The 72,089-nt window shown below is 36.4% G+C and overlaps 2 long non-coding RNA genes across 2 annotated transcripts; one reads left to right on the top strand and one right to left on the bottom strand.

Annotated features, from left to right (window-relative positions):
* Positions 1-2,425: 2,425 nt before the first annotated feature.
* LOC144367753 (uncharacterized) lies at positions 2,426-5,654 on the top strand. The gene is made up of 3 exons (XR_013427268.1): positions 2,426-2,553; positions 2,849-2,966; positions 4,442-5,654. It is a non-coding gene; the product is annotated as an uncharacterized LOC144367753 (long non-coding RNA).
* Positions 5,655-21,978: 16,324 nt separating this feature from the next.
* Positions 21,979-52,073, bottom strand: LOC144367752 (uncharacterized). Its single transcript, XR_013427267.1, has 4 exons — positions 51,864-52,073; positions 51,435-51,541; positions 28,306-28,402; positions 21,979-22,411 (listed from the first exon to the last, which is right to left on the bottom strand). It is a non-coding gene; the product is annotated as an uncharacterized LOC144367752 (long non-coding RNA).
* Between the last annotated feature and the right edge of the window lie 20,016 nt (positions 52,074-72,089).

The raw sequence follows: 72,089 nt of genomic DNA, 5'->3' as shown, positions 1-72,089 counted from the left end.
CACTGGTGAGAACTGAGGATATTATCATGAGTAACAGCAGATCTTTATTATTGTGGTTTTCTTTTTCAGAGCTGGATTCAAATGATCCTTCAGGAATGAAGAACTCTATGAAGCTAGAGGGTGATTCTATGGATGGCTCTTTCGCCAACAACCATGGCTGCCACATCATATAGGCCACATCGATGACTATACTGCTCTCAGAGAGCAGATTGCAGAGGGGAAACAGCTGGTTGAAAAGATACAGTCTCTCCTGAGACCCACATGCAACTTCCTGGGCCTTGAAGCTCAGAGCTTAGAGGTAGTCACACCTACAGCTCCTGCGTTCACCCTTTCTTTGTGCCCTTTTTCCTTAATTCTAGTTTCTTCTCCTCTATTTACTTTTGTGGCCTGCATCTCCCAATGACAGAGAAAGCATCTTCCAATTATTCTAGCCAAGCCCTTGCTTCCTTATCTCCTGATTCATTCTATGTTCTACTCTGTGGTACAGGAAGCAAACTAGATATTCTCCCTCAGAGCCACAGAGATGTCTGTGCAGTGTTGCCACCATCCTCAGTAAAGTATTTGTTAAGAGTTGATGCCCATATGATGTTGAAATCAGCACTGTCTCATGGTTCATTATCTGTTACATCATGCTTGCCCATGTGGATTAAAATAAGTCAGATGGACAGGTAGTGAGGGATTTGCATCCTTGTATGTGGAAAGAGTAAGAACCTGGCAATGGGAGGGAGGCAATTTTCAAATGCTTCTCAGAGTACATCTCTTTTCAGAGACAACAAGGGTCAATGGCTGTGCTGTCTGAGCCACCAGAGACCCATGGATGTATAGACAGAGCCTTGCATCCAGGTAACCCCCACTTCAGGGAAAGACACAGACCCCTATTTATAAACCAACTAATGGGCCACAGGCCCAATGTGAGAAGTCACCTCTTGTGCCTCAAGTTCACTGGTGGAGAGGGGTCTTCTATTGCATACAAGGAAGGTAAAAGGTCTGTAGAGAACATGACATGGGAATGAGCTTTGACAGCCTTATATAGGGTGTCCAGGTGAGGAGTCATTCCAGGTGAAAGGAGCCACACTTCAGTCCTGGGACCTCAAAGGGATGAGCTAGGGTTTTCCAGGTTCAAGCAGCCCATGCTTTGTGCCTCATCAACAAAGAAAGTTTGAGTCTTGTGCAGGGCTGCAATGTCATGAGCCCTGAGATGTATCAACTTCAGTGATGTCCATGGCTCCCTCCCACCTTTCCACAGGCACCAGGCAGCAAATGTTTCCATGAGCTAAGAAGCAGTGCTCATGCCCTGCAGCACACCCTAGATGAGTCAGCCTCGCTCCTGACCATGTTCTAGAGAGCAGCTTTACCAAGCTTCCACGGCCCTGGGCTGCCTGGCAAAGTGGTAAGAGGCCAGTGTTGTCTTCTGGTATAAGCCCTGCTCTTCTGCCCCATGAGATTCTATAGTCTCAGTTCCAGGGCTTTCTGAGGGTCACAAGCTACATAGGTTGTTAGAATGTGCTGGATCTTAATGTAGCATCCTGGAGGGAGATCCCTGGTGGATGTTTTCATTGAAACTCTGATTACCTTATTTTGTCCTCTCACCCCAAACCCCAAGATAATAATTCAAAGAAAAGAAAAGGAAATGGAGAAGCACAGACGTAGATGCCCTGGTAATTTGTAAATATCTGCTTCCAATAAATCTGAAGTTTGAGCTAAAATTCAGGGGTTTTGAAGATTCTCTATTCCTCAGAGCTTCTTAGTCAAAAGATCAAAGGAAGTCACTGTGATCCTGCAGCTTCTTTCAGTCATGCTCCTAGAATCCCAACACACCTTTTATCTCTGTTCTAGTCTGAGGAAAAGGTAGAGCCCCTAAAGAATTTTCCTGCTTTGGGTGGGCTAGTCTCTGGATCCCCTCACTAGTTTTTATTTCCATATTAATGTAACTGGTATGTTTGGGGGAAAAACTATGCTAATTACAAGGAAGCACTTTACCATCTTCAGGTTCATACAGACATTTTGAAATGTGAGCACTGTCATCAGGTAGCCCTGTGTCCCAGACATAGTATCTCTGAAATTCCAAGTCCTGCATGGATGGGAGAAGGGTGAGACAAAACTTCTGCAAGGACTGATTTGGAGGTCTTGTTCACAGTTGGGAGTTACTGTGGTTCTGGATTCAGGGTCTCCTTGATCATAGGACTGTAGGCCTGTGCTGGTCTGATTGGGGGCTTTCAGGTTCTCAACATTCCTACCTGTTGTCTCTCTCTCAACTGTTCTGAACTGAGGGATTGAGAAGTTGTAATGGAGAGAACTCAATCTGGAAGTGCCAAGAAGATTATAGAGTTCTACTTCTGATTGGCAGGAACCACAAAGAACTGGATATGTTTGGTCTCCAAACTGTTGTCTGAGAGCTTGTCCTTCTTCCCCAGGATGAGTCAATGGAGAGGGTGCTCCTGGATCTGCGAGCCCAAGTATCCAAACAGGAGAAGCTCCTTGAGAGCACAGCTGAGCATCTGAAGACTGCCCACCAACAGAAGGAGAACATGGAGCAGTTCATTGTCAGCCAGTGTAGGTGCCCCTGAGCTGTGGAGCAGCAGAGGAAAGGGGTGGTCTTGCAGATGCCCCACTTGTGCTGCAGATAAACAGTGACCACAGAGGCACTGGAATGTTGGAGGGGAGAGTCTGATGCACTGGGCCCAACCCTCCTGTGACATGAGCAATTGTGATTTCAGAGGGAGGGCACAATGGGGTCAGCAATAGGCCATGATTGAGGGGTGAGAAGAAAATGCTCTAGAAATGCATGCCCAGCAAGTAGGGCCCAGCTAGAAATTTCTTCTTTGTGGGTTTCTTTTTCTTCTTTCAGTGACCAGGACACATGATGTTTTGAGGAAGGCAAGGACTAACTTGGAGCTAAGGAACCTGTTGCACCTTACACGGTCACAGAGCCTGCTTCAAATACATTACCATCTGACATCAGATCAGTAAGTGACCCTGACCTCCTTTGACCTTCCAGGAGATATATGGTCCACTACACAGGTCTTGGCTCCTGGATAGCCTCCTCCTAAGATTTTATCCCTTCACCTTCCTGCCCCCTCAGCTCCCTTCTCTGCCCTTGCTGTCTTCCCTCTCATCATTATCTCTCCTCTTTAGCCCAATTTTCTCTCCTTGATGTCATTTAAGCAAGGAACCAGAGAAATGCAGTTCAGTTGGTCCTTGAGGAAAGAACTTTCAAAGTCTGTCTGTGAATTAGTTGTCTACCAAGAGATCTTGAGGCCATATGTGCCTTCTAGACTTTCCTGAACTACTTTATGAAAAGTCAAATAAGGCATAACCTTATAAATTGACTTTAGTGCACAAAATTAGGTTAAGAACAGCAATTTTATTTTAACACCTCATTTTCTTTAAAAAAACATGAAGGAAGATCCACTTGGTCTCCTTGATATAAAAGAAAAAACTTATAATGAAAAAAAGACAACTTTAAGGGAAAAGTTTTAAAATATATATATATATGGCAGATATTCTCTACGTTTACTTAAATGCTGTGCTAATAATTCCCTAGAAATCATATGAAGAGAAACTTGATGTGTAACTGATTGTTTTAAATATGAGAAATTAATCCTTTAAACTTAGAGGGTAAATATAAGAGCAGTTGAGCCTTCTAGGAATGTTCCTATATTGTACCCTGAGATCCTTGACACCCATAGTGTGATCAAGGATTGGCCATGTTTTAATTACCTCTTGTTTTTTAATTCTCTTTGGTTCTTCTGTGAGGATTGCTTTCTTTCCTGAGCCTCTTATCACAACACTTAGAGGATTACCTCTGTACAGCCTCCTCCTATCCCTGCCAAGGTAACCCACAGCCTCCATTTTCTGCTGGCTCCCTCCAGTGTGCAGCCCACCCTCTCTTGTTCCTGATTTCTGGTCTCTAACTCCAGGCTGAATCTTAACTGGTTGTATGCCTTTGGCTGGTCCCTTTGTCTCTGTGAGCTACTGCCCCTCATCTGTTAAAGGTGGACCTAGACTTCAATGATCTCTGAGGTTCCTATCAATTTGACTTCTTCTTAAAAAAACTGAGACAAACACTTAACAGGGTAACTTGCCCCAATATGTCCTCTTCAGTACAGGCTGTTTCTACATGTGCATATTTCATGCTCCATCCTTTTTCCCTGGAAGATCACAAAGGCCTTTATTTTCCTTCAAACCACATAACTTGTAGCATGAACTGAGTAGTAAGAGGACAGTAGTAGGGCTGTGGCTGGGGCATCAGGGATTTGGGTGCACAGGGAAGCTTATCCTCTAAGCTGGAACCTGGAATCTCCTCCAGACCCAGTGCATCCCCTTGACTCATTCTTTTTACCACCTCCCACCTGCATGCTTTGCCCTAATTTCAGTGTCTGGGCATCATAAGTGGGGTCTAATAGTTCCATCTGAACAGGATTCTTCTGTTTCCTTGCAGGTGAAATCCTTAAGGGTCCTGCTGTGTGCTCCAGCATTGAGACCCTCGCCTTCCAGGAGCCACAAAAGAAGCAAAGCCACCACAGGTCCCTTACACATGAGGAAGCCTAGGCCTAACCCCCTCACCACATCTGAACAAATACCTATCTGCTAAGGAGCACCTGGGCCCTATTCCTTCAAAGCTGGTGCAGGACATTTCTGATCACCTTCTGAAGAGGTGATCAGAAATGTCTCCTACTAGGGTAGGCAGAAAGGCAGAATGACTTTCTGGCAGTGATGGAATACCAGTAGTAAAATACTACCAGGCCTCTCACTAGACAAATTGCACCTAAGAGTGCATGCTAAACCTCGAGACACTGCTTATGAACAGCCTCAGTGACACAGCACCTGTCACAACACAGTTCTCACCTCAGCAGCTCTCCTCAGAAAATCAACTCTGGGGAAATTGTTGCCTCCTACACAAGGGTCATGTGATTTCAATGTAGAGCTCCTTGGCAGTTCTAGAAGCACCCTAATGAGCAGCAGGGCCCTGCTGGACAGTGTCAGTGAGACTCAGCTAGCACCTTTCACAGATCCACACCTGACCAGGTAGCTCCTCTAGGCCAAGCCACGTTGGACTTTGCACTGCACCTTCAGGTCTGACCTCTTTGAGTCTATGTGAGGAAGGAAATTGATGACTTGCTAAGAGGCCCTCTTATTTGTAGCCTAGCACAATCTGCTTCCTTTATTTACTCATTCTCCAAATTTTACTGCCCCCTCCTTTCCATTAAGTATGCTGCCTCATTTTGCTAACCTAACATCCCTCAGGGGAATATGAGACTGATGTCCACACCAAGCCTATGCAAAGTCTTGCATATGGCAGCCTCTACTTGTTTCTTAGTGGTGTGGGCCAGGCCCCAATTGTACTGAAGCTTCCTTTGTGTCTTCAGAGTGCTCCTAGGACCTGAGTAGGTATGCGTAAATGTAAGATAAAGGTTTATTTATGTTGCTGTAGCCATATGTTGAAGACCAACCTCACTCATGGCAGGCAGGGTGAAACTGTAATAATCTTTTGGTGGCTCTTTTTTTTTTCTTTTAAAGCAAAGTTTGTATAAATAGTTTCTTTCTTTTTTTGTCTTTGTTTCCCATTTCTATACCAGTCCCTAGAATAAGTGTTAAGAATAGAAAATAAAATAAACCAAACCCAAAAAACCAAAGACTGAATGTTTTTGCTAATAAGCAGATGCTGATCTATAAAGTGGGGTGGGGGGAATGAAGGAACTTCGGATTGGACAGAGGGAAGGGAGGTAAAGGGAAGGGTGTGGAGGTGTGAAGGATGGTGGAATGAGAGGGACTTTAATACCCTATATACATTTGTAACTACACTACTGGTGTTGCCTGTGCACCACGTTCAGCCAGAGGAAGTGCTCCATTTGTGTACAATATTGTCATGTATAATTAATTAGAATAAATTTAAAAATTAAAATTAAAAAATGATAAAAATTTTTAAAAGAATAGAAAATAAAACTGTCATGAAGAAATTTATTGGCTAATTCTGAGGTCTAAGTTTTAAAAAGTGACAATTTTTCCTCTTTGCCAGTTTTCAAGAATTTCTAAGATAAACAAGTGATTCTTAAACCTTATGTGCCTTTACAATTTCACAGAAAAGGACATATTTTGCTGTTTGTTCTGCAGCATTAAAACTCAGGAGTCAGGATGGCAGTGGAGAATTGGTTTCTTTCCATCCTGGGTTTGAGCAAGATAGAGAAGAACATTTTCTTTGACAAGTCTTCATCTTTGGTGACTGTGAGGCATGGAAAGCTTTCATAAAAACAGAACACAGTGTGGGCGAAAGGCAGGAAATACCCAATTGTGTATTTAGCTAGACTGTGTTAATCAGGAACCTGTCTTAAAGTGTGTTTTCCCTTTTGCAGTGCCCAAGAGGGCCAGGCAGTCCATCAACCTCCATCGTCAGTTTGAAGATCAAAATTTAAAAAGAATTTGAAGATTTTCATTTCAAAGGGGGTCTGTTTCACAGTTGGCTATGGGGATTGTGGTAGAGACTCCTTGGGCTGCAATATAAAGCACTTCAGTGGTTGTGGGACTCTAATGGAGGATCTGCCTCTTTATGTCAGTATCCCAGGTGATAGTGATGCAGACACAGTTTAACAAACTGATGATTCTGGTACAGGTGGGCCACAAATGACAGTTTAACACACATTATTTATGGCATTGAGTCACAATAAATTTATTTAAGAACCTTAATTCATAACAAAAGTTTTGGAATAAATTTTTTTTAAATAATCCTTCAGAAAATTTTGTGTTCTTTCTTCTTGCAGAATTAAAATAAAGCTATTAGTCTACAGTTATTTCCTAGAAATAGTTAAAAAGGAACACAGTGACAGAACAAAAACTGTAATCATTATCACAAAACCACCACCATTACTCAGCAGCAACAACAAAAAACCTTCAATAGACCTCCCTGTGTAGAGACATGCCCACTCCATTGGAAAGATATGAAGTCAACCTGTGCTTTACACTTGAGTGTTTTAAGTATTTGCATGAATGATTTTGGCTTTGAAATACAGAGGAATTTGCTGGCAGATTTAGCTGAATGGTTGGAAACTCCTTAGACCCATTACTGAATCTAAAAATAATGCAGCCAGTGGTAAGGATATGCCTGTACAATTTCACAGGAAGGACCTATTTTGCTGGTTAAAAGATACTATTATGTATTTTAAGTGCTACAACAGGTAGCACTTTTCTAGCCGTGAGTTTATTGTAGCAAGCTTGCAAATTTCCTTCTTTTACTTCTGATCTTCAAGGGCTGGTAGCCTTGATAAAATAATCAATGATCACAGGACAATTCAATTATTTCTACTTAGTAAGTCAGCTTACTAGGAAGCAATGTGACAATGACAACAGCAACATATTACCTCTTGTAAGTCTGAGACTGGTGGATACAGTCCCCAGCTACTTTTGTAGAAACTTTTGAAAGTTATTGTATTTCCCCATTTATGATTATAGAAATAATTCAAAATAGCTGTTTGAATTAATAATTTTTTAAAAGGCAACAGTATAAGCTGGAGTTGTAGCTCAGTGGTAGAGCATTTGCCTTGCAAGTAAGAGACAACTGGGTTTGATCCTAGCACCACACAAAAACAAAGACATTGAGTCCATATACAACTGAAATAAATAAAAGGTGACAACAAAATATCCTTGAGGCAAATTCTACAGTATATAATTTTTTATAAGTATATTTTTTCCGTGTGTGTGGCAGAAACACAGCTCATTCTTTAAGAAATAAAAGGGGGGGGCTGGTGCAGTTCATATAGTTCAGTTCATAGAGTGCTTACATTGCAAGCACAAGGCCCTGGGTTCAATCCCCAGCACCAGGAAATTAAAAGAGAAAAAGAAAAGGGGAAAACCTCAGTCACATATGACTACCACTGTCTTCCAATTTTTTCTAATTCAAATAAAATCTATGGAGAATCCTGTGAGGAAAATGGAGTGAAATTCTTCTTTCATGAAGCCAGCTACGTGACCAGTGCTGGCTTCATGAAAGAAGGTTTGATTCATGAGCAAATGCTAGGGAGTTTTAAATTAAAGAGACAAGACTCCTATAACCTTTAATACCAGCTCCAGGATGGCTTCTCCTAGCTCCCGCCTCCCGCCATCTAATGCAGTAGTGAGGTTTACTGAAGAGGTGAGAGAAAGAGAGAGAGAGAGAAGAGAACACACCAGGGAGTGGACTTTTATTGGAGAACAAAAAATTCCAGGGAAAATCCCATCCAATGAAGGCTAAGGGGCACAGCATCCCAAGGTCAGGGGCGGAGATTGGTTCTTGAGGCAATGGCCAGACACCTCTGCACGGACAATGTGTGTCTAGGCACCTCTCACCCAGCCAGGGAGGTAACTCAAATCACGTGTGAGGATGGCCTCCCACAGTCCATAAAAGGAGACAAAAGAAAAGAGGACAGGTACCTATTGTAGCATTTAATATACATAGTACTATCTCTTGACCTGCTGACCTAAGACGATCAGAATTTACAGAGAATTCATCATAGGGTTAGGGTTATGAAATAATACTCCATTTTTAATGATGAAGTAGAAAAACCTGGAGAAGAATGAGGAGGAGGAGGAAGAGGAGGAGGAGGAGAAGAAGGAGGAAGAGGAGGAGGAGGAGGAGGAGAGGAAAGAAAAGGGAAGAGAAAGAGCAGGAGAGAAAAAGATAAAAAATGAAGAAAGGAAGGTGTGCTGTACCCTTGGAAATCTACCAGGGACTCCATCACCTTCCAAATGCCTCCATGATTCTAGTAGATATAGTCATCTCCACCCTCATGGGTTGGTTGGACTTAGCCCTTCCAGAACTAAGTCCAACCAACCCATGAAATTACAATTTTCTGCCCTGAAATTACAATTCTGCATTTTTCTCCATTGCTGGCTCCTTCACCAACAAGTCTTCTCATCTAGTTCTGAAATTCAGGAAAAAGGAAAAAAAAAACTCATGCTTCAAACTGTTTTAGAAAATTAATTTGGAGTTTACTAGACTGAGACACCTCCAGTACTGTGGTTTCCTATTGAAGTAAAACAAACCACAACTCAATGAAAACAGAAAAAGGAAACTCAACATTAATTACTAGACACCAACAATTAACTTACAAATAAGAGCTTTGTAGTTGAAACAAATATTTTGTCTTTTTTCTTTAGCATCTTAAAATTTATTTCCCTTCCACCCATTGACAGGAGCCCTGATCTCCTGCCAACTGAGCTATTATGTTAATAATTTCATAGAATGCTTAGCACAAGGCCCTGGATTCAATCCCCAGCTCAAACAACTATTTAAAATTTTAATGTGACTAACTCTTTCTTTGATTCAAACAGCAAAAATCTCATCTTTCTATTCCTTATGTTAGCCACCATTTTTTTCCTGAATTTTCATTTCTTATAATCTGTGCTGTGAGTAAAAGAAACAAATGAAATACTACCAGGATAGACAAAGAAGGATATGCCCAGAAAACCCACCATCTTGTGCTTTGAGAAATTGCCCTGAATCTGCATATGCACATGCACATTTTGTTCATGGAATATGGTACAACTGTCCTGCACTGTTCTATACTATAGCCTTTGTCTTGCAAGTTTCACATTGTTATAACACTTGAACCTAGATTTCCTCCCCTTGGTGTATAATCAGGGAGAAAGGTTAAGAATCCAACCAAACAAGCAGGGAAGATTCACCAACTTTGCATTTTTAAGTCAATAGAACTATTTTATGGTTATTCATGGGGCACAAAATGATAATTTAGTACATTTATACAATGTGTTATGACCAAAATCAGGGCTATTACCATTTCTATTCCTTAATAAACTCAACATATTTTTAAAATACTAATTATGTTTACTGAACACAAAATTATGTTATAATTAATAATAGGTATCTATGAAATTCCCATATATTAGAAAGAAAATAATTATCCTCTTAAATAATACAAATGAAAGGGAAAAAAAATCACAAAAGTAAGTGGAAATTCTTCAAACTTAATGTTAACGAAAGGAATATATTCTAAAATTTGCAACAAAAGTGGTACTGACAGGAAAATATATAACTTCATGTCAATATAAGAGAAGACAGTTTAAAACCAATGATCTTAATTTCTATCTTAAGAATCTAGAGAAAGACAAGCAAATAAAATCCAAAGTAAATAGGACAAAGAAATCATAAAGAGCAGAAATCAATCCAATAGAAAACAGATAAACTACAGAAAAAAAATCAAGTTTTGGAAATGATTGATAAAACTGAGTAGAGCAAGAGTAATTGAGAAAAATGACAGGAAATACAAATTATTTTTAGGTGGTATCCATAGATTCTACAAACATTAAATGTAAGATAATCATGGACTATAATGAATAACATTATATTCAGAAATACAATAACTTAGGTGAAGTGGACAAATCTCTTGAAAAAGATTTCTCAAGATAGCAAGATTATCCTTCTATGAAAAAAAAATTCATTTATAATTTGAAAAAAATTCAATATTTTTTTTTAGTTGTAGTTGGACACAATAGCTTTATTTTATTTATTTATTTTTATGTGGTGCTGAGGATTGACCTCAGCACCTTGAACATGCTAGGCCAGCACTCTAATGCTGAGCCACAACACCATCCCATAATTTGAAAATTTGACACAAATAAAACTCTAACTCTCAGAGATTTCACTGATTGAATTCTTTCAATTATTTAAAGAAAAAGTGATACAAATATTCACAAGTTAAGGGTTGGGGTTATGGCTCAGCGGCAGAGTGCTTGCTTAGCATGTGTGAGGCTCTGTGTTGGATCCTCAGCACTACATAAAAACAAATAAACAAAATTAAGGTATTGTGTACAACTAGAAAACAAATATATTTTTTTAAATTCACAAGTTAGAAAATAAAAGGAGAAAAAAATCTCTCACCTCATTTCTTAGGTAGACATAACCCTGATACCAAAACCAAATGGAACATATCTGATACCAAAAGATCTGATAACAACAACAAAAAATATGCACAACCATTTCTCATAAACATATGTGCAATAAAAGTCCTCTACAAAAGCAAACCAGATATATGTAACAGGAATAATACATCCCAAACAAGTTTAGTTTGGGAATGTAAAATTTTCTCACTATTTGAAAATTAATTAATGTAATTTACTTCATTAACAGAACAAGGAGAATATATAATAATTAAAAAAATTTTAAGAGTATTTGACAAAATTGAAACTCATTCTTTTTTTTTTTTTTTTTTGCAAACTAGGAATAGGAGGAAATTTTTCTCACCTGACACAATGTGTCTATGAAGAACAACAACTGATACATTTAGTAGTGAAATGCTGAATGTTTCCTACCTAACTTCAGGAACAAGGTGAGGATATCTTACCATGTTCACTTACTCTAATGCTGAACATCTTAGTCCACAAAATAAGGAAAAATAAGGACAAGCTGAGAGGAATAAGTGTGGAAATGAAAATGTGAAACTACTTTCATTTGAAAAAAATTCTAAAAAATCTTCTTCAAATTGTTTTTATTATTTTGTGATATGGACAGGGTCATAGAATTAAAATTTAATGAACAAACAGCCAAACGTGGTAACAAAGGAAGAGACCCTGCACAGAGAGGAATTGGAAGACTTTAATGTTACCAAATAAGTTATTCTTCTCTTTACATCTGCTAAGTTTCCAGTGTTAATTGAAAAATTTCTCCCCAAGGCCAATGTTATACAAATGATTTTTAAAATTATCTTGAAATTAGTGTTTAACTTTTTTTTTTTTACAATTTGGGCTTACATTCATTTATATATATATATATATATATATATATATATATATATATATATTGTCTTATGTGTCAGTGCTCCAGCATTATTTCCTTACAGAAGAGATTATTTTTTAAGTTATCAATTCCTCCAATTATTTGATATATCATTAGCTTATTTGTTTATATGCCAATATAATCATATTTTTCAAGTTCAAGGAATAGAATTGTTTTAGTCAGCTTTATGTCACTGTGACCAAAATACCTAGCAAGAACACCTTAGAGGAAAGAAAGTGCCTGTGCAGCCAAATATAAATGGAATAGTTTGTCACACATTCTTTGCTATCTGACTCCTTTTGCTCAACATAATACTTCTGAGATTGTTTCATGCTATTACTCGTATCCATAGTTTATGTTTTTATTGCTGAGTACTATTCCATTTCAAGGATTATGATAACTTGTTTTATCCAGGCACTTGTTCATGGACATTTTGATTGCTTCCATTTGGGCACTACTCTGAGCATAGCAGCTAGGAAAAAAAATGGAGCTAGGATAAAGGTCCAAACACAGCACAGAAGTATTTCAGTGGACACTACTCCCCAACTTGTGCCACTTAACACTTTGCTGCCAGGAACTCAACTCCAGAGCTTGATCAGGACACTCAGTGTCTTCACAAGAATACAAATTCCCTACATGCCACTCCTACCCCGAATCGTCCATATGCACATGTAGGTTTGTCTCACAAGAATTCATCTCATTGAAGAATAAATGCCAATTGGAACCCTTACTCCAGATGAGACTGGGAAACTGCACTTATATATTATCAGTCTATGCCATTGTAGAAGGCATGATAAATGGAGAAAAAGACATCTGCCATAGTAGGCATTAAACTCATTATATACTCTTAAAACAAATTTATATATTGTTCAGTCCCACACGAGGACCTTGCATCCCTTTCTGGCAGGCAACCTTGGTTTTAGGGGTTAGGTGAGTGGCTCTGAGTGCTGAGGGAGGTAATGCTGGGTCTGTGCAGGTCCCGCAGACTGCTGGAGGCCAAATGCACACCAGGGAGAGAGGGAAGCTGAAGACAAATTGTGAGGTAAGGGTGGGAGTGGGCTTGCAGTACCCCTAAGGGGCCTGAAGAGCTGGCGGGCCTGGAGGGGCAGGATGCCGCCAACACCTGGGACAGCTGCTTCATGCAGCTCAAGGCCTTCGCCAGCTCAGCTGCTCCTTCTTCATCTGCTAGGCCACGCAGATGGTAGCAGAGCACAAGATGCCCTCCTAGCAGTGCACCATCCTTGGACCCGGGCAGTCCTTCACCGCACAGTCCTACTCCATGGCTTCCATGAGCCAGGAGCCTATGTTGGACTTGTGGTTGTCTTCCACCAGATGCGTTTGTACTGGTCGCGTCCTTCCATGTGGTTTGGGCACTGGGAGGAGACATTCAACAGTGCCCCCTAGGGTGTGCAGTATGTCTCTCCAGGCAGTATGGTAGGCACAGTGGAAGTAGGGAACCAAAGAATCTCCAAGGGACCTGCCACCTGGATGCGCAGAGTGGTTCCACTGGAGCTGCAGCCCAGGTGAAAGGACTCTGTGGCACTGGGGGGATGTCTGCAGGTGCATTGGTTTTGGAATAGAATTCTGGGTAAGCAGAGGAAACCATCTCACAGCCACATTGGAGCAAGCAGATGTCTGCTCACTGGGCTTAGGATGGAGTGCCTGCACTACTGGAGTCAAAGTGCAGTCCTCCCTGAGCCCTTGGCATGGGAGCTCCGATCAAAGTAGAGGATGACAGCCAAGTAGAGGCTAGAGCACAAGAGAGCACACTTGCTCTTGGACATGCAGGATGGACTCCAGGCTCCTGGAGCCCTTGGCCCACCTATTGTCCTGGGTGTTGTATCTAAGGAGGTGGACCGACCTCGGATAGGAATGGTGTGCAAAAAGTAGAGCAGCAAGCGCTTGCTGGCACTCACTAGCCTCCGGATTCGGGGACTTCGGTTGTTGTCAGCCCCGCTGCCACCACGCACCTCACCTTCCAACCTGCCCCGCAGCCCAGGCAACCACCTCCTCTCAACCTCATCCCTGCTGCCGCCACAGCTACAGCCTCTGCCTTGGCGATTCTTGCCCATCTTCATCAGCCTTTTGAGCACAGTTCAGTCCATCCCTCCCAGTTAATCAATCATCACCATGGAGTGTAGGAACTGGCGTGATAGATTAAGAGAGGGAGCCTTCAGAAGTGACCGCCAACTTAGTCCCCAGAGGCTTGGGTGGCCAGACCCCTATTGGATCCCCTTCCTCCTTCAGCCTTCAGGTTACATAACAGCCCTAGAAGCCTCAGGTGCCTCGCACAGCATGCACTCACTAGGGGGTGGCAGCAGAAGTGTGTGTGTTAAAGGCAGAGTAGCACTGGCCCCCTCCTGTTGTTGCCTCAAACACATTTTGCTGCTCCTGCCCCTTGGTCTGCAGCTTTGTCATTGCTGCTCTTCCCCCAGTACCACCAGAGCTCCGCACCCTGCCTCCACTTTTTCTTGGAGGAAATTTGATAATTGGTTTGGCAAGATGCTTGTCATCTATGTTGTCACTGAGATAATTGTTTTTCATATCTTACATCATTACAAGCGTATACACAGTGCTGAGTTATTGTGACATCCTAGAATCCATTCAGATAACTTTTTGATTTGGTATTGCCCATTGTGCTTTTCTATCTCACTTGGTCTTGTCCTCATCAAGTTTGGCAAACTTTTTGAGAAATCCTTTTCTGTTTTCTTGTTTTTCTTTATGGTGTCATCATTTTCTCCTGTCTTTATTTTACCTTCTAACTTTATTATCTCCTTTCCTCCACTTTGTCTTAATTCCTTCCTTCTTGTTTTTTTTTTTTTTTTTTTGCAGCTACTCAAGGTGGATTTTCAGAGTTAACAGTGATTTTATCCATCCATGTGTCTTTATCTAATGTAAAAATGTGGAAGTAGAAGCAGTAATTTAAGAACTTCTTAAGATGCATCCTGTTGCTGTTGATTGGTTGAAGGTCAGTTATCATCTGCTAAAAATTATTTCAAAATTCCCTTGTAATTTTTATCTTTATCCCATATGTATATTTTACTAAAATGCTTTGCTTTTTTTGAAATTTTTTTTGTGATTTTTCACATGGTTTACTTTGTTGACTCATCATCTAGTTCTGTTGTCAAATCATCTACTCTGAACCAGTCCTTAAGAAAATTTTGAGACTTCCTTTTTGCCTGTATTAGGTCACTTGCCAACACAGTGACAAAATACCTGAGATAAACAATTGAAAAAAAAGGAAAGATGCATTTAAGATTTCCAGGAATCAAGGAAAAAGTGGGAATGTCCAAGAGTGCTGTCTGTACATGGGTCCACTGCCCAGAAACCCCAGCCCCTTTATGCTTTTCTTTCAACCCACTGTTCAGCCATGCAGCTCCCAGGGAAGCAGGGCACCCATGCAATGGCACCACTGGCTTTTCTGAAAACAGTAAGCCTCACCCAATCATGGGGCTTTGAAACAGGCAGACAGGACAAACCATGCTAACACAGGTTAACGGTTCATGGAAGCACATGTAGTGAACCTGGGCCTGTTATTCTGGGTGAGAAAGAGCATTCTGACCTGATGGTGACATTGAGGCTTGAAGTCATTCATGGGAGAACAGATGTGTTTGTTGCACGTAGCCTCTCCAAGGGCTTTAAAAATGCCCTCCTTTCTATCCAAGTTTGCAAGGACCTCTAATCCAGCACTCGATGACAACACTGGTCAACAAAACTGCAAATGAGGTAACTTTTTCCTTTCCTGCTCCCCCAGCCCTTCCCAAAGAAGTATATCTTTCTTTCTCCAAAACCATTGCTCCTTCTGGAATGGCTCCTTAAAATGCCATTAGTCCATGTCAGGCTTCAACATGGCTCCCAGATGCTCTTCACAGGAGCTGGCCCCAGAAAAGGACTCTGTCCCACCTCCACCTCTCTTGCACTTCTAGAATTCAAGGAGACCTGAACAGTGGAGTCCCCATTTCAATCAAAAGAGGGCCTTTGAAAAGAGTCTCCTCACAGGAGTTTAATTATGCAAGACTATATTAGTATACCTCCAGTAATCTGCCTAAAATTAAGAACTACAATATATGCAAAAGAGAGAAGATGGTGCTTCAAAGTACAAAAGATTCATTTTGGGTCTATGCCTAAGTAATTGCTTTCCCCCATGATCTTGCCAGATAATTCACTGAAGAAAAATCTGAATTGTACCAGAGTTTCCAGGAGCACCATATGTAATGTGGCCTCTGTCACAGACAGTAGGCCTAGAAGAAAAATGCTCCAAAGACCAAACCACACATCAGAGAGAGAGAGAGAGAGAAAATAAACAACAACAACAAAAAAAAGGTTCTATGGTTGTGGTCAATGTGCCCAGGATCCAGAAGCATGAATAACTAAGAAATAGTCCTTTCCCTTCCTTTGTCTTCCCACCCCAACCTGCCTCTCAGTGACAACAAAGTCAAGATCTTCAGCTGACATGCACACATCTTCAAGGCACCATTCAGCTCCTGGCCACTTGCACATCTGCCTGCTAAGGTGCTGCACAATTTGTGATCCCACATTGGTATATGCTACATCCACTGGCCCTGGACTCCATGTACATATCTACTCTAAGCAAATTCTTAATAATTATTATAAATAAATTATTATTAGTGCTTCTCAAGTTGCATGATCAGAGTCAACACTGATTTTATTCCTGTGTCTTTTTCTAATATAAGCAGATGGAATTAGAAGCACTTCTTTATAAATTGCTTCATCCGCCTCTTATTGCTTTTGATTTGTTGAATCTTTGTTATCTGTCAGCTCAAAAGTATTTCTAATTTTCCTTGTAATGTTTTTCTTTACCCCATATATATTTTTTTTATAAAAGTCTTTGCTTTATTTAAAACTTCTGATGATCTTTGACTTATTTTTTATTGTTGACTCATAATTTAATTCTATGTTCAAATCATCTATTCTCAATAAATCCTTGAGGAAATTTTGTGTCTTGCTTTATGATTGCATTTGTTATCTTGCTTTCACTGTTTCAAAATACCTGAGATAATTTTTTTTTATACTTTTCCTGTTAATGATAGTATTTCCAACTGTATATGTGGCAGTTGATTTTCTGTAGTTATTGTCAACTTTTCTGCATACAATGTTTTTTTACTAGGTCCCTGTTCATTTTTTATATATGTTTTATACATATTTTTACATGCATATTATTTGAATATTCATGTTATATATATATATATATATATATATATTCATACTCTAACACTTACACTACACAATATTTAATAATAACCCTAAATTTACCCCATTTCTAAACCTACATTAATACAAAAGCATATCTAGTAATATGAATATTTTTGCGTAGACTTATTCAAGTATGCAATTAATAATCCTATACCTATGTGTTTATATATGTTCACGTGTAATTTATCTGTGCATTTGGAAATTAATGAATATGTATTTATACCTCTCATACCTTTATCTATTTCAAAACACATATTTCTGTGTATTTTAATGCAAATTTTTACAGGTATAATCTTATGATTATTTATATTTTTCAATATAACTTATTCATTTTCTAATGTTTATGTGTATTTTGACTTGCATTCAATTATCAATGGTATATTTAATATATATTTTATATATATATTTTCTTTCACAAATTAAAAATATGTCTTCCTACATCTCACATTAAAACCTTCCCAATTTCAAAATATCAAAATTGCACATGTACATTATTAAAATATTCAGATAAAAGCATATATACTTATATGAATACTCATAGGTATTTATATTTACATACACATTTATCAATGTTATATTTGCAGAACTGTTATTATATATTCTTATATAAAATTTGTTTTTGCATTTGCATATTAAAATTTGTATTTATGTCTCATATTAACATTTCCCTGTTTCCAAACATATATTTATGATAATTTTTATGCAAATATTACCATGTACATTCTTAGGTTTATTCATGTTTTCAACAAATATATTTATTCTCTAAAGCTAAACCTAAATGTACACAAAAATTTGAAGTTAATACTAACCCTATATTTCCTTGTATACCTAAATCTACCTTAAAATAAATGCATATATAATAATTTTAATATTCATTTCTAAATAGTTATGTATACAATTATCAATGTTGGCATATTTGAATATGTATAAGTATATATTCATGTATATAATCTATGCAGCTCTATTTTTAAAAATCTATATTCATATGTGTCACATCAATACCTTTGTTAGTTCAGAGCTGGGGCTGGGAGTCAGTAGTAGTGCACTTTACTGGCATGTGTGAGGCACTGGGTTCAATTCTCAGCACTGCATATAAATAAATAAAATAAAGGTGCATCAACAACTAAAATTTTTTAAATAAATAAAAACCAAAAACCTTCCTGAGTTCAAAAAATATATGTTTATTTATATTTTCATACATGTATTCATGAGTAATTCTAATGTGTATTCTTGGTTTTCCATATGCATTTTCCATATGCATAAGCCTAGCCCTTACCCTACACAAAATTTAACACTAAACCTAAATATAACCTTATACCTGAATCTACATTAATATAGAAGCATACATAAAATTGTGAATATACATGTGTAATGAGACATATATTCAATTATAAAAAGTATATTTGCATATATATTATATATGCATATTTATTTGTGCATTCACAAATTTTAAAATGGGTATGTGTATATCTCACATTAAACTCTTTCCTATTTCAAAAAATATATTTATATACATATATTTTCACAAGTACATTCTTAGAAATATTCATGTTTTTTGATATACATATTCATTCCCTAGCCATAATGCTAACCCTTGCTATAATTTAATACTAATCCTATGCATACCCCTTATAATTAAACCTAATTTTACATAAAAGCTTATGTATTTACATGAATATTTGTGTGTATTTTGACATATATATTCAATTATTAATGGCATATGTGCATGTTTTTTGTATTAATATATATTATATACCTCTGCATTTGCAAAATAAAAAATGTATATTCATACAACTCACATTAAATCCTTCACTATTTCAAAGCATATGTGTATATATATATTTTCATAGATATTTTCACAAGTGTATGTTCATGAATATTCATGTTTCTGATAAACTTATTCATTCCCAAACATCAACAGTAACCCAAGCCATAATTTAATACTAACTCTCACAACACCATTATACCTAAACCTATTTTTTAAATAAACTTATGTGCAGTAATATGAATGTGTACATGTATTTCAACTTAGATATTTGAATATCAATGGTATGTTTACATATATATTATCGTATATGCATATATACAATTTATCTGTACAATTGCAATTTTAAAATGTATATTTATAAGTCTCACTTCCCTATTTCTAAACATATACCAGGGGCATAGTGACACAAACCTGTAATCCCAGTGGCTCTTGAGTCTCAGGATGATCTGGAGTTCAAAACCAGCCTCAGCAAAGCAAGGCAATAAGCAACTCAGTAAGACTCTCTAAGTAAAATGTGAGATGGAGTTAGGGATGTGGCTCAGTGATCAGGGATGCCCCTGAGCTCAAGCCCTGGTAACAGACAAGCTAAAATGTAAAGAATACTCTGGCAGACACCCACAGAATTGCTTCTGATGATTCCTTGTATCTTTGCGGAGGTGAGGAGAAATGCAGTATGGTGAGCATGGACAGCACCCTGAAGGACATCCTGGAGGAGGGCACCTCTTTGCACACTGGCTGTGCCAGGGATGTGGGACTCCCGCAGGCGGTGGTGCAGTGGGGTCCACGGAATGAGGAGATGCAGGGGACCAACTGCACTGCTTGAAGGGCCTTTTTGTTGTCTGCTTTGTGGACACTGTGGTGGCCTTAGCAGAGTTCCCTAATGAGAACATGGCGCTAATCACAGTTGTGCCTGCAGGACACCCCACCATCACCAACTACCTGTTGAAGTATTTCTCTGTTCTTGATCTTGAAAAAAGGAACATGTTCAGCTTCACTGCCATGATGAAAGTCACCATGCAGGGTAAATGGAGTGTGTCAGAGTCCTGATGCAGGGGCAGATGTACATGGAAGGAACACCCATTGCGGGATGCCCCTCCCCAGAAGTAGGCCGCTTACATAGGCTGTGTGTAGGCTTCGCGCAACTCTCCCATGAACAGTTTGGGGAAAAGTACAGGCTAGAGCTGCTGCTGCCCTTTGAGGCAGTTCTGAAGCCTGTAACCTCCAAAAAAGTGTTTGCAGAGACTCATTGAGTTTGTGTGGTCCATGCTGACCTCGTGCTCCAGCTGGGGCCTGGAGGATGGGAGCATCCTAGACCATATGATCAGAATGAGCATAAGCTTTTACAGTCCAATTGTGGCCATCATCTGCCAAACTGTGTGCCCTGAGGACCTTTCCTGTGGGCGAAAAAGGCAGCAGGCAGTAAGGAAATGCTATCAGCTAAGGGAGAACCAGGACACCCTTGCCCAAGACAGGGATGAGGAAGAAGGCGCTGAACAACAATATCAGTCTTCTGAGGCTATGAGAGCCTCCAGAGAGGAGGTTCCAAGAGTTGGTCCCCTGTCTCCCTTTCTACCAGGGGCCCAGGGGTCAGCCTCTGCCTGGTAAAAGGCCAGCTTTCTGCCCCTGAAGCTCTTGCATCAGAGAAGTGAGTAGCCAGGTGTGTGTTCCTCAGCATCCACATCAGCAAGGTGCAGGCACCCATCTTTCAGAGGACTGGATAGCCCTCAAGGGAAGCACCAAGATGGCACCCACCTGCAGATTCCCAAGCAGCAGTAGAAGGAGGCCAAGGAAGAAAAGGGGAAGGCAGAAGGGGCAGAGAGGAAGCACCTGGCAGAAGCACATAAGGAAAGGCAGGCGCCATGCAGGAGGAAAATAACATGAGGGGGTATGTTGAGCAGAGGGCCTGTGTCAGGCTAGCAGCTGTGGACTTGGTGCAGAGCCCCAGCTAGGAGATGCACAATGGAGGAGAGAAGCACAGGGCAGGGAGTCCCAGGATGGGTGCACAGAAGAATGCACAGGGCTTCTGCAGTGCGCTGAGCCAGTCCTGCACAGCCTTTCCTGACAGACTTCTTCCCAGAACCTAGGAGGTGACTAAGCTGTTCCTAACTGGGAATGACACAAACTGATTTGTCTAACACCCATTCTCCAAGTAATCAATACACCTACAGGCTAATTTACCTAAATGACACCATTTAGAGAACCACAATTAAGAAATTTTTAAAAGGGCAATTTATTTAAAAACAATTTATAAAAGGGCAGGTTCTTTGCATTATTTTGTATGTTTAATCATTATTCACCAATCTGCAGCATTTTACAGGTGATGAGTCTCTTTGTATTTAAAGAAGATTAAATACATGTTCCCAAAGACCCTTGGATTAAAATATTTGTGGTAGCTGTATGAATAAACAGAGAACTCATGGGATTCTCTTTTAGACATTGGTTTTGGCTTTTACCTTCTCCATCTCATGTGGGTGCACATTTGCACTATATTTTCCTAATAATTTGATTAATAGGAAATTTATACCCTGCTGTTCCATTTTCATGTTTTTCTGCATATATGATAAACTCAGTCAAAGGGTAATATTTTTGAAGCCATTTTACAATGCCAATCAAACCTGGCATTTTTATATTAATGATATGCAGGTCAGTTAAGGGGATACCACTATAAGCTGAATTCACATGCGCAGAAGCTGGGATATTTGTTTTATTTGATGGAAGCTTTGACTTTTACAGCAAAAAGATCAAGTGAAACAGTTCAGAGTTCAGTGTATCTTATTTTAAATCTTTTTTGGCCATACAGTAATAATAAAAATGTTTGTCAAATTATTATGAAATAATGCATAAATAAACATGCATTTCTTGCTTGGTTCATTTTAAACGGAGGCTTTGGAAAACCACATAGGAAATCTTTAACTAGTTATAAGAAAAAATCGTGTTTTAATAAGAGGGTTAAGTTTAAAAAGTGATTAGTAGAAATACAAAATTTATCCATATTGCCTTAGTTAAGTCATATCTGTATATACTTAAAATGTAAAAAGTATGCAGAAAGGATGAGAAAACCAGAGAGATGAAGTTGCTGAAGTGGGCAGGAAGGTGATTTTTAGAAACAGGTGGTTAGAGTTGAGTATTAAGTAAGCTGCTTTAGGCAAATTTCTAAAGAGAATTCAACACTTTCAGGGCAGCCCTCTCTTCCAGGCTGAAGTGGATTTTAATATTATTTTTTGTTTGATGATTTTCCCTGATGTTCAGTTCATCCTCATGCCAGATTTATAAAATTTCCAGGGTGTGAGGTCTTTGGCAGGACACAGGTGTGATTTACCTGAGCCCTGAGCTCTCAGCAGATTTTTTTTCTATGTGTTTATCTCCAAAGCACTGAGAAATTCTTAGTGGATTTTAAAGTATCTATCACATATCCACTTTATTTAAATGTTAATTTAAATGCTGGTGACCATGGATTTAAACTATTGTGCACTGTTTGGAAGTTCTTTACAATAACCCTTGATTCATGCTGACATGTACCTGTTTCATGATGCAGGCAGGGGCTGGTACTCGGTTCTCCTTGCTGCTTCCTATTGGCACTTCTGGATGTTGAGCTTATCAAAGATTTCAGACTATCCCTTCCCCACTTAACAGATCATAAGGCTGCACCCAGGCTGATGGAGAGTCTGGTGAGATAAAAATACCATGTTGCAAAATCATATTTTAGTACATTTCTCCTAAATCCCAGAAAGGCACCAGGATGAATGCCTCAGAATCCTGGACCCACCTTTAGAACTACTGATGTTTGTTGGTTGTGGAACACCCCTATGACTTAGAAGTTGAGATGGGCCACATCTTCTCAGAGAACAGAGCTGCAAATGACCTCTGTTATCTTTAGAAATGTTCTGTGATCCTGGCATTGTGGCATCTTCATACCATGTCTATGGAATCCATAGCTTCACCAGTCTTCCCACAAGCCCCTCCCTCATCAGCTGAGAGCCCAGGCAGGCAGTGCTAAATGGCCTCTAATTTGTAATTTTCAATACTGGATGTCCTGGGCATATCCTGTGCATCTGGGTAAGACTAGACAAGACATGGCTCTGTGCTGGCAGCTTGTCAACATTTCCCACTCTTACCCTAATGCAGAGACTGATACTGTGTTTGTCTGGGGGAGCTGAACATCAGTGTTTGAGTTCCCAGGAGACTACACTGCAGCCTGTGGTGAGAACTGCAGCTTCTCCTCTCACTGACTTAGAGGTTGCTCTTCCTGAACACCCATCCTGAGTTCCCACAAAAGGCTCCAACTTTGTAAGAATGTCTAATTGTCATTGGAACAGCCAGTGTTAGGCAGTTTCTTCTCTGGCTGATTTGGCATCTGGCTGCCAGCAGATTGTCCAATAATCCTGCATGTTAAGCACCATGGGACATGGACACTGGGAATGGTATGGAGCCCCACCCTGACAAACCATGGCTCTGTGCTGCTACCTGACCAGAAATGCACATTTCTGGTTCCACCCAGCCCTCTACCTCACCACAACCCATTGTAAGATTCTCCAGTGATGGAAGAACTGTCAATGGTGTGACAGGTGATTTCTTCAGTTCCTGAGTTATTGTGAGGTGTGTGATCAGGGGCTTCTCTTCCTGCTTGTTCTAGTCTTATCCAGATGCACAGGATAAGCCTGACCAGCATGGGGCCTGGCCAACAATACTGCTGCTGTTCTCAGAATAGCTCTGAAGGTATGTGCATTTAGAAAATCCACTAAGCCAGAAAAGCAGGGTCAGCCCAACAGTTTCTTTGGCAGGCTTGAAGTTGAGCCTGCTATTTTCCCTGTTAGGTAGAAGCAGTAATTATCTAGTGGGAATCATGAAATGAGGAGAATGATACATGCTTGGGAGAACTCTGACTGTTCTTATCTGTGGTGTTGATTAAGGACAGAAGAATGTAACTGTGAAACCCAAAGGAGCCAAGTGCAGAAAGAGTTGGAGCAGAGCCTGGTGTAAACTCCTTCAGTCCTCTCTCCAGAATCAAATTATTTCCAGGCTGCCTGGGAAGTCCTTCTTTTTGATGTCCTGAGGTGGGGTTCAAGTGTTTTCTGGACCAGGTGCCCAGCACTTCTCAGTCTGGCTGTGTGGAAGCATATTTGGTAGCAAAGTTGTTATACTTCAAGGACAATGTCTCTCCACTCTCCCTCTCACTAAGGAGGAGGTAATTCCCCTTGTTTTAGTCTCTTTGGAGTGGGCTGCAGGACAGAAGGTTAACACTCTGGCTGGGTTTGGGGAGGCAGTGTGAGAGGTCAGGAAGCAAAGTCTGGAAGTTTTTCATCAGTTGGTGTTTAGACTCATTCCTCTCTCAAGTTAGAGATCTGTGGGAGCACAAGGACAGATATCCTCAAGTGGAATCTTCCTCCCCATGCTCATCAGAATGGTAGTGTCCCTATGAGGAAGGAGATAGAGGCAAGTGGGGGGGGTCAGTTGGGTGATCAGCCCCTAGGTCACCCTGAGGAGGTTGGTGGGGCTCAGGTGGGCTAGTCAGTTCTTAGGCAACATTGTTTGGTTGAAGTATTTCTGGGTATGGGATGCACAGAGATGTGATTGTTTGGTCCCTGAGATGGAGACAAATAGCCCCTGGTCTCTATCCGGAAGGCTGACATCATTTGCATGAGTTTTTATTACTTTGAACAGGTGCATCTAGTCCCAGACAGTCTGCCTTCCATTCATCATCATTCCAGGGGACAGGTGCTGATTAGTGGTGACCTATCACAGTGTTCCCTCCAGCTTTCTCATTCCTTCCCTGAAATCCTCTTCACTTTCTCTTTTATTCCCCTATTCCTTTTCTTTCTTGGCCCATTTTCTTCTCCAAATTTACTTAAACTCCTTGCTCATCTTTGGCACCAGCTCTCCTGAGTTTTAAAAAAAGCAGAAAAATTTGGTTCCTAAGAAGCATTATTGTGGCCCTGATACCCTATTAGGTCAAGACCTCTGAGTCCCCAAGTATGAGTAAGCATCAGGCATCACCTGCTCCTGTGCTGAGGTTCTGCATCTCAGAACCCCACCCACCCCACTTTTAGAAAGGGTGGCCTGCTCCACTACTCTCCTGACATGTGACAGCACAGAGGGTACAGGCTTGGGGTCTCTGCTTGCATTCAGGATGTTTATTAACTATAAAATCAAATTCAAGTGGATAGGTATCTTCTCAGGGATTTATATCTGCATATAATTAGAGAAAAGTTGAAGTACATTTTAATACTTTTTAGAGCATGAGTAAATTATGATCAAACTGGACAGAAGCAATAGTTCTAAAACATGGTTAATACTGCTGATTTTATAGTGAATTCCCAAAACTCACACTTCAGCAAAGATTTCCTTGGTTATTAGAAATTAGGGGGACTCTGCCAGAGGAGATGGCTTTGAGGTTCATGTGAAGTTGCTTCTGGGTGAGCAGAGGTGCCTGTTTGACAACACAGATGGGCTCTTCATCACTTTTACCTCCGCTGGTTGCTTCGGGTCTAATGCTGGAGGCTACACAGTGACACTGATGTAATTTTTCTACTTGCTATGTGCTTAAACTGTCCCAGAGCCATCCCAGCACCACCCTGATAAGAAAGAGCAGGGAGAGCATGGGGCTGCTCCTGCCTCTGCTTCCTATAGAGAAATACACATGAAATATCACTGACATCATGGAAATCATGGTATAGCTTCTTCCGTTACCCAAGCCGACTCCTGGCAGCTTTAGATATCTCAGAATGTGAAGAATTGCAATTCCATTACTACCTCCTGAGACACCATGCTAATTACATGGCTCAGGAGAGTTTGTGACAAAATAGAATTTGTGATGCCTTTGTCCATTCCTTCCCAGCTGTCAGCAGAAACCAGGTCTCTGGGGTAGAGGCTGCAGTGGGTGAGAGAGAGGCCCAGGAGGGGGCCAGATCTCAGGCCTAAAATGATGCAAAACCTGCTATCCCAGACAGTTGGGAAGCATCAGGACTTCCAAGTTCCATGAAGAAATGCCTCATAGAGGCTGGGGAATGAACCCAAAGCAAGGAGAAGGTAGCCCCTCCATGCTCAGCCTTATAGGTGAAAGACCTTTTTGTATAATTTGCCTTGACCTAAGTTTGCTTGAATTACACCCTGATGCAAGTCTCCTGGGCCCTTTCCCCAAGTGCACCTGCAGGGACCTACTAGCTTCTCTGTTAACACTACAGTTATTTTCCACATGCTTCAATGTGATTGGGCACTGCTGTAAAATTCCAGCCCAGTTGGTCTTGATGTAATGAAATGCTTTTCCTTTACAGTATTGTGGATGGTCTCACACATCTGTCACTGGTTTGCTTAGGGTTCTAGTCCTCAACAGAGGGTAGTTGTTTGGATTCTGAACCCTGCTGCCCAGTTCTTGGTTTCCTGCCCACTAGATACACGTCAGCCCTGCTTTGAGCCAGACAACCCCCTGGAAGTTCTAAGTCTTCTAAAGAAAGAAAGGGTGGAACATTGGTCATGCAAGATTATTATAAAACAAAAAGCATCAATCATGATAGATTCTTATAATACAACTAAGTCATGGTCATTGAGACACGAGGACCTTTGCAGTGAGATTTCATTAGCCACAAAGAACTTACAACAGACACAATTATTCCTAAAATGTGAATTGCCCAAGTTGACACTTCTGCATGTATTCATAACTTGTTTTATGCATCTGCATAATAACTCTTGAGTCAGCTAGTTATTTCTGTGCCCTTGAGTTAACTTGTCTTCATTAAAATTTTAAATAAGTGGCTTAAAAAATGCCTCTGCATTTTTTTAATTTAAAGAAATGGTGGTGAGGGGAAGACCAAAATCACTCTCTGCACTGATTTGACTTGATTTTCAAGGGATATTGAATGCCAGTTCTGCACACTCAATTCCCTCACTCTGACACAGCTTGCAATAAGACTGTGCAAAGCACAGCCCTTGTGCTCCAGTGAGCACAGTGTGTCACTGGGTGACTGCGTGCAGAAGCAACCAGGTATACACACATGCATAAACACTATGTGCACACAGATGACCTCAAGGGAGAACAAATTGCCTGAACAGGTGACAGTGGCTTCCCAAGGGAGTGTTTCTTGTGACCCACTTGGTCAGAAGAGTTACAAGCCAAATAATTCCCTGGGAATCCAAGTGACACATGTTGTGGCACAGGACTTATTGAAAGAGGACCCAGGCAGTTTGAATACAACTGCATTTGCTGGGTCTGCAATCTCTCTGCCTTAATCAAGGCACCTTAACACCAGTTTGAAGTTCTGAAAGCTGTTTTAGAAGCACACAACTATGGCTACACTTGATGGAAACCAAGTGCATGATACCATACGCCCAGAAATGGTATCAGCAAATTCATGAGCCTTTAGTGGATTTAGACTTAGTTTGAATAAGATGCTTCATTCAAATGAAGGGATAAAGCTAATCTTAATAAAACTTTCTTAGTTCAGATGATAGATGGCATTTACTGGATGTCCCAGGATCTGTGTTTTTCACAATGGTGGTCAGCTATGTACTGCTATGCCCTACTTGGGGGTATAAGCCACTATCATCTTGGAAAGTCATCTGAGAGACATCAATTTAGAGAAGCAATCCCCCATGATACATGAGGAAACTTACATATAGACAGTGAATAGAGGAAAGAATAATTCAAAATAATGCAGTAAGAACAAAGTCAAGATGAGAGCCTTTGTTGTCATTGCTTTAAATTTGCCTAAACAAATATGTACAGTGTTGTCAAAACAATATTCTTTGTAATAAAACAAACTTAAATTTAAGCTTGCCAAAAAATAAGATCAAGAGTTAGGGAGAACTGCTGCCAGACTCTAGCCCTAAATTGTTGGAAAAAGCATTGAGTGTGATATAAAAACTTTATGGAAGATAATTAAGAGTTCTTTGCATCTCTAAAAGGCAATGCAATATAATAAGACTAGGTTAGTTCATGCCACACCTTTAGGTCATCCTAAAGGTAAAATATTGAAATTCTTGAGAATATGGTCTTTTCTTAGACCCCCTCTTTCCTGTGGTGATGAAGATGTACATGCTGGATACCAGGTTGCTGAACATTAACCAAACCTGGTTTTCTGATACCTAACTTGCATTTCTGGGAAAGAGTATCACAAGTTCCCTTTGAGTTTAAATCAAATCCCACACATTAACAAGAACCAATGTTTGCTGAGTCTTTACTATGTGTCAATTCAACACAAGGTACCAGCAGGCAATTATGAAATAAATGCTCAATGTTGGCTTATTCTGTGGATCCAAACAATATAGTTGGACTGCTGAGGTGAATGCACACTAATTAACCAGGTAGCAGATTAAGAAATGCTTGCCAAGTCCTGGAGTGATATCCTAAATGCTGTTGGAATTCAGGAAGAAAGTATACTGGTGGAGGAGTAGGGTGAGATGAGATGGAACAAGGTTGGGTGTAGGCTTGCAGATAAAGTAGACTCTAAATTAGAGTCTTGTAAATGAAAAACTTCTTTCAGTCTCAAGAAATCAGTAAGTTCCTCATTATTCAGGTTTTAACCAGTCACTATCTCAGAGCACTACATGTAAACCAATTACCTACCTCGAATGCAGGAATGCCAGCAGCTTATCCAGCAGGTGAAATTTCCCACTAGCATCAATTAAGTGGTCTCCAACTACAAAAGGCTTTGGCTCTACACCTGGAAAAGAAAGAGCCCATTGTTAATCATGTGCCTTGAGTAAGGGCAAAGTACTTGAATAGAAAAGCCAATCTTTAGGCAATAATAGAGAGAGAGCCCAAGTTCTTTCTAATGCATTATGTCCCTCAGTCTCATCTATTTGAGGCATTTTATACTTATTTGCTTGCATGGCTATTTTGGTGCTGCATAACACCAATTGCAGAGCCTGGCACATCCCAAAAGCCTAATACATACTTACCTAAGAAATAAAACCAGTCTTTAGGAAACTGAGGCACAGGGAGATTCTAAAGGTCAAGAAGATGCAAAAATGAAATCCTAAGGTTCTCACTCTAGATAAATAAACAAGAAGTATGTTTCAGTGTGTATAAAAGGGATTCTCAAGGTATAGGAGGGCAGTCAGAATATTCTGGAAGGTTTCCTTAAAAACAATCTACATTCCTAATGCCTCTTCTCTTTAAAAAACTTTAAAAAGTTGTAATGTGGATCTGATTAAGATTCTGTTGTAATGCTACTTGGCAAATCATTTGCATTCTTTGTATACTAGAGCCTCCATCACCACAAAATTCTCTATCAGAGTGTATCTAAAAGCCCCAATTTGAATGCAAATGAAAACACTACACATCAAATTTGTAAGGTGGAAAATGAAAGCAGTGCTTAGAATGTTATATACAGAAGTCAATGCGATGAGCGGAAAGCAGCAAAGAACACTGAGAAGGAGCATACAGGCAGGAGGAAAAGCAGGAAAAACTGCTACCCCAGAAGCTGAGTGAAGAGTAGTTCAAGAAGACGTGATCTACTGTGTAAAGGGGTTTCTGAGAGGTTAACTGAATTGTGAATTGACTATCACTGGGCATTGCCACAGTCCGGCTGGGTAAATAACCGGGAGGTGACAAGCAACTTGAAGGTTGAAATGGGAACTACTTTATTGCAAGTGAACTCAGCAGAAACTGAGCGAGAACCCAAAGTAGCAGGCTCCTAAGGTAGCGGAATCACCTCTCTGAGGGACAGCAGAGGTTTATATACCTAACTAATTACACACAGCTTGACTCAATTAACATCATCCATCTAGATACAGCAGTCAGTCAATAAGGAATCCTCATCATCTTAATGGCTCACTGGCGTAGCTTCACAAACCACTCCTCCTGGCAAACTGCCAGGTGCCATCTTGACTTGACTTGCATCCCCAACATCTCCTCCCTTTTGTTTTATTAAACAACAAGTATGTGGTTCAGGGACCATGCCTGTTTTAGGTTGTCCAATACTACATATGGTTCTTACCCGTCATTGGATGGTCTGACCTCAAATTGTCAGTCTCCTATCTTAGGTTTGTACCATTGTAATTGGATATTACCCATCTTTGACTTCCGGCCCAACACACTTAGCCATATTTGTGGATAATGACCATAGTGGTTTTTACACAAACACCATAAACAACCTGCCACAAGCAGAAAGAGGAGGATACAAAATGCCATAATACCAAGCCATTGACTGCTCCAAGTGAGAAACCCCTGGAAAAACCGTACCACAGATGACAATGTCAGCAAAGATACCCTGGTACTATTACAATTTGTTGTATCAGTTCATAACGCATATAAGTGATACACAGTCCAGGTAAGTTCCACAAGCAGATTAAAGCAAAGGAATCTATTAATATGTCTATTTCTTCTTGAAGTAAATATTGATGCAACAGATTGTACAGTTAGTGTGATAGCTGTCGCAGGTGCTGTAGTAGTAGCAGCAGAAACAGCAACAGCTGTGATGATGGTAGCTGTAATTCCGAAGTATCATTTGGTTTTTCAGAATACTGGAAATTCTTCTATTTTTGTCTTAAGGTAGGAATTCTGGCAATAATGGCTAAAGAAAATTGTGCAGCACTCCAGCAGGCACTATGAAAAAAATTTTCTCAACAATTCAGTACATTATTCTGAACAGAATTATTAGACATAATGAAAAGGAAAGGTGAAAGTAAACAGATCTGTTAACCTCCTTTTTTGTTCACATATTAAAACAATACCCAATTTAAATTAAACTGTTCAAATCACATGAATAAAAGATATTTGGATCCAATTTTTTCATGAGTGCTCCTTATATATGGACATACGCACATACAGATATACAACACATAACACAAGTGTGCACACATAACACAATAGTAAAGGCCTTGTAGCTTTTCACAGTTGAAATCTCCATTGCAATATTTAAAAACTCCACAGTTGATTAAAAAATAAAACTGATGAGAAAAACATTAACCTAGGTCTGTATGAGCTCAAAAAATTAAATAGAAAAAAGCATCCTGGTACCACCTGGTTTTGACTCTTCTTTTGACATCCATCCTTCTTCCTGTAACTTGCATATGGGTTTGAAGGTATTCCCAAAGTAAGGCACAAGGATTTTTAGATTTGAAATAGGCCTTAATGGTGCTTATTATTCATTAGCCTCCAGGTGTAGGAGAACCATTATTGCAGATATAAGGATAGCTAAACTGGAGTTCTGGATATCAGCTCTTCTGGATTTAAGCCAAATCATCTTCTTTTTGGTCTGTAGAAATCACTTTAGTTAGTCTCTCTGGAATCCAAATTGGCTGATGTTCTCCCTGTGGAAATTCACAGACTTCCGACTCCAGACAATCACTGGGTCAGGACCTTTTCATTGTCCAGTTAGAATATCCTTCCAAAGTACCTTTGGCTTATGTACATTTTTTTGGACACATGTGCTTTTCCGCAGCACTAAGACTTGATGAATCCAAATTTAAAAAGTTTAGAGTAAAAAGGGCTATTTTAAGTTTATCTTTGGGGGATATATACCCCTTCCCAATTCCCTCTTTTTGTTTTAATAAGTACATTTTAATAGTTTGATGAGCTCTTTCAACTATGCCTTGTCCCTGTGGATTATACGGGATTCCTGTTATGTGAGTAATGCCAAATGATGAGCAAAATTGCTTGAAAGAAGTAGAAGTATAACCTGGGCCATTATCTGTTTTTAACTGTTTTGGAATGCCCACAGTGGCAAAATTTTGTAAACAATGAGATATAATATCTTTAGTTTTTTCTCTGGTATCAAGGGAGTCCATTAAGTATCCGAAAGAAGTATCAACTGTAACATGCAAATATTTTAATTTTCCAAATTCTGGCAAATGTGTGATGTCCATCTGCCAAATATGATTAGATATTAGTCCTCTAGAATTAATTCCAAGATTAACTTGTGGTAAAAAGGTCACACAATTTTGACATTGTTTTATTATATGTCTAGCTTGTTCCTTAGTTATTCTAAAATGCTTTTGCAAGGTATTAGAATTGATATGGAAGGATTTGTGAAAATTTTTAGCTTCTTCTAGTATAGAAAAAATATGTATGTCATGTGTGGTTTTATCTGCTAAATCATTGTCCAAACTAAGGGTTCCAGGCAATCCTGTATGTGCCCTGATATGTCCTATAAAGAATGGATCTTTTCTGTCCCAGATTAAAATTTGCATAGCAGAAAACAGAGAAAACAGTAGAGGAACAGGAAATCCTACCAGCATTTTCAAGGGAATTTATAGCATTAACTATATACAAACTGTCAGAAAATAAATTAAATACGTAATCTTTAAACATCACAAAATCTTGTGATACTGCATTAAGCTCTGATTTTTCGAGTACTAAAAATGTAAAAGCCTTATCAGGGGTAATTACTGCTGCTGTACCATTATTTGACCCATCAGTGAATATATTTGGAGCATTCATGATAGGTGTTTTTTTTTGTCATTTTTGGAAAAACTACAGGATTCGAGGACCAAAAAGATAACAAAGGATTGGATGGTAAGTGGTTATCAAATGAACAAATAAATTTGGACATAATTATTGCCCAAGTATTTAACTCATTGCTAACTCATTAATTTGATCCATAGTATATGGAGTGATAATTTTATTGGAGAAATTCCAAACACTCACTTCGATACTTTTATTCCTTTGAGTATTAATCGTCCTACAGTCATAGGATACCTAGTAAGAATTGTGTTAGGAGAATAAGATAAATGTATCCATAATAATGGACCTTCTTGCCAAAATACTCCTGTAGGAATACTTTTTGTTGGTAGTACAATAAATAATAAAGGCAAACTTATATCAATTCTATCCAAATGCATATTTTCCATATATGTTTCAATGAGTTTCAATGTCTTTTTTGTTTCAGGCATTAACATGTGGGGTGAATTTGGATCTGATGGACTTTTTAGGATATCAAAAAAAGGTCCCAACTCTTCTGTTGGTATGCCTAGATAAGGCCTTATCCAATATATGTCTCCTAACAACTTTTGAAAGTCATTAAGTGATTTAAGTTGATCTACTCGTATTTGAATTTTTAGTGGATGGACCATGGTCAAGGATAATAAAGCTCCTAAATAATGAAATGGAAAATTTAATTGTACTTTATCTATTGCTATCTCTAGATTATAATTTTTTAATAAGTTTGTAAGTGTGGCATAACATTCTAGCAAAGTGTTTTTATCTTTGTGTACTAATAATACATCATCCATATAGTGAAATATTTGTAGTTCAGGATTTTGATTTCTAAGTGGCTGGATTGCTTTGTTCACATAAATTTGACACATAGTTGGGCTGTTAGCCATATCTTGAGGGAGTACTTTCCATTCATATCTCTTATCAGGACCTTCATGATTCAGTGCAGGGACAGTAAATGCAAAACATGAACTATCCTCAGGATGAATTGGAATTGAAAAGAAACAGTCTTTAATATCTATAGCTAAAACATACAAAGTTTTTGGTAAAGCAGACAATTGGGGAATCCCTGATTGAGTTATCTTTTTTGTCCTCGAATTCTGTATAAGCCTATCTACAAATTCGGTGTAAGGTTCATTAGTTTGGGCTGGGGATGTGGCTCAAGTGGTAGCGTGCTTGCCCAGCATGCGTGTGGCACAGGTTTGATCCTCAGCACCACATACAAACAAAGATGTTGTGTCTGCCAATAACTGAAAAATAAATATTAAAAAATTCTCTCTCTCTCTCTCTAAAAAAAAGAAAACCCTTAAAAAAAAGTTCATTAGTTCCTTGTATTACCTTAGATAATTAACCTTGTAAATCTCCATGTCCTTGTAAAGTTTTCCATGCCTTAACTGCAGCTGAAGCAATTTGTGAGTATATGGCAGGATCATATCCAATTTGTTGCTGCTGACCCTCATAAGGTCCCTCTCCTAGCAACATATCTAGATTTCTCTGAGGATAATTGGCTACTGCATTTCGCTTAGCCATCTCCACACAAAATTCCTGATTGACAACCTTCCATAGTAAATATTGTCCTCCATTTAGCACAGCTTTGCACATGCTAGCCCAATCTGCTGGCATCATATTCAAATTGGTAATGGACTCAACCATACTTAACAGTGAAAGGGGCTTAAGGACCATAGGTTGTTACAGCCTCTTTCAGCTGCTTCATAGTTTTGAAATCTAAGGCATGGTGAATTAGCTGCCCTCCTGCCTCCTCAAATACAGGGCATGCCAATCTTCGAGGTCCTGTCTCAGGATCCCATCTATCAACTATGGGGGTTAAGGGCCACCCAGCACATGCTGTCTCTGTATACATAGGTGGAGCCGTTGGTTGAATACTTATGCCCTCTGGTGATAGAAAGGGGTTAGTAGCAACCTCCCATTGTAACTTTTCCCCTGATAGCCCTTTCTCCTCTAAACTTTCTTCCCCTGTCAGACTAACTCCAGAGACTTTCTGTTTTACTTGATCTAAAATGTCTTCTCCTTGACTAAGCAAACAAGATCTTATCAATGTACATAATGGCAATGTGCCAACTGGCATAGTTCCTGGGCTTTCCTTTTCTATTCTTTATAAATCTTCACCATGATGGTTCCATTGTGATATATCCAACAACCCCTCTTTAATGAACATGAGCTACATTTTTGTATCATCTTACCATATGCCCTAACTGTTCTTGATTTTACTGAGATGTCTCCTTCCCTTAGCAATTTACTTACCACCTTTTCAGTTGGTTCTTACTAATTTTTAATCCCATATTTCCTTGACAAAGATACTGCTCACTAAGATAATGCAAAACAAAACTGAGACAAAACAAAACAAAAATTCAATTTTTCTGTTCTCTTTAAATGTCCATCTGTCCTCTTGCCTTATCTCTTCTCCTGCAATGTGAGCCCCACCCCAGCATGGCACTCGCGATGGCAGACAACACGATGGCATCCCAGGGCTTGCTGCCGAGGCAGGCAGACATCACTGTGGGTGTGGCCACACTTGTGCCTTTTAGCAGCTTTTCTCCCATCCTATTTATTTTCAGGGACAGGCAGCTCAAAAATAAAATGAAGCAAAACAAAACAAGAACACACTGCTTCCTGAAATGGTCACCCATCCTTTTACCTTGTCACATGCTCCCAAACGTCCTGAAGATTCCCAATATGGCCACCATATGCCGCAGTCTGGCTGAGTAAATAACTGGGCGGTGACAAGCAACTTGAAGGTTGAAACGGGAACTACTTTATTGTGAGTTAACTCAGCATGAACTGAGTGAGAACCCAAAGTAGCAGACTCCCAAGGTAGTGGAACAGCCTCTCTGAGGGACAGCAGAGGTTCTTATACCTAATTACACACAGCTTGACTCAATTAACATCATCTAGATACAGCAGTTAGTCAATAAGGAATCCTCATCATCTTAATGGCTCGCTGGCATAGCTTCACAAACCACTCCTCCTGGCAAACTGCCAGGCGCCATCTTGACTTGATTTGTATTCCCAACAGGGCATCACAGAAATCACTGGTGAACTTGGTAGTGTCTGGTGGGTTCAAGATAAAAAAATCTAATCATGAAGAGTCAGATCAATCCATATTGTGACAAATTCTGTAAAACTACCATTTTTATTCTCCATAACTCTCAATATCATGAAAGACACAACAGCTCCTTGCCCTCAAAAAAGGCTAAAAACATTTCTAGATAGTAGAAAATTAGAGACATGAAAAATGCAATACAGAATCTGTGACTGGATCATGGATTAAGAAAGAAAAGGAAAAAACATAGCCATAAGGGATATTACAGGATATATGAAGAAATCTGAATATAAATAACATTAGATACCAACAATATAGAGAAAGTGATAATAAGCAAAATAGGCACAGTAAATACAGGTAGTTCTTTTGAATAATTCTGCTATGATTTTGGTTACAGAATTACTATTGAAAATAGTATAGAAGTACTATTAAAAATAATGTTGGAAAAAAGGACACTGCTTCACCTTCAAACAAATATGGGTGATCCATGCACTTTCACAGGTGGAAAAATAAATTATGAAGTTTAACTTTCTTTGACATCTCATTTCAAAAGCATTTGAAATTCTGAAACAGATAGAAAATGGACTAACAATTTGAAAACAAAGACAAACAAACAAACCCAATCCTTCATAAGTATCCTTACACATTTCATAGTATATCCCTCAAATTGATACTAACCTTCCAAATGGCAATGAGCTGCACTGAGAATTACAGCATATTCATATGGAATTTTCTTACTCATCACTTTGTTTTGAGAAGGAAGTCTATAAACTGAGTTTAGGAGTTCTTTGATATAATGGTGGCAAATTTCTAAAATTTTTTTCTTTACTATTATTGTGGATTTCAGAGGCCACAAAAATCAAGTAGAGGACAAAAGTCATAAGTGGGCATTTAAAAATGTTTGCTTCATCAGAGGCAATAAGAAAATCTAGACAGTAGGCCCTCCACTTGCAAGGCAGACACTCACCAGCGTCTAGTCTCTGGCAGAGGACAGCCACTTCCAGCCAGCAGACTATTGTGGGAGGTCTGCCAGGTGCCCCAAATCCACCCACACCAGACTGTGTAGGACCCAGGCTCACAGTAGGCCCAGGTCCACTTCTCAACCAGCAGGTACCCACCAGATCCCAGCCTCAGGCACAGGACCATCTCTTCTGGCCAGCAGACTATTGTGGGAGGCCAGGCATGGCCCAGATTGGTCTACACTGACTTATGCAGAACTGAGGTCCAGGGTAGTTCTGAGTTCATCCCCTCCAGACCTGGGAGCCTAAGCTTAATGCACTTCCATCTTAGGACACTACAGTTATAGCCATAGCCTTCTCAACACAGTAGCCCCTAAAATTTTTGGCAGCAGACAGGGCCTAGAAGCAGTTACATCTCAGAGCAGGCATCCCAAAGGGAGTGTGAGGCCCACCCTTTTATCCCCAGCTCTGTAATAGATTACTTCCATATTGGGGCACCTTAATTATTATCTCAAGTTACCTCAGCTATTACCACCAACTTTAGATGCAGTATCATGCATTGAGAGACACCAGCATGGTCTGGAAGCCTAACATCAAGATGAGGTACAGACAATCTACACAGGTACTACAAGAATATAGGGAAGAAACTGTAATATTTCAGATCCACACTGCAAGAAAGGAAGATACATAGATAACATAAAACAAACACAGGAGGAAAGTGCCCCAAACAAACCAGGATACTATAATAACAGAACCAATGGACAGCAAAGTTGATAAAATGTCAGAGAAAGAGTTCAGAAGGTTTATAATTAAAATAATCTGTGAATTAAACAATGAACTCAATGAGCAAATACAGGGAAAAATTGATCATTCCAACAAAGAGATAAGAGAGCAAATATAAGAAGCAAAACATTACTTCAAGAGAGAGATAGAGACTCTGAAAAAAAAAAGTCAGAAATCCTTGAAATGAAGGATACAATAAATTGAATAAAAACCCAATAGAAAGCATAACCAACAGACAAGATATCACTTGGAAGAAAGAATGTCCAATAATGAAGACAGAGTATATGATATGGAAAATAATGTTGATCACACAGTGAAGATAGTAAGAAACCATGAACAGAACATACAAGAATTATGGGACAGCATCAAATGACAAAATCTAAGAGTTATTGGGATAGAGGAAGGTACAGAGTTTCAAACCAAAGGAATACACAATCTCTTCAATGAGATAATGTCAGAAAATTTCCCAATCATGAAGAATGGATTGGAAAACCAAATTCAAGAGGCTTACAGGACACCAAATGTACAAAATTACAACAGATATACATCAAGGCACATTATAATGAAAATACCTAGCATACAGAATAAGGATAGAATCTTAAAAGCTGCAACAGAGAGGAAGCACATCACATATATGGGGAGATCAATTCGTATCTCAGCAGATTTTTCAACCCAGTCATCAAAGCCAAGTGATCGTGGAACAATAAATACAGAGCTCTGAAAGAAAATGGATGCCAACCAAGAATCTTATATCCAGCAAAACTAAGCTTTAGATTTGTTCATGAAATAAAATCCTTCTAGGATAAACAAAACTTAAAAGAATTTACAACTAGAAAGCCTTCCCAACACAACATTCTCAACTAAATATTCCAAGAAGAGGAAATGCAAAACAATGATGAAAACCAGTAGAGGGATGCAAGGTTGATTCAACATATGGAAATCAAAAAATGTAATTCATCACATCAACAGATTTCAATGTAAGAATCATATGATCATCTCAATAGATGCAGAAAAAGCATTTGAAAAATGTATTGATCTATTGAAAAAATACATCACCCCTTTCTGTTAAAAAAACTAGAAAAAATAAGGATAACAGGAACATATCTTAACATTCTAAATGGAGTAAAAATTGAAGGCATTCCCTCTAAAACCTAGACCAAGTTGAGGATGCCCTCTTTCACCACTTCTATTTAACATAGTTCTTGAAACACTGGCTAGAGCAATTTGACACATGAAAGAAATTAAAGGGATACACATAGGAAAAGAAGAACTCAAATTAGCATTATTTCCTGATGATATGATTCAATACCTAGAATACCCTAAAAGTTCTACCAGAAAAATTCTAGAACTAGTAAATGAATTCAGCAAAGTAGTTGGATATAATATCAACACCTATGAATCAAAGGCATTTCTGTATATCAGTGACAAATCCTCACAAAATGAAAAAAGGAAAACTACCACATTTACAATAGTCTAAAAAGAAAAAAAAGGAATTAACTTAAATAAAGAGGTGAAAGATCTGTATAATGAAAATTACAGAACCCAAAAGAAAGAAATCAAAAAAAGAACTTCAAGATGGAAAGTTCTACCTTGCTCTTGGATAAGCAGAATTAATATTATCAACATAACCATACTACCAAAAGCACTATACAGATTTAATGCAATTCCAATCAAAAAACCAATGACATTCCTCATAGAAATAGTATAAGCTGTCATGAAATTCACCTGAAAAAATAAGAGACCCAGAATAGCTAAAGCAATCCTCAGTAGGAAGAGTGAAGTAGGTGGCATCACTATACCATATCATAAACTATACTACAAAGCAATAGTAACAAAACAGCATGGTATTGGCACCAAAACAGACTGGTAGACCAATGGTACAGAATAGGGGACACAGATACAAACCCACATGAATACAATTATCTCATATTAGACAAATGTGCCAAAAACATGCATTGGAGAAAAGAACCTCTTCAACTAATGGTGCTGGGAAAACTGGAGATCCATATTCAACAAAATGAAATTATATCCCTATCTATCACCACACACAAGACTCAACTCTAAATGGAGCAAGGACTAAAACCAGAGAATCAAGGACTAACAGAAAAAAAAATGTAGGCCCTAATCTCCATTATATGGGATTGGGCACCAACTTCCTTAATAAGATTGCTTTGGTGTAAGAATTAAAATCAAGAATAAATAAATGAGATGGACTCAAACTAAAAAGTTTCTTCTCAGCAAAAGAAACAATATGTGAGGTGACTAGAGAGCCTACATCTTGGGAGCAAATCTTTACCCCTCACACATTAGATAGAGCACTAATCTTTAGGGTACATAAAAAATTCAAAAAGCTAAGCACCAAAAAACAAATAACCCAATCAATAAATGGCACAAGGACATCAATAGAGACTTCTAAGAAGATGATATATAATCAATCAACAAATATATAAAAAATGCTCATCATTACTAGCAATTAGACAAATGTAAATCAAAACCACTCTAAGATTTCATTTTACACGGGTCAGAATGGCAGCTATTATGAAGACAAACAAGAATAAGTATTGGTAAGGATGTGGGGGAAAAGTACACTCATACACTGCATAGTGGTGCAGCCAATATGGAAAGCAGTTTGGAGATTCCTTGGAAAATTGGGAATGGAACCACCATTTGACCCAGCTAACCCTCTCCTCGTTGTATACCCAAAGGACTTAAAAACAGCATACTGTAGGGACACAGCCACATCGATGTTTACAGCAGCATAATTCACAATAGCTTAACCATGAAACCAAACTATATACCCTTACATATATGAATGGATTAAAAAAATGTGGCATATCATGATATGACAGAGTGCTGTTATCACAGACAAACATAGGCTCATTTAAATGGATATTGCTAACTTCCCCCTCTATTATAAAACTTTTTTCTTTGATACCTAAAATTTTCTAGAATTCTTTTATTCTACCAGCTGTTTTATAAGCTTTAGAGTTATTCTTTACTAATGTATAATCATTTAAATATTTTATAAAATTCTGAGAATTTTCAATAAGCAGAATTAACTGAACATAACTTTACTGGGTACATATATGAATCTACCACAGTGAATAACATCATTAAGTAAATTAATAAAAGTGGGGTCCCAATTAGAATGAGATATATTCTATTCCATGCTTGTATAAGTATAACAAAGTGCATCCTCCTGTCATGTATAAGAGACCCAATAATAAAAAATGCTTTATTTTATTTTTTAATAACTTTAATCTTTTTTAATATTGTGCCAAGGATTGAACCCAGAGCCTCACAAGTCTTAGGGAAGCATGCTATCACTGAATGATAACTCCAGCCCCTTGTTTATTTTAAATATATAAATGCTTCTAGAACTAAAATTAATTTATTATAATTTCAAATGAATTTTCTGAAGTAAAGAAAAGCAATTTACAATAACCTAGAGAAACTATATTTTCTTTCTTCATGAGAACTATTTTCTCTTCTATTTTCCATTCAAATCTTGACTGATGGTATTCTGAGTTAATTTTTATTTCAAACAAATATTTTCCAAGTGCAGTTTCAATCCAGTCATATTTACCTATTCATGAAGGTACATAAACCAAAACCTTCAGGAATTTGTTTGATTTAGATTAAGAAGAAAATGGTAACTAGATCATAAGAGTGGAGATGTTTTGCACACTGGTTTGCAACTATCTAAATACAGCCATTGGTAGGAGAATGACTTTAAATTTGAAAACATGGGCAGATTTTATAAAGAAGAAATAATACCCTGGGTGTTTCAGTGCCTCAATGAATATGATGTAAAAAAGTCACATAAATAATGTCATATAACAAATATTCCAGTATCAGACAAACACAAAATTTTCATTTTTTTAAACTTGTTTATGGGAGACAGTTTTTTCTTTTTTTCCATTGGTGATGGATATTCTAATTGCAATGTGCCAGGTTGAATTCGATAGGTTCTGAATTTGATAGGATCTGATTTAAATGAAGGTCATGTGGATGGAGGAAAAAAAGTATACTATTTCAATACTGCACTTGAATAAAAATAAAAAAAACTTGGAAATGGGTATGTTTGGATTATTTCCCTAGAAGATTCCTATATCTTTTTTTAAAAAACTATTTTTAGCTGTAGATGGACACAATACCTTTATTTTATTTTTATGTACTTCTGAGGATTGAACCCAGTGCCTCACACTTGCTAGGCAGGCACTTTACCACTGAGCTACCACCCCAGCCTAATATTCCTATTTCTGCTTATCCAACTATGAAATCCACAGTTTGTGGTGAATAATTTTAATGTAAGCAAAAGTATTTCAGTTACTATAGATCCAACCCAAATAAGACACCATCTTTAATTTTAAGAAGTCTGCGGGGAAGATTGAGAATCAAACACTGACCATTAAATAATATAACTTATGATACAAAGGAAAACATAGTGTATACAGGCTCAAAAACAAAGGTAAGACCTGAGCAAATTAAAGCAAAAAAAATATTCTTCTGAAGAATGAGGGATGTTTGAGTTAAAATTCATTTTACTTACTTTATATTTAATTTTTTTTCTTTCATTTTTGGGGATGCAAAAGGCTTTCTTTGTGGTAGAACAGCAAAGAAAGAACCCCACATCAGCTCTTGACTTGAAATTAAGATCAAGAATAAGACCCTGCTTTATATTCAAATTTTTCTGTTGTTTTGGAAAATGATAATTGTAGAGATTATGGAGGGTAGTAGATTGATTGAAAGCATGTCAATAAAAATCCTGTTTTGATCAAATGCTCCTGTTTTCCTTCCAATAATCCCCATAAAGATGAACAAATATTTCAGTTTTATTTCCATAAGAAATACCTTCTATCCTCAAGCTGGCATTGGAATCTCAGCAGACACATTTCTGCTTTGCCTTTACATTGCCACTGTCTTTGTGGGCCCCAAGCCCAGGCTTACTGACCTCCCCATCACCCACATGGTTCTAACACACATCCTCATGCTCCTTATCATGGAAATTTTGGTATCAACAGACTTTTGTGAAGTGTAGGACTGTTCATGTGAGTTCAAATGCAAAGTGCTTGTCTTCCTGTCCAAGGTCATGAGGGGACTCTCCACCTACACCACCCACATGCTGGGTGTGCCCTAAGCCATCACTATCAGCCTCAGTGGCTCCTAGTTGGCCAGCTTCAAATTAAAATACACAAAGACCATCCTGTGGCTAATTGTTTTCTTATTGATTTTTAGGATCAATAAGAAACCATACACACTTCTGTTAAGAATATAAGATGGTATAAATAGGTATAGAAAATAATTTGATGATTGCTAAAATTTTAAATATAGAATTACCATATGGCCTTCCAATTTCATTCCTAGCTATATTTACAAATGAACTGAAAACAGATATTCAAACACCAAATAAAATCTAGCCTGGTCTTTTATTTCTCACTGACCACTCTTCCTTTCTGCTCATAAGCTACAAGCACAGGAGCCCCTTTCTTGCACTGATGGCATTCAGTGATCACTAGTTTTGAGACTGTATGCTTCTTTCAAGCAGATCCATAATAATTCTCTTTCATAGACATAAACAAACAACAATTGTGTTTTTTTCAAAGCTCCATATTTTCTCCATGAAGCTCCTCAGAAAAAAAATAACCACTCACACCCTTCTGCTGCTCATCATCTGCCTTGACACACAGTATTGTTTGGACTCCATCATTTCACTATTAATAGGCATAGTGTGGACAATTTATCTCATCCTGATATGTCTTCAAAGGCTTCTGATCAATGGTTATGGCATGCTCAGTCCTTTGGTGCTGATCAATGTTGACACACAATTAATAAAACAATGCAAATTAAATGGATAAAAAAGGTCAGCTTCTGGAAAAACTGATTAAAAGCAACTTTGTCACTCTTATTAAAATAATATTCTCTATTTCAGAACATTTTACCTCTTATAAAAATCAATAATATAGTATTCAGAATTTCTATTAGAACAAAGTTATCTAAATAGCTAGCAAGTAGCTTATGGATTTTTTTCTGTATCTGGATCAGTTTTTCAACATTTGCGTTAATTTTTATTATATCTGACACCATTTGAATATCATAAACTTTTATAATTTTTATATACTTTGTATCTTAGACATTTATATTGGATCTATTTTTTTGTCTTCCTGCATTACAGTTCGTGATATTTCTTCCAATGAAATTCTATTAGAGGAATATTGAAATCTTCTTTTTTGTCTATTAATATGTTCATGCTCATATTAAAACTACTCAGGAGTCTGCAAGAGTATTTTAAGTTTTTGGGAACCTTGGGTACTTAGTGAGACTTTGTGAAAAAAAACAGGTAGGAGATGTATCTCATTGGTGGACAACCTTAAGGTTCACTTCTGTACTCCAATAATACTACAACAACACCTGAACAACATAAATCCAACAAATAATATGAAAGAGTACTTCATGAACAAGAAAATACCTTCATTATTTTAAAAATAGAAGTGTTGGGCACCATGTGAAAACAATGGGAAGCCACACACACTTCTGTTAAATATATAAAATGGTATAGTAGGTATAGAAATAAATTTGATGATTGCTAAAAGTTTAAACATAGAATTACCAGATGACCTACCAATTTCATTCCTAGCTATATCCCCAAATTCACTGAAAACAGATATTCAAACACTGGAACATGAATATCAATGGAATCTCCATTTCTATCAGGAAATATATGAAAATCCAAATTTCCTTCAAGAATGATAAACAAATATATCTATGTATTTATATGTATCCATGTCTGAGAAAGCACATGTACATATAGATATATTCATATAAACAAATATATATCTTTATATAGCATCTATATATATGTATGAATATTACTCTGCCATAAAAATGAAGTACTGAAACAGGCAACAATCTAGACAAAATCTCAAAAATATTATGAAAAGTAAACAAAATCAGACATGAAATTTTACCCATGCTATAACTACATTTATATTATATATCCAAAACTGGAAATCATAGAGTTAAAAAGGAGACAGTTGGTTGCCAGGGGCTTGGAAGGCATGTAAGTGAGTGGTTGATTAACAGATTACATAATTTATTTTCAGTAATTAAAATGTTTAAAAGAAGATAATTTTGTTAATTAAACCACACATTGTAAAGGTCACTACTTAACTTCTTTTTTGATGGACACTCTTATGATAATTCAACCTCAATGACACCAATAAGAAAAAAATCTTGAAAACACTGAAGTCTATACAATTATGGCTAGAGGTGACATAAATTAACTATGGAATTGGACATAACTTCCTTATCCTTGTATTTGAACACATGACCAGAGTAACTACATTATGTAGAACCACAAAAATAGAATCCTAAATACAATGTCATACTCCATGTATGTGTAATATGCTTATATTCTGTCATCATGCATATCTAAAAATGACAAATAAAATAAAATAAAGAAACTATGAAGTTATAGTCTCCCAAATGTACTCTGCATCACCAAACTTAAGCATGAATGGTTGCACTGGATACCAGAATTCAAGAGCCTTCTCTGTGTCAGGCAGTGTTGTTGATTCATTATTTACTTTGTCCTTATCTTTCCAGTATCTTGAGTCCTGAATGGAAGACTTCTGATCTTACAGATGAGTACACTTAGTTTGAGGAATGACTGAGTGTTCCAAGGTCACCATCTATGCAGACTAAAGCTCTGACAATCAATTTGTGTGATTTACAATCTAATGTATCATGTATTACAATACAAAGTCAGTCCATGTTGTTGTTGTTGTTGTTGTTTTGTTTTGTTTTGGTTTGTCTTTTTTCCCCTGGTAGGATGAGGAAGTAAGAGGTATAAATTGCAATAGGGGACCAAGAATAATCTGCATGATTCTTGAAGGAAATTTTGATTTTCATATTTTTCCTAGTGGAAATGGCGATGCCATTGATATTCATGTTCAGTGATTATGGTCACTGTTACACTGGTAAATAGGTATGTCCAATCATGACAAAGTGTGAATTATATATGTATAGTTTATTGTATTTTAGTATTACCCTAATAAAATTGTTTTAAATTTGAATGAAAAAAATAAACATGTTTCCAAAAAAATAGTATCTTTGGAAAGCATAGGAAAAGATGGCTGAATATTATATGTCATTAAGGAATTACAAATTAAACACACCTATAAAAATTTATAAAATTTCAAAACTGACAATATCAAGAGCTGGCAAAGATGGGGAACAAGAAGAAATCTCATATGTTGCTGTTGGGATAACAAAATTGGATAGCCACTCTGGAAGACAGTTTGGGTAGCTTCTTAAAAATCACAATATGCAATTAATATGGCCCACTAATTATATTTCTTAGTATTAATTCAACGAAATTGAAAACTATGTCCACACAAAACCCACATACAAATGTCTACAGCTACTTCATTCATGATTGCCAAGAACAGGAAGCAGCTAAGAGAGACTTCAGTAGTTATTTACCTGTTATTAATGTAAACACTGTGATACATTCATACACTGGAGGGTCATTCAAAATTTTAAAATAAAATAAAATTTACTATCAAACATGAAAACACATGGAGGCATCATAAATACATACTGCCAGAAAAAATATATTGTCTGAAATGCCATATTTGTGGGATTCTAAATTTATGACTTTCTGGAAAACTTAAAAATGTTAAACATTGCCAAAAAATCAGGGGGAGTAGAAGATGATAAAGAGGTAAGAACAAGGACTTCTAGTGAGGTGAATCTACTTTGTAAGATGCCATCATGGTGAAAATTGACGTTATTCTTTGTCAATGCTTAAAAAATGTAAAATTAGTGTTTTAGTAAATAATTAAACTATTTTTGTCATTAATATTTAATATCATCACTATTGGCAAAATATTTTCATTTTGTGCTTACATCAAAAGTTTCTCAGTAATACACAAAGAAAAAATAGTGGAAACTCTGAATAAGGGAAGGCATATGGGAACATGGTACTAGGTGTTCATTTTCCTGTAAATCTATAACTCTCCTTAAAATAAAGTCTGTTCATTAAAACAATGAGAGAAGGCTTGGTGATTTTCCTAGCCTCAAACATGCTCTGCCTTAGGACTGGTCCTCAACAGTATAATTTGTACTGAGAATAAATATTTCCAACAACCTTGTTTTCTTTCTTTCTTTCTTTCTTTCTTTCTTTCTTTCTTTCTTTCTTTCTTTCTTTCTTTCTTTCTTTCTTTCTTTCTTTCTATTTTTCTGTGAAGTGTTGCTGGTCTTTTCTTACAAGAAAGTCAAGGTAAATCTATTTTTACAATTTTCATTATCCTTTTAGAGAACAGTGACTATAAGCCCTTAGTAACAAACTAGTACCTTACATTCGAAAGGTGCTTATACATTAATTAAAAAACAATGATTATTTATCATTCTGCTCCATAGGTAGTAATTCTTTGAATACTAAGGAAAAGATGTTCTAAACTTATTTTACTACACATGAGAAAATTATCTGAGATTTTTTTAAAGTTCTATAAGTCAACAATAATCTACCTTACATGCATATGTTCTAACTCACATAGTTTATGTATGCATCTGTTGGTGGACATTTTGATACTTTTCAACTTTTTGCTAGGTTTAGTGGTGCTTTTGTGAACATACATGTATAAGTGCTTGAGTTTCTGTTTTCAGTTTATTTGGTAAACACCTTGAAGTGGAAATGGTGTATATAGATTTTTAATGAAAAAAAATATGTATATTTTTAATGAAAGATCAAACTATTTTCTATGCCTACTGTATAATTTTTAATTTCTATCAGAATTGATTATGGATTCATATTTCTCCATATACTTTTTGAAACCCTGTCTCTAGTAGACCAGTGTGAACATAAGCTCACATTCCTCCTGCCTCAGCCTCAAGAGTAGCTGGGATTACACTTGTGCACCACTGTTCTGCCCAGCTATGGTTAGTTTTTATTTGGTATTGGGGATTAAACCCAGGGGTGTATTTCCCAATCATTTTTATTTGTATTTTCATACAGGGTCTTGCTAAATTGGCTGAGGCTGAGCCCTAACCCATGATCCTACTGCATCAATGGCCCAGGTTTGTGGGATTATGGGTGTGTGCCACCATTCTTAGTTCAAAAGAATTCTTAAGAATGAGTGCAATTTTATGCGTGCAATTTTAAGCCAAGGAAGGAAGCATGTACCTCTAATAGACATTCTCTTAAAGAACATTTAAGAAGTGTAATGCAGGAAGAAAGAAAATATTCCCAGAATAAAGGTCTGAGACAAAAAGTAAATGGAATAAATAGCAGAAGTTTATTAAACTGCAAATGAAGACCATGATGCCAATGTAGTGAAAAATTATTCACAGGGTTCTTGCTGGCCAGATACGTTATTTTGACACAACAGAAAGTGTGGAATCCTAGCTTAATCAATATTTGTCAGAGTGAACATTTTATAAAATAAAGAAAATTGTTCTAATAAGAGTGGAAAAATGCTCTAGATAAGTTTTGTCAGAAGGGGTCTCTTCCTCCCATATGTAAGTTGAGTAATTTTTGTTATTTGAGTATCAGCAGCAATCAGCACCAAAGGACTGACTGTGCCATAGCCATTGGCCACAAGCATCTGGACACATACCAGCATGGCAATGTGAAAAATAAATAAAGTTTTGTTTCTGCTTGTGCCCTCTGCTGTTTAAGTGGATATTAAAGAATTTTTAGAAAAGGGAGAAGAAATTTTACTGCAGTTTGTCAGCATTATGATTCCCTTCCTGGGGTCCATTTTATGATTGTGTATTGAGAGAGCAGGTCACATTCACTGTGATGATGGAGAAGAGGAGAGGAGATAAAACTGAATGTAGAATTGAAAGGATGTGGACTGTGTGTGTGTGCCTGTGTGTGTGTGTGTGTGTGTGTGTGTGTGGTGTGTGTGTGTGTGTGTGTGTGTGTGTGGTATCATTGCCAAGGAATTAATTATAAGAGCCAAAATAACTCTGTATTCTCTTTATCCTCTTGAATTTACCAGTTCCTTAAGACTTAACTCAATTATCACTGGAATAAGGAGAATTTGCCCCTCCTCTGATATTTTAAGTGTTGTGAACATAGAGCACCAAGGGGAACCCATGTATATTTGCCATTCAGTTCTTTGTCCCACTTCCTTCAAAGTAAAAGAGGTATTTAGACTCTGAGTATGGAACAGCTGGTGAGAGAATTTTCTCCCTTTCTCCTTTTACATTTTCTTTTAAATTTCTAGCGTAGAGAGTGAGAGACATCTTTGGGATTTAGGTAAATATATAGTACGTGTCAGATTTTTCATACCCCTTGAATCTTATTACTGGGGGTGGGAATCAATACCAATCTAGATTATAAAATGTAAAAAATAAGAGGTGTCAAGCTTAATATTCATAAGAAGTGTCAAAACAAAAGAAAATCAACAAAAGAAAGGTGAAAGAATTGCATAAACTGTACTCATAATTTTAAAATTAAGGTGGTTCATTTCTGGAATGTGACAAAGAGCTAACAGTAGGCATGTCAAAACTCAATTTCTTTACTAATAATACTAAGTGTGACAGTTTTATGTTTCAACTTGAATCAATGAAGTTAGTAGAGGAGTTTCCCTACCCCAAATGAGTGAACATCATCCATATCACTGAGGTACTACATAGACCAAAAAGCAATTGATGGAAGGTTTTATCATTTCCTGCCAAACTGCCTGAGCTAAGACATCTATTTCTTTTCACCTTGGACTGTGATTTATACTACTGACTCTACTGGTTTTCAGGTCTTCAGATTGGACTGAATTATAGTAACAACTTTCCAGAGCTTCTAGCTTGCCTAGAGGAGATCAGGTGACTTCTCAATCTCCATGACTGTATGAACTAGGTCCTCATAATTAAGCAATCTCTCTGTCTGTAGTTTCTTTTATTTTGTTTTGTTTTTGGAAAACCTTGCCTATTACATAAAGAAAAGCCACTCTCTGAGAAACGGTATTTTACAAGTTAGTAAAAACTATATATTCAAATTGATTAATAATAAAACTTTAGACATGTCCTTCATATGTCATAATTTATTTAAATTGTATGTCAGCATGATTTTCATAATTAAAGATTCAGTAATAGTTATCTTGAAAATCAGAATAAAGTCATATCAGTGTTTTTGGTGAACAATGTTCTGGATATTCATGCAAAAATTTTAGTAGTAAAAAGGCAGCAGCAGTGCAGCAATTGGAAATATCACCATTATCTTCTGAAAATAATTATTAAAGTTAAGAACAATTTAAACACTCAAAATCCACCATCTGCATCTTCATCTCCACTGCTCGAATATAAATAGTCATTTCTTTCTTCCTCTTCAAACTTTTCCTCATTGTTCTGTTTTGATCTTGGTGAGGGATGATGGTTGATAGATGGTGACATCTGAGAAAGCTCCAGGGAAACCCTCCATTGAGACTTCAGCCCCTGCTTCTCTCCAAGGCCTTGTTGCAGACTCCAAGTTTATGAGAACCTCTGGTCTATTCTTATCTACTTGGATTATGGACCTCCTGTCCTGGTCATGTTCTTAGGCTTACCATAGCTTTTCTCTTTGGGCCCTAGATTTGGTACCACATGTAGACATCAGATGTCTTAGATTCCTGGGCTAGATCAGGGAGATTTTTTTTTTTAATTGAACCCGTTTTTCATCAAACTCCCATTTCTCTTTCTGGAAATCTTCAACATATTTCAACTTTATTTGTTTGGGGACCTCCTTTTCTTTCTCAGACAGAACCTTGGTCCACTCATGGTTGTTGTGCTCAGGGGGCACAATACTGGGTCCACTTCTCCTTCTAAAAGTAGATATAGGTAGTCAGAGGTGTAGGGGGGGAAAATCTGGATGTTTCTCATATTTTTTGCATTTCATGGGAATTTTAACACATTCTTTGGTTTCCAGAACTAATTCTTTCAATATATGCAACTTCCTCAAGAAAACTCTAACCCTTATGCTTTTTGCACAGTTCTGTGAATAAAGCTTAAAAGCTTTTTTTTCCCTTTCCATATGTGACAGGGTAGTCTTGAAGGTTTCTCTGTCATTGTATTGGATGCTATTCTCCAATTTCAGTAACCTCAGGATGTTTTTTTCTGACCTGTGGCCTTATCTCTGACAGGATGCCATTTTGATATTTCTCCCTGGGCCACTGAAAAGGTCTCAGTTGTGCAAACACCTCAACAAGTGCTCAAATTCATTCAGTCTCACAATTCAGCAGATAAATGATTTCTAGAAGCCCTGTAACATGTATGATACTTTATTTCTAAAGAGAAAGTTACTTTTTTTTTCGTTAGGGGTTAATGAAAAAAAATCAAACCTCACTTACATTATGTTACTTGAATAGTTTAGACTTAACAATGCAAATGAAAAATTATCTACTTCTAAAATGGAATATGTGCTTGCTTTTTATATATGGCATTGCAATATTTAAAATCTCTACCTCTCCAGCCTTGGTTGCTTCTGCCAATTCTTAACAGAGACACCTTTAATAGAACTCACTAATACAAATGTTGGTCTATTCATTCAAAAATCTTCAGATAACATAAAGCCCCTGAATACAGAGTAAAAGAACTAAATCTAGAGAACTAACTAAAAGGGAAAGGACTTTCATTCTGTAGTGGCCTAAGTGAGAAGCCACTTTCTATGTGCAGCCCAAAGATATTACTAATGCTAAAGATAAGAAACTGAAAATGAAACAAGATAATCCAATGAACTACAATGAACTCTCCAGACATGCTTCCAAATGTGGTCTATGGGTGGAAGGTGAATCTGATGTCATTGACTGACAGATGCTTCTGGACCTTGCAGATGGAAACAAATATGTCTTAGAAAAACTCCTGTCAAGTTAGCCCATTTTTATGATAATTATAATACTCACGATTTTATTTGGCTTTCTGTTTCTTAAATTGAAATCTCAGTGAAACTTTTGCCTTTTCTATAGTCACTGCAGAACACCTATTACCTAAGAGAACTTAGACACATGGCATATCTGGTAGCTACTTTTCTCTTAACAATCTTGTCTTTTCTAGTGTAATACCTACTTCATCAATATTTTTAGGAAAAAAAAAACAAACTTAATCATAGACGAGAGAGCATAGCTGAGTTAAAAGTAACAATTAATCCAATAAAGTTGAAAAACAAATAAAAAATAACCCTGTATATTGTATTTATGGTCAAAACTTACACTATAATAATTGCAAAAATAAACATTTGTTTTAAGCCTCCAGCTATTTTTAAGTGATGGTTATTAAAAATAAAAATAGTATAGAATATATTCTGAGTGTTTGTATTCAAAAAGAGATGTGTAAAATTACCATTTTAGGGAAATGTGTAAGAGCAAGGTACCAACAAGATTTATGATATAAAAAAATCATCCACATTTGGAAATAGGAAAACCCTATGTTTAAATGGCAACTGGTGTTATCCAACACACTGTGCTTTTACAATGAATGACTGGAGGTCATCAAAATTTTCACTTCTAAACTAGAATGAATATTAAAAACACTCTCACGTTCTGCATCTCCTTGTTTCACCGATGAATGTCATCCTTCCACAGCCATCACCATATCCTGGATTGCTATTGGGTACTTCATAGACCAAAGCCATAACCTGAAGTTCCTGAAAACAGCATTTTCCACATTCTTCAATGTTTTCCAATTAAGCTTAGATCCCACTCCCAAAATAAAGGTATAAGACATCAAGAATTTTTTTACTCCATAAATTCACCATTTAGGAACACAGGGATCATAAAATAAAATATATTAATTTCTACATCTCAAAACAATGATGGTTTAAAATTCTGTAGCTCAGTCATGAACTGGAAATAATTATATGGCTTTTATTTAATAGACTTCAGCATGTATTTAGAAAGCCCTCTGAAAACTGAATTAAAATAAAAAGAAAAAATTATAAGTTTATTTACCCAGAACTTGGTACTCACCTGAAAACTCTTTAGTTGGCCTTTTCAGTGCTTGCAGGAAAATTCATCCAAGTGGCTCAGGGGTTCTGTGTCTTCTGAGCTCTCAGAATAACAGCTGTAACCTCTTTATGTTTCCAAAGTCTAGTTAACCTCAAGTGCCTCTGAAGAGAACACATTTTTTCTTCAGTAAACTCTAATATTATTTTGAATCCTTAAAGTTCACCACCCTGATTGGATTTCAGCAGGGCAGTGGATTAGCATAAAGGACAAAAGGTCAAGACCACTTCTTGAACCAATTATCTTCTTTACTAATCTCCTCAATACATTTTAATCTTGTCTTAGTGCTGCTTTCTCTCTTTGGCACTGGGTATGAGACCCAGGCCAAGCTGTCTACCACTGAATCACATTCCTACTCCCTCTGATTTCTAAAAATATACTTTCAGGAAAATTTATTTTTATTTTTGTATAGTACCACATTCTTCCAATCCTGTTTCCCTATTTGATAGTATTTTAATATAATATTTTAACATAAATATTTTTCTTTCTCAAAAATTTATGCTCTTTCTTCATTATTACCTAGAAACTTTTATCATCTTCACTTTTATCCAGGCCATTTAATTTATTTCACTCCTGGCCAATTTCTACCAGCCTTTAGAACTAAAAATTGAAATACCAATGATTATTGTAGATAGTTTGACAAAAGTAAAAGAAGAGACTAAATGTCTGGTATCCTGATTTATTTAATTTTGAATTTAGGAATCTAGGAATATGAAATAGGCACTTAAAAGAAAAAAATTCTTGTTGAAAAAAACAATTTTTATAAACTTAAATTGGTCAAAAGATGTTACAATTCAAACAATGACATGTGAAAACAAGACTATTTGTTCATATGATTTTTTTTAAACACCAGAGATTGAACCCAGGGCCACTTAGCCTACTTAATCACTGAGCTTCATACAAGGACTTTTCTCTTTTTTTTTTCTTTTTTTTTTTCTTGAGACAGTGTCTCGCTATGTTTCTGTGTTTGCCTCAAACCTGAGATTCCCCTGCATCATTCTCCCAAGTTCCTGGGAGTACAGAGATGTGTCAACCACACTTGGCAGCTTCAACATGTTTTTAAAGATACATTTCATCCACTTAAAATTTTTATATATGAATAATTTACCAAGTAGTAATTAACTGATTATAATTAACTGATAATTAACTGATTCATTATAATAATGAATTCTTGTTTGGGAAATACTAAGTAAATGAAATGTTTGAATAAATCGTTAGCTTTTCAAAATAGTAACTAAAATCACATTAGAGGGGTGCATGCCTATAATCCAAGTTATTCTGGGAGGTAGAGGCATAAAGATTCCAAATTGAAAGTCAACAGGGCAGGAAATTTATCTCAAAGGGACAATGCTCCTGAGTTCAATCCCCAGTAGCACAACAAAATGAAACAAACAAGAAATGTTTAAATATGATTTAATTTTGGAAGCATTTTAAAATTATGGATAGACATCCACATAGACAAAAATGTGAAAAATAAAATATTTAGAGACTAAACTCTTTAGATACTTTGATGGTAATAACTTGTTGGGAATCATTTTAAAAATTTACCATTAAGATTATATATATGTATTCATTACTGGAGACTAAATCCAGAGGCAATTCACACCTAAACTCTTTCCCCAGCCCCCTCTTTGTTATTATTATTTTTTAAAATAATACTTGCTAAACTGCTGAGCCTCACCTCAAACATGCAGGTTCACATTGTTTCCTACAATTAAATATTTCTGTAGAGGGCAGGAGGTAAAGTGATAAACTTTAAATGAGGGACTGGTGTGCAGAGTTGTTGCCTGGCACAAATGAGGCCCTGGGTTAAATCCCTACAACTGAAAAAAAAAAAAGAAAAACCTTTTAAAAATATTTTAAAGACTATTATTTCATTTTAAATATCTGAATATTCTGAATTTTTAAATGTGGTTTGTTAAAGAAAGGAATCCCATAAAATCTAGATAGCATTACCATCACAATTTCTATTCCCACCCGCATTTATAAAAATAAAATGTCCAAATTCTTACTTTTGGGAGAACTCTTGAAAACATGCACTATGAGCTTTTCAACAGTAATGGTTCTTCAATATTTCATAACCTAGAAAAACTCTAAAATTCTAGAGATTTCAATGTTGTTAGATGCTAATTGTATTTTTATAATACATAGTCTTAGAGTCAAAAGGGCCAAATGCTTCATTATTACTTGAGAAATTTAGAAAAATTATAGTAAAATTATAATAAAATATTTAAAACAAATAAATTTTTAAATTTTTTTGTTAATTCTTAATATTTCTAAATTCTAATAACTTCTCAGTGATAAAAGTACTTTTCTTCACCAATAAATATTTAAGCCTTTCTTTGACTTATTTTTGTGGTCTATATTACAATTGTGTGATCTGTGACTGTCTTCTACCATTTATTATTTGAGCATTTATTTACTTATTTATTTAGCAAGACGCTGTCTCATAAGGTAAAAACGGTTGGTGTTGTGGGGCAGTGGATAAGCCCCCTCAGTTTCAATCCCTGGTGTCAAAACAAAAAAGTTAAAATTATTGTGGTCTAATATAAGAATATTAAAGGCAGCAAAAATGTACATAACCTGTCAAGAGTAAAAAAAAAGAGAGATGATTTTGAAAGAATGAGAATTAGATTAGCATCACACTTTTTCGTAATATCCCTGGCTGACAATGGAAAGCTGAGTAGTGTTTAAATTACTAAGACAAAACATAAAGTCTGGAATCATAAATTTAACCAAATAACATTTAAATGTGAGGGCACAGTTAATATATTCTCAAGTATACTAGATTCAGAAGTTTGCTACAAAAAGATGTTTTAATGTTTTTTTTGGGGAAGGATAAAATAAAAACAAAATTAAAGTATGTACAAATGTGTGAAACAAAAATGATCAAATGCCTTAAAGTTTATTAGCTTTAATATTAAAACAAATAAAACAAATAGATATATATTTACTAAAATGTACATTTTAAAAATACGTGCATAATTGTTCTTTGAAAATGGAAATAGACATGAAGGCATAATTTTATTGATTGATGTTACCACGAGGGAAATAATAATAATAAGAAAGGCCAGGCAATGTGGTGCACCCCTGTATGCCTAGTGATTCAGGAGGCTGAAGCAGAAGGTCTGGAAGATAGAAGACAAAGTTAGCCATTTAGCAAGCTCTATCTCAAAAAGCAAGAGAGAGAGAGAGAGAGAGAGAGAGAGAGAGAGAGAGAGAGAGAGAGAGACAGAGAGAGACAGACAGAGAGAGAGAGAGAGAGAGAGAGAGAGAGAGACAGAGAGAGAAATGATTTAGGATGTATTATAAGGATAGTTAGAGAACTCCTAGATCCATTACCCGGTACCAAAAGAAAAAGAAAAAAAATGGTACAAGAAAAACGAGCTTTAAAAATTAAACTTATAATAACTAGATTTAATATAAATAGATTAAATTGACAAGTGAACAAATAGATAATTTGATATCAGACTATAAAACTATACATGGCAATTTGTTGCACAGAAGAGACACTAAAGCATTTTGATAAGGAAAATTTGAAAATAAAAGACTAGAAAATACAAAGAAAACATAAGTTTTTTGTCTGGCTGCCAGCTAAAACATTCTGTGATAAAATATAGTTGGTCATAAAATTCAGGTGCTAGGGATGCTGAGGCATAAGAAAGTAAAGTTTGAAATAAGCCTTGGAAATTACTTGACATCCTATCTTAAAATAAAATAAGATAAGGATATATGTGTGAGCTATCTCTTGTCCAGTGAGGAGGTCCATGGAACAAGGTAGAGGAGAGTGTGGCCGTGGAGTTGCTAATCAAGACCTTCAGAGACCAAACAGGAAGCAGGTCTGATTTTATAGTGCAGTCACCATGTATATACTCAGGCAGTAGCTAAGCAGATTACAGGCAGCCACCAATGCAATGTCTGCTAACTGTCCTTGTAGCAACCAGTCAAGGAGAGGGCTGTGGAGCCAAGGCAGGGACAGCAACAGATGGCCTCACACCCAGGGCTATGTCTACAGGGAGAGCAGCCTGCTGCTCATGCACCTAGTATGAAGAAAGTGAATTGCCATGCAGACACCCTTAACATATGTCATGTATGCAATACTCCATGCACTATGACTATGCTGCAAGGACTTCAGCCAGTGTCCTTTATATGGTTACATAAGCATCTCAAAATAAGAAAATATTATCACTATTATGAACAGTAGGGCCAGTGTATTAGCATTATACATATTAGTTAAATTGACTCAGTTTTCCTCTTTGATTAGTTTTTCCTTTAGTTATGACCTCCCTCTGATGATTTTTATTGTTGCTTTTCATTTCCTCTATATGAAATATTTTGTCAAGGCTGTTTTGTAATGCTGGTTTTCTAGATATAAATTCTTTTAACTTTTGTTTATCATGGAGGTTTTTATTTCCTCTTCAAAAAAAGCTTAAATTTGCTGGATACAAGATTTTTGGTTGGCACCCATTATGTTCCAGAACTTGAAATATGTTATACCAGGATCTTCTAGCTTTCAGTGTCTGTGTTGGAAAAATCTGCATTATCCTAGTTGATTTTCCCCTATATAATCTGATTCCTTACTCTTGTGGCTTTTAAAATTCTGTATGTTTCTCATTTTCATTATAATGTTCTACACTCTCAGGATCTAAAATTGTTGACCCAAAGGCTTTATTTCCAGTTCTAAAACAAACTTTCTAGCACCACCTTCTCCTCAGTAAAGTATAAAAAATAATATATACTATGAAAATCCAAGCAGGAGTGTTGGTGCATGTTTGTATTCCTAGCCACTCAGGAGACTGAGGCAGGAAAACCAAAAGATTGAAGCCAGCATCTGTAATTTAGTGAGGACCTAAGAAATTTTGATAGACTGTATCTTAAACATTTAAATAAATAAATATATTTTTTAAAAAAGGTTAGGTATGTAGCTCAATAATTATTGGTCCTAGTTTCTATTCCAAAAAAAAAGAAAAATAAAGATTAAATTGATCTTTAGAATAATAAAGGGATTGGGATGTAGTGCAGTGTAAAGTATACTTCTAGATTCAAAGACAACAACAACAACAAAAACTAAAGAAATAAAGAAAGATAAAGAAACTATTATATATATTTTTCCAAAGTATTTATAAATTTTCTGTAGAAGTAATGAGAGTAAACTTATTTAATTTTATTATTTTCTTTGTTGGTATTTTACAAAATCTTTATAATTCAAATTCATGTGTTTCTTGTGTAATTGCAAGTAAAATCTAAATGTGTTTTTGCCTTGTTTGGGAGAAAAATAATGTATGATTCACCTAAAATTTTCAAAGGTTTGAAAGCAAACTTTTAGTATTACCTAAAGAAATGAGCACCATTTTCCCCTGAGAAAATCTATCCAAGATCCTCTCAAGATGGATCTGAAAGTTGATAACAGAGTCAGAAGAAATGTTCAGGTATGTTTCCTTTTTCTTTGAACACTTCACTGGTAACTACTGCCACCACAGAAATGAGAATAATATTGAATTGTTATATGACAATGTTTTTGCCAAAGTCTTACATGTTTTTTATTTGTTTATTTATTTACTTACTACAAAATCTTAGAACCAGAAACCCTAAAATAAAGTTTGCTTAGAAGTTGCTAGTTGGTGGATGGCAGGAGTCGACAATGGAAAAAAAAAATTAGTTTGGCACTTTTATTTTTAACATTCTGTGCATGTTTACAAACAGACCTCAGTCCAAATTTGGGGCTAGTCCTTAATGAATTTCCTTCTGTAGCACTAACCAAGAAAACATTCCAGCTGAGCTGCCCTTCTTCAGAGAGCTCTCCCATGATCCCCCACCTCAAGCTTACAGCGAGAGTGCTTAGCTGGACTCTCAGAGCCATAGTGTTATAGTTAAACTTCGGTCTCATAAACTGACTTCCAGACCACTCATGAATAATTGAATCAAGCCTTTATTGAAGCACACCAGTGGTGACTGACCAGAACATACAGCTGTTCCCCTGACCAGCCCCTAACAATTGCAAGGGCATTCCTCATAAGTATGCAAACTGCAAAAAGATTGTTTGGGGGTCTAGCCAATGGAAGCAAGCTAGGTTACAGAAGCAGAAGAGTGCAGTCAAGTATAACCAATCACATTTATCCCAATCACTCCAGTTACATAAACTGAGCCCTTTACCCTAGTTACAGAAACAATATCCCATAAGGTAGTTTTGTGTTCTTAAAGATTTCTATAGCAAAAGGAAAAGAACATTTTGCCACAATCATGACCCTTCTACTTTGCATGGTTGTTTTACAGGATGAAGTCATAAAACAAAATGGAGTCACATTTGCTTCTACTATCACAATTAGTTGTGGCACCACCACAGCTCTTTGGATGCTGGTACCCCACATTTGGGGCCCACCCCTTTTTAGCTCCATCCTCTCAGTGTACACCAAGGCTGTCTTTTATGTTTAGTGAGGGCTTTGGTATTAACATAGCCTTAGGTGATTTCTTAGAGGGGACTGAGGAAAATAAAATGTCACACAAACCAAATGAGTAAATAGACATGATGAAGTACTAGAGATGATACTTCTCTATCTCATTATTAATATCACATATTTTTTCTTTTTTTTAGGATTTGGAAATGTATATGAAAGGTGAGTTATATAATTTCTGGTTTATGAGACTTTGTTGTTGTTGTTGTTGTTGTTGTTGAAAAGAGGATTCTCATGATTTCAGTTATTAACATCTTTTCTTGTGGTTACTTAATGTTGTGTTTGAAAAGAGGCTCCAAGAAAATATGTTCCTTGGTCTCAAAAATGTCCTTCTTACATGGATGAATTCAATTACACCTACAAATGATTTAGTGTTCTGGGCTTTCTTTCACCCATTCCTTCTATCCTCTTCAGTCCAGTCCCAATAAATCTTAGAAAATAAAAAATTTTAAGGTATCCCAGAAAAGTGTTCTATTCTAGTAAGGTAGAAGGTAAACTAGACAGGAAAGAGTCACACTCCACAGGGATAGGAAATGGAGGAGGCTTCATTACCATAAGTAGAAACAGCACATTCTGTTTTATTATGGCACAGCCCAGGTACACAGACCCCAGAGGGCAAGAGGTGCCTGAGAACCCTCACAATCAGTACTGCCAGGCTACACTGGATCCCCTCAATGAGTAGAGATTATCAAAATCACTAGTTCAAGATACCTTACCCTTTAGAAGTGACTAAATCACCGCTGACCTCTATGGAATGATATTTTAAAGGTTGAACTTTCTGTTCTCTGTGAGATTCCAAGGATCTTTGTACTCCTGGAGGATGGGTTCACAAATAGAGGGAATGAAACTTATTAATTTTTTAAGTTGGATAATGTTTGAGAAGAATAAGGAGATTGAACTTTAGTTCATTAATATTAGAAAAAAGTAGCATATTTTATGTCCCCAAGAGTGTTGAATAAAATGTACAATTAATTCACCAAAATGGAGGATTTGTAAAATATCTTGAATTAAAATTGGTATTTTTGTGGATCCATTTCTTGAAAACCCCAAGCTTCTAAACTAACTCAAATAACCTGAATAGTGTTCTATTATTAAAACTGTATTAATAAAAAAAGTAATTTCTAGGTCCATATGGATTAACGAGATAATTCTGTTAACTAAAGAAGAAGCATTATAAAAGCTACAGAATTTTTTTTTCAGAAATGGAAAAATGAGGAAATACTTCATGATTCATTTTGTGAAGTTAGCATGACCTTAATACAATACTAAAGAGATCCCTGCTTTCTAAAAAAACACTACCAGAGAACCCCAAAACCTATATATCAATAACCCTCATGAATAAGGGTTTAAAAATTAAAATTAAATTAAATTATGCAAGTTTTTAATAAAGTATTAACAAATTAATTCCAGCAATATACAAAATGAGCAGTACAATAAAGAGGGTGTGTTTTTTTCTAATATGAATTCAACTGCATTAGTAACTGGTGAGACATTTTTTTCTACCTGTGTAAAAATTAGTATTTGATTCAGCACTGGAAAAGAAGATTCATCTTCACTGATGTGGATACATATTATTCAATGCATCCATGATTTCATAAAAAATAAGGATAGAGAACTGAGCATGATGGCTCACACCTGTACTGCCACTTATTGAGAGGCTGAGGCAAGAGGCTCTCAAATTCAAAGCCAGCCTAGAAAACTCAGTAAAACCCTGTCAGAAAATAAAATAAAAATGGCTGGAATGTACCTCGGTGGCAGATCGCTTGGCTAGTATGTAGAAAGCCCTGGGGTCAATCTCCAATACTGCAAAGAAAAAAAACATCAAGAATAATCAAGATGGAGGAATAACTAATTCACTTTGTCTTCTGGAGCTGGGACAGTCATCACTTCAACTCTGCAGTGAAAGCTCCCCTGCTTTTTAAGCCTGTGGAATCAGACTGAATTACATATGGTTCTCTAGCATTGATGGCATGTCATGGTACTTCCTGGCCTTTACATTTGTCAGTCAATTCTCGTAATGCATCCTCTCATATCTATATATCTTATTGATTCTCTTTGTTGGGGGAGGATCTCCCTAATTGCTGAGTTAACCCCAGGGATGCCTGACTGGCTCTCTGTAAATAATTAATTGTTGTAATTTACTATGTTGATAGTTTAAATACTAAAACCACATAATAATATCAGTTGGTATAGAAACTGTATTTGACAATATGTATTGCACTACCCAATTTTAAGACTTATTATAATGCTACAGTTAAAAAGATATTGTACTATGGGCAAAGGGATAAACACATAAATGAAAATAACAAAAAGATTAGCCTACACAAATAGAGCCCCATCAGTATGGCCAATTGATTATTGAAAAAAGCTCAAAAGAAATTCAGTGAGGATATCTACTGGTGATTAAAAAATATAGCATATTAGGAATAGAAGAAAAAAATTCTCAAACTGATAAAAGATATCTACAAAATGGAACAGCTAATACCACACTATCAAAAGGCTCTCTCAATCACACTGGTAATAAGGCAAGGTTTCCACCCTCACCACTCATATAAACATTCTATGTCAGTCCTAACCAATGAGATAGTGCAGAACAAGAAAAGGAATCCCTTCTGGGAAAGGCAGAGATGAAACTGTTTCTATCACAAATGATATGATTGTCCATATAGAAGATCCCAAAGATTCTGGGTGGAAAACTCCCCAAATTATTAACACTAATGAGTGGTATTAGCTGAATTGTATGGTGCAATGTACATGAACAAAAATAAAATGTATTTCTATTAGTAGCAATATTCAACTAGAAAGCAAACTTTTAAAATCAATACCATTTAAAATGCTTTCCCCAAAATGAAATACTTAAAAAAAACATATTAGAGGGTATAAATGTCAAAGAGTTTTAAAGCATAAAAAAATTAGGTGATATAATGTTTTTATGGATTAGAGGACCCACAGAATAATAGCTGACTAATATCTGTACTCACCTGAGGAAGAAAAACTGGGACATGATGGAGCCTGAGAAAAGGCTTGCAAATCTAGGGCGAGTTGGGACTTGTTCATTACTGTGGTTCCATGCAGTAATGATGAGCACTCTGAACACTTTAAATCCAACAATCAGAGTTCAAGTGTCAGTGGAATCTTTTGTCTAGTTGGGGTAAAGTCCATTTTCTCTCACTCCTTAAGTGGGACTTGGTTTCTTCTCCAAGTTCTACTTTAGGGGACAGGAAGGATGCAGGGCAGGGAAAGAGGCTGCTCAAGAAAATGGCTGCTCCCTGAGTCCTCCATGGTCCCCTGCTGTTTGCCCACTCACCCTGTCCCCTAATGCTGTCCCTGGCTCCTCATTAATTTGGGTGCCTGAGGCTGAGACCACTGGGAAACTGGATATATGGAATCTGTGTGTCCAAGCTTGGGACATTTTGTCCCTGGTGGCTCTGCGGGCTCCATATTTGCTGGCACTGGAGGTCTCCACCCCGTGATCAATGGGCCCCCTGGCCCTGCAAGACCCCTCTCTGTCCTCAGGTGACTCTAAGCCACTGGCCACCAAATCTTTCGCCAGGACACCTGCTTCTATTTGGACCTATTGTCCTATTTCCACACAAGTAGAAAATACTTGAAATAGGAAACAGTGTTCCTTAGCTCAGTGGTGGAATGATCAGACTCAGTTTCCAAGTCCTGGGTTCAAGAGGGTTGGGAGAAGTTCATTCGGTTAGATTCTTTTTTTTTTTATTATTGGTTGTTCAAAACATTACAGAGCTCTTGACATATCATATTTCATACATTAAATTCAAGTGGGTTATGGACTCCTATTTTTACCCCAAAATACAGATTGCAGAATCACATCATTTACACATCCACATTTTTACATAATGCCATATTAGTAACTGTTGTATTCTGCTACCTTTCCTATCCTCTACTATCCCCCGCTCCCCTCCCCTCCCATCTTCTCTCTCTACCCCATCTACTGTAATTCATTTCTCTCCTTGTTTTTTTCCCCATTCCCCTCACAACCTCTTATATGTAATTTTGTATAACAATGAGGGTCTCCTTCCATTTCCATGCAATTTCCCTTTTCTCTCCCTTTCCCTCTCACCTCATATCTCTGTTTAATGTTAATCTTTTACTCATGCTCTTCCTCCCCGCTAAAGACCTCATAAGAAGCCAGGCATAGTGGTGCACACCTGTAATTCCAGTGGATCAGGAGGCTGGGGCAGGAGGATTGTGAGTTCAAAACCAGCCTCAGCCACTTAGTGAGGACCTAAGCAACTTAGTGAGACCCTGTCTCAAAAGAAAAAAATTAAAAGTGCTGGAGATGTGGCTTAGAGGTTGAGCATGAACACCCATGTTCATTCCATTGTAACAAAACAAACAAACCTAGCTACCTGCCAAGAGAAACATAGAAGAAGAAAAGTTTATTTGGGGCCCCCAGTTTTAGAGGTCTCAGCCCATAGATGGCCAACTCCATTGCTCTGCGCCTGAGATGATGCAGAATGTCAGAGTGGAGCAGCTCAGAACATGGCCATCAGGAATTGGAGAGAATTCAACTCACCAGACAAAAAAATTTAAACCAAAAGTCATGCACCCCAGTGACTCACCTCCTCCAGTCACACCCTACTTGCCTACAGTTACCACTCCATTAATCCCTATCAGTGAATTAATGCACTGACTAAGTTAAGGCTCTCATAACCCAAACATTTCAGCTCTAAACTTTCTGACATTATCTCACATCTGAGCTTTTGGAGAACATTTCATATTTAACATTAGTAGACATTTTGATTATTGAGCACAGTATGTTTTCTGGTTTGAAACTTAAGTGCAACTTTTTTTTAAAGTTACCGAACAGTGATGATTAAATCATGGATTTGGGGCAGGAAAAAACTTATTTATGCAAAATAAATGTAAAAGGAAAGACATGTCCAAGATAAATTTACTTTCAGAATTTCTTCTGACAGTTTATTTAATAGACATCATTATAACTTCATTACTAATATAGAAGAGAAATGGAGCACTTTAAGTATTGGAGAGTAGGAAAAAACAAATTACATCACATGACATGAATATAGTACCAATTTCATCATCTAGAGAATATTTGAAATTCTTATGATTTCTTGATTTTTAAAAATACATTTTAATATAATACCAATATTTTAAACCAATAAGTAGAAAGACAAATAATAATAAATAGAGATAAAGAAGTTATTTTTTTATTTCAGTATTCTTAAAAGATATTCAAAATTAAAGAATAATGAGTGGAAAGTGCATTATTAAACTTGAATTCAACATGTTCGAGTACTTGTGACTTGAAAGAAGGAGTAAGAAAAGTAAAATATAGAAAGATAATGCAGAAAATAAATAGAAGAGATTGATGACACCATCATACCATAGAATATTATCTTTCATAAAATTTAGAATTGGCATTTACCATAGCATATACAATAGAAAAAAAATCACTCTCTGTGGGAAGAAATCTGCTCACTGAACATAAATCATTATCCAAATAACTTCACAGTGTCAAACAAATATTTTTGAAGGAAAATGAGATAAGAACTGATGGTGACTAGACATACAGACAAACTCTCTTGGACCTGTCACTCTTAAAAATGTGAACAGGAGAGCAAAATTTAAAAAGTAAGATATTAGCAGTAAACTTAATTAGCACGAAGTGAATTTAAATGATATGTTTCAATATGCATTTTAATTGATGGAAAGTTATTTTGTGTCAAAGATAAATACAGAAATTACTAAACAATTTAGTTCATAGTAACTTTATCCAGAAATATGTAAACAAATGAAAAATACATTGAATCCTTTAATTATCTTAACACTCAATCTTTCTCTATAATGACCACAGATTACAGACAAGCAAAACTGAAAGATGGACAGCTTGTCTCTAGAAAATTTATTTTAGGTTATAGGATCCCCTTGAAATGTAGGACAAGAGGATGTCATACAAAGCTTGGTTAGATTATTCAAGCCATCAGCTGTGAAATTAGTGCATTTAGTTTAAACTTCTCTGTTCTCCTAAAAGTCTCTCTCCATTTGTGAAGATTCCTGCAAAGCATGTATACAACATCACAAGTCCTTTACAGATCTAAATTGATTACTCTATCAGACCAGTATAACAAGTATCAGAGCGTCACTTCAGGTAAATACAAGTAAAACATCAAACTAGAATTACTAGTTAACTAATTAAGGGAAATGTCATATATTTCTGAGTCATTGCTCTTACTCTTCTTGTATTTCTCCATATCAGCGAAGCACAAAAAAATTTAGTCCATAAAATGCAAGTCTATAAATCATCCATTTTTCTCATGTCTTGCCTTGCTATACATAACCATCAAGTCCAGTAGTTTACATCTTTTCATATTCCTCAAATCATCACCATTTCTCTGTCTTTGCACTACTATGCCTTATGTGGTCTTCTTCCATAGTATGATGAGTATTCTGCCTTTAGGTATACTCTAAACTATCTTCTACTATCTGGTGAGTGTATCTTTTATAATATAAAATTTTAAATATTTTGATTGTTATTCATGAATATTTGGATAAATCACATATTTTTAAACATTTCTCACAGAGCACCACCTGATGTAGTTCCATGGTATGGTGTCTAGCCTCAGCTCTCAGAACTTCCTACTCCTCCTTTCATTCTTTCTCCCAAAGTCCACCAACTCCTTAGTACTACTTGCTAATTTATTTCTCCATGACATGCCAGGTAAATTAATGACAATGACAAGATTATAAAATATACCCCTACTTTTTCAATTTAGAAGGCTTTCCAGTGTGCACATAGGAATTATTATCTACATTATCCAGGGCAAAATCTTTTATTGAGAGGTATCTCTTTTTTTAACATTTTTTTATTTGGACACAATATCTTTATTTATGTTTTTACATGACACTGAGGATCAAACCCAGTGCCTCACAAACTGGAGGAAAGTGCTCAACCACTGAGTTACAATCCCAGCACTTGAGAGGAATCTTATGATATATTTCATATAAGATGAAAGACTATAAATACAATAAGCAGTAACTATCATTTTAGAGGAAAGCTGCAGGTACACTTTTATAATTTCAACTCATATTTAAATCTTATGCACATGTATAATGCATAAAACTAAAAGCACACAGCTAAAATTTTTACTAAAGCAAATGTTATTGCCAAATCGGGCAAATATAAAAAATTACCAGCATGTAAGTTAAACCTTTCCAATAATTGTTCACTGATTAACTGTACTTTGCCCACACACACTCCAAAAATGAAAAGAAACACTGTGCTGACTTGTAACAATATCAATTAATTTTGCCTGATTGTAAATTCTATTTTGTGGCATACTAACCAATGTTTTCTTCAGGAAGACCTTATGTTTTGTCCTGTATTGGTGAAGGTAATCCATGTTATCACAGGTAGCCGTGTTTGCTGGTTTTAATTGATACTTAAATTCTATTTTTTGTATGGTCCATATTTTATTGTATTCATTATACTATTAAAGAATAACTTTTTCCTTAATGTTCGATTATCTATCTGTATTTTATTCAGTTTGTTCTAAAAGGAAACACAACTTGTGGAATTTTTTAAAGTGAGGATTTACAGGAAAAAAATCCTCGGATATTATTTTTAGAACATGTCTTTTTTCTCCCTTATTATTAGCGAAATACTTTTAAAGATATAGAATTCTAAGTTGGTAGAATATTTTCTTTAAGATTTTAAGTAAATAATTCTCTTGTATTCTGGTCTAGGATTGCTTCTGATGAAAGAAGCCAATGCTGCTCCCATATGTACTGCATCATTGTTCTTCTGGTTGCTTTCAAGATTTTTCTCCTTATTCTTGCTTTTAACAGACCTGGTGTAATGCATCTAGATATAATTGACAGTATAGATTTCCTACTTAGAATATTTTTAGTTCTTTAGACCTGTATGCTGACATTTTCCTTCAAATTTGGGAACATCTCAGTCTTTATTCTGATTTTTTTTCTTTGTTAGTTTCCCTTTTATCATCTTCTGAGTCTCCATTTACATATGTGATTTTAGATTTCACCAGAGGTCATTGACAATGGGTTTCTAATTATTTTTCTCTCCATAATTTTTATTCTTGTATAATGATGAAAACATGATATTTAGCATATCCATGATCTAAAAAATTTTATCATGTCTTTTTTGCAAGAATATTTCGAATATTTAGAATATTTAAAACTAGTTATTTTGAAATGTACTACATGCTAACTACAGTCAACCTACTGTATATAAAAAGACAGAAGGAACTGCTATAGTCATAGTGCTCCTCACAACTGTGCTTGTTGTCACTTTTGGCAAGATGACACCTTGATGAAGATATTGCTCAATGAGACATTGAAGTTCTCATGCCTTGGACATTATGAAAATTGACAGAATAAAATTGCTTTCAATACCATTTGCCTTTGAATAACATCCTTTATATGCTGCTTCATGGAGTTTAAAACAAAGTAGAATGAGCTGGAGGCCATGATAACTTTGTGGGATTCAAGATTGATGCTGATGGTGCCTGGGTCTGTGGCAAAGACTCCAAATAGTAGTAAACACAGAGGGGGTCAAGATGCTGCCAGAAGCTGGGCACCAGTCAGAATGTTCTAGGGTGTCACCATCTGGCACCGTTGTGAAAGGTTGCCAGCCCCTTGAGTTAGAGCACTGACAAGTTTCAGCAGATTTACCTCTCTTCTCTGATTGCTAACAGATTGGTTCAAATACAACATTTTATTAAATTATAGGGCTGATAAAACTGTTGTTACAAAAAGAATTCTCAAAGTAGCATGTTTCATTGTACTTGAAATTAACCATCATTCAGACAGGAAGACAAAGCCCTTGTAAAACCTAATGGAACTATTGTAGCCTCTTATGATCATGAAAATATTTCCTATCAATACAAATTATGTCTTTCTTAGAGAAAACTTGCAAAAAAATCTCACCTTTCTATAACATTTTCCATTATAATTAGACACTACTTATAACACTAGATTAATGTGGTAATAATATCACATTACATAAATTTTTAGAATATTTTACAGGCAGTGCATCATCAGCATTACTAAAAAAAAAAGTTCTGTTTTGTGTTTTTTTAAAATTTTACAGATGACTCAGTTTGAATGTTTGACAATTACAATGAAATATTACTAAAATAAAATGTCTCATTTTCTCATAAAGAATAGAAAAGAAATATCCTAAAATTATAACACTCAAGGGATTCATCTTCAAGAACTGAAGCTGAACTCAAAAAGGAGATTATGCTAAAGAAACAATAATAAATGTTACTTTTGTGGGATTTTAAAAGATACCCTCTAATTTTCTTTTCTTAATTAAAAAAATGATGTTGGAATTATGAAGTGTGTGAACAATTAGTGTAATGAATTCATAATGTTTTTCCATTGCTCAGTATTAAAGTCAAAATTGATATTGAAGGTGGTGGCTCGGTGCAGCAGTGGCTGGAGCACATCAGCCCCAGTTGAGGACTGCAGTAGGGTAGTTCTATGCGAAAAGCCCTGGGGGCAAACTCTTTGATTCTACAATAGCTGATTTTTTGATTCTACAAAAGCTGTTCTTATGGAGTTCATTTCTGGACTGAATAAAAGTCTAGACATGATGACTCAGACAACTATAAAAGTCAACATCGAAGTCTTACACAATAATGTATTTTCTTAATTTTAGGAGTTCAAAATGCATGAGATAGTCTTTCCATATATACTGTAATTGTTCTTTTTTAATGCAAAAATTCTAGACTTCTGCTTGTACCAGAGCTTCATTTAACCATCACAGAAAAGCAAAAACTTATTTGAAAATGAAACTAAAAGACTGTGGCCATTAATTATGGCCACCAATGGTAACAGAAAAAAAAGTGTGAAATTATTTACTAGAGTAGACTATGTACACATTTCATAGAATATAACCAATGTTTCTTTCCATTGGAGATGAAAATATTTATAGAATGCTGAATCATTAACAAATTCCCTAGGTATTCATATAAAGTATACAATTACTGAAAATGTTTTTATTAAAATTATTTATTACTACAAATTTAACTCAGGGTAGTTTAGTTATCTCTTTTAATTTGACAATTCCTAAGCAGTCTTACAATTGTACTGAGCTAATTTAAAAATATAGAACACAACAAAAAATCTGGTGTCTCTTTACAAAATGAAGGAACAGAACTATATGATTTTCTGTGGGCCTTCTGAAAAACATAAAATATTGTTTTAGGTTAAAGAAATATTTATTATAAGTTTTATTTGTCCTAAATAGAGGGTCTAATATTAGAGCATCTGTTTTTTAAGATAATACTTAATGTTAAATATTAGATTTTTTAATAAATTATTTGGCCATTGGATTAAGATAGTATCCTGAAAACTTGAGCACTGCAATTTTAAGGACGCTTAGTTCTTCCTTTTGTAAATAAACTTAGTTCTATTTTTAATAAAGAATGATATGATGAAGTCAATTCAAAGAAAATAAAACTATTTTGTTAATCCACAGATTTTCTCATATATGCACAGATTGCACAGAAGGTAAAAAAAATGACTGTTTATCATTTAAGAATGAGAAAGCAAAATTCCAAATATTTGGCATGCTTCATAGCATTTTTAGAATAACTACTTCAAACTAAGCCAACTCTGGAAAAAAATACTTACACAACCCTTTGTGTCTTTACAGATCCAGTAAAGACTATAGAATTGAAGACTATAGAATTCAAGGCAAGTAAAAACCTCCTTTTCATAACATTGTGAACATTTTAATGATCTTGCTTTTCATGACCCTCTTTCACATTATAGATATAGGTGCTACAAGACTATCTTATTTGAATATTGATGAAAGTAAAAACACACTAAATAGTTAAGCTTCTCTATTAACTTTTCTTCCAGTATTAACTCAATGATGCATATTAAATATAGCATTCAGCTGAAAGAAATGATATCACTTTAAGAGGTTCCTTGGTAATGAATCATTGAGAAATATCTGTCTTATGTGAGCATCTTAGCAGACTCAACAGTCTTGAATTTATATAACACAATTTTTATTGACACATGTATTTCTTTTATATTTTTAAAAATAAACAACATAACCTTAAAATGACTCAAAGGTAAATCCCTTGAAAACAGAAAAATATGCCAAGTATACCAATTTAAAATAGTAATCAATTTGTTAGCATTTGATATCATTGAAAAATTAAGCAAATATCCAAGAAATATTAACATATTTTTGTTTAACACTTATTCGAGGTTTTGGGTTATATAAAAATCTTAGAAATATTGTTTGAGCTAAAACACTAAAAAATATAATCACTACTGTAAACATATTTATCAGAATATTCACTCTGATCAATTTTGGTGAAGCCTTTGTACATCTTTTCAAAATGATTGTTCGATGAATAATCATTGTTTACCTTTTGTGAACATGAATGAGTAAGTAACCTACATTTTTTAGTAAACCTATATAAGACATTTTAAAAATTCAAATTAAGTAGTCAAATGGATAACAAAATAAACTTTATTTTTATAAAAATAAAATGTACTCTAGTGCCATATTAAAAGTGATGAAGCAGTGAAAAGATAGGAAGCAGGTTTTTAAAAACTTCCTTAAAACAGACATTAAAGATTCTCATTTATCCAAAGATCCATTTTAATTAAGTAAATCAGAAATCATTAAGTGTTTCTAAGAGAGCATCTTCATTGACATGTTTGCTATGCCAGTAATGTAGAGTTCAACAAATATATTTCTTAGACCCACTGCAATATTTGCTGATTGTATTACTTTCTTATTGCATCTATGCAAAAAAGGCAACACAAACTTAGCTAAAACATTAAAAATGCATTGCTTTATATTTCTGGAAGTCAAAAATGTAAAAATGATTCAGTGGGGTTCCTTTCTTCTAGAGGCTTCAAGGCAGAATCTCATCCTTTTTTTTAAATTTTTTATTTTTTTATTGGTTGTTCACAACATTACAAAGCTCTTGACATACCATATTTCATACATTAGATTGAAGTGGGTTATGAACTCCCAATTTTACCCCAAATGCAAAATTGTGGATGTGTAACCGACGTGATTCTGCAGAATCTCATCCTTGCCTTGTCTGGTGCCCCTGTCTAGAGGCTACCCACATTTCTTAGCTCCTGGATCCTTCCTCCATCTTGAAAGACAGCAGAGAAAAGTATTCAAATTTTTCTGCTTTATACCTCTGCTTAAGAAGATGGCTACAGTGGTATTGAGTTCAGCTAATAATCCAGGATACTCTTACCTTCTCAGGATCATTAGTTCATTCTTACCTGAAAACCTCCATTTTCTATGTTACTTACCATATCTTTATTTGGAAAGATCAGAACATTAGACATCTTTGAGAGTGAGTTTTCTGCCTATACTAGTCTCTGATCAATTTTTTTTAGTAATGTATGTGTCTAATTGTTTTCTGTTTTGTTTTGTCAATAATTCACCTTCTCGTTTTTGAAATTTATTTTTAACTGATACTGAAAAAAGAGATCTTTTACTTAATACATATATTCCTCAATGTTTTAATGATATGTAGCTACTATAAGTAGGATTGCTTTCCTGATTTGTGTGCCAGAAAATTTGCTATTAACCTATAGCTACTCTATTGATTTTTTAAAAAAAATATTTGTTATTACTTATTTTTATTTATACATGGACACAATACCTTTATTTTTTATTTACTTATATGTGGTGCTGAGGATTGAACTCAAGGCCTCCCATATGGTAAGCAAATGCTCTACTGCTGAGCCACAACTCCAGCCCTACTCTATTGATTTTTCTATATTGATTCTGTATCCTGAAACTTGTTGAATTCATTTATTAGTTCTGATGAATTTTGGTGAAGTTTGGGGGATTTTTTATACATATGATCATGATATTTGCAAATAATAATAAACCAATTTTCTCTTTGACAGTTTGAATGCCTATTTCTTTCTCTTGCTTGATTATTATGGCCAGAACTTCCTAAACTATAGTGAAGAAAAGTGGCAGAAGGGGACCTTCTTGTACTATTTTGGATCTTGGAGAGAAAATTATCATCTTTCCTCACTCAGTATAACATTTGCTATTGGCTTATTATAAATGGCATATTATCTTTCTTATTACCACTCACTGGCATGGAAGTTTTATCATATTTGGAGAGAGAAAAAGAGATTGATGGGACTATTCAGAAAATTTCAGGGAGGAAGAAGCAAAGAGTGGAAGAGAATATTTTTTTTTTGCCAAACCAATACTTAGATTACAAATACAGATAAGGTAATTTATTTTTAATGTGATGTTTTAAATATAATTTTTAAATTAATTTTTATTGATTTGTGCTTGCTATATAACAATTTACCACCTTAAAACAACACACATTAAATATATAACAGTTTTCATGGGATCTAAAACAAGTCAGCAAGGTCTTCTGCTTGGGGTCTCACACGGCTGCAATCAAGGTGGGAGTGCACCAACTTTCATGCTTATTAGGATTATTTGTAAGTTAATTTCCTATGCTTGCATGACTGAGTGCCATCCGTTCTTACTGGCAGATTCTTGGCATCCACCTTCAGATCATCGAGATTGTCTTAATTAATTACCTGATATTTGGGGTACAAGTCAAAGTGTCATCAACGTGAGAAAAAAATACTGAGGAAAAAACAACCTAAAGTAGGAATGGTTTATTTTGGTTCAAGATTCCAGAGATTTTTCTCCATGGTCAGCTGGCTCTGTTCACTCTGGGAAAGTGATAAGGAC

This window comes from Ictidomys tridecemlineatus, chromosome 11 (genome assembly GCF_052094955.1).
Source record: "Ictidomys tridecemlineatus isolate mIctTri1 chromosome 11, mIctTri1.hap1, whole genome shotgun sequence".
Taxonomy (NCBI): domain Eukaryota; kingdom Metazoa; phylum Chordata; class Mammalia; order Rodentia; family Sciuridae; genus Ictidomys; species Ictidomys tridecemlineatus.
This window is presented reverse-complemented; position numbering and strand designations above follow the sequence as displayed.